Source organism: Leptidea sinapis, chromosome 8 (genome assembly GCF_905404315.1).
Source record: "Leptidea sinapis chromosome 8, ilLepSina1.1, whole genome shotgun sequence".
Lineage (NCBI taxonomy): Eukaryota > Metazoa > Arthropoda > Insecta > Lepidoptera > Pieridae > Leptidea > Leptidea sinapis.
This window is the reverse complement of record NC_066272.1, coordinates 15,712,523-15,765,693: the sequence shown is the minus strand read 5'-3', so window position 1 is coordinate 15,765,693 and position 53,171 is coordinate 15,712,523. Positions and strand designations below refer to the sequence as shown.

The 53,171-nt window shown below is 41.4% G+C and overlaps 1 protein-coding gene across 5 annotated transcripts; it reads right to left on the bottom strand.

The window, feature by feature from the left end:
• Positions 1 to 22,478: 22,478 nt before the first annotated feature.
• LOC126965647 (protein split ends-like) lies at positions 22,479 to 52,849 on the bottom strand. 5 transcript variants are annotated; one of them, XM_050809323.1, is made up of 15 exons: positions 52,673 to 52,849; positions 52,098 to 52,259; positions 51,319 to 51,464; positions 50,317 to 50,377; positions 49,652 to 49,823; positions 46,599 to 46,717; positions 42,752 to 43,008; positions 41,467 to 42,678; positions 36,880 to 40,105; positions 35,698 to 35,836; positions 33,910 to 34,148; positions 30,368 to 30,518; positions 29,014 to 29,264; positions 24,524 to 24,704; positions 22,479 to 23,854 (listed from the first exon to the last, which is right to left on the bottom strand). In XM_050809323.1, exons 2-15 carry the CDS (start codon positions 52,209 to 52,211, stop codon positions 23,850 to 23,852), a joined length of 6,273 nt encoding a protein of 2,090 aa, XP_050665280.1. In that variant the 5' UTR covers positions 52,212 to 52,259; positions 52,673 to 52,849; the 3' UTR covers positions 22,479 to 23,849. The 5 variants fall into 5 exon arrangements, with proteins under 5 accessions (XP_050665280.1, XP_050665279.1, XP_050665277.1 ...); XM_050809322.1 differs by having other exon boundaries at positions 22,479 to 23,843; XM_050809320.1 differs by having other exon boundaries at positions 22,479 to 23,823.
• Positions 52,850 to 53,171: the final 322 nt, after the last annotated feature.

The window sequence follows — 53,171 nt, the reverse complement described above, 5'->3', positions numbered from 1 at the left end:
CGCGCAAACTTGAGTCTTCTGGGGGTTAAATTGGACAAGGTTCAACTTACCCCATTCCGCAACCTTCTCGAGAGAGGACTCGATAGAAGACACAAGTTTCTCCCGGCACTGGTCGACGTTTTCCCGAGAGAGACCTGCATGGCTCGTGTATACGGCATCACCAGTGCTGTCGTCTGCATAGCAATGCATGTTGGCGATGTCCAACATATCATTGATATGCAGAAGAAACAGCGTGGGAGATAGCACACAGCCTTGGGGCACTCCAGCGTTCACGGGCTTGGAATTCGAGCAATAACCGTCGATAACGACCTGTATGCTGCGCCCAGTGAGGAAGCTGGAGAGCTTATGCAAGTGGACTTGCATAAGCTCTCGGGAAGCCCAAATGATGGAAGTTTTGCGAGGAGCGCCTTGTGCCATACACGATCAAAGGCCTTCGCTATATCAAGACCAACTGCCAGACCTTCCCCCTTGCTTTCAATAGACGCCGCCCATCTATGTGTTAGGTATACCAGAAGATCGCCAGTCGACCGACCATGGCGAAAGCCGTACTGCCGGTCGTTGATCAACTGGTGACCCTCAAGGTATACCAAGAGCTGGCGGTTAATTTTGCTCTCCATGATTTTGGAGAGTAGGGAGGTAATAGCAATAGGCCTGTAGTTTGCCGGATCCGAACTGTCTCCTTTTTTCGGGATCGGATGGACAAGGGCTGACTTCCATGAATCAGGGACTATGCCTTTTGAATAAGAGTGCCGGAGTAAACGCGTTAGCATCGGCGTCAACTCAGGGGCACACGTTCTAAGCACGATTGGAGAGATGCCATCCGGCCCGCTCCACTTCCTGACGTCCAACGAAAACAGAGCTGGCCTAACAGTTTTCTGACGGAACTGTACTTCAGGCATGGAGCTCTGACACCGCGGGATGGTCGGCGATGTTTTACCGTTGTCGTCAAGAGTCGAGTTGTAGGCAAAAAGAGTGCACAGGAGATCGCCTTTCTCTTTTGCCGTATGGGCCAGGGTGTCATTACTCATGTGCAACGGCGGCATGGACGGCTGGTTGAAGTTACCAAGAGCAGCTTTCGACAACGACCAGAACTTGCGTGTTCCGGTCGGGTAACTGGAAAGCTGCTCGCCAATTTTGACGACGTGCTTCGATTTCGCACGGGCGATTTGCCGCTTAAAAAACCTGGAGGCACGGTTATATTTCCTCTTCAGAACTTTGCAGTTCGGATCCTTTGAGCCCAGCGCCGCAACCCAAGTTCGATACGCCCGTTTTTTGCAGCCAGATGCTGCTTTAACTGACGCATCGAACCAGGGCTGTGATCTGCCACCGATCGGTACTACAGAGCTGGGTATAAAAATATCCATGCCCTGCAGTATCACATCGGCTACTGCAAATGCGCAGGCACTAGGATCATCCGAAGGGAAACAAACCCTGCCCCAAGGGTAGGATGCATAAAAGGAACGCATCCTATCCCAATCTGCTGACTTGTAGTGCCAAACGCGGCGGGTCGCTGGTGGTCTGCGACGTTGGCGTCGGATAGGCACTACACTCCTGACCAGGCAATGGTCGGACGTTCCGAGAGGGGCGTCGACAGAGACCTGGTAACCATCGGGATGTGTAGTCAGCAGAAGATCTAATAAGGACGACATGTGGCTATCCACATCCGGGAGCCGCGTCGGCGACTCAACCAATTGGGACAGACCTTACGCCAATGCAAAATTATGCACAGATCCCCCTACGTAGTCTGTGGTACGTGATCCAAGCCATTCGGCATTGTGCCCGTAGAAATCACCCAAGACTACGATTTCAGCGGAGGGGATCTGAGCAAGCACGTCATCAAATGCCGCTTGAACGCAGCCCATGAGGTGATCCGTGTCTGCGTTACCACTATGGGACCTGTAGACACACGCATAGATGCGGACGCGGTCCTCTAAATCTACGCGGAGCCAGAGAGTAGACAGGCCCTACCCTCAAAATTGCCGAGACGGCGACAGCAGATATCCTCCCTAACGTACACACATACCCCGGCATGAGGCATGAAATTATGCTCAATTTTCTACCCGGGGTACGTTGAATATGGCGTATCGCTAGGTCGAGATATCTGCGTCTCCGTAAAGAAACACAAGGCCGGCTGCGCCGTCCCAAGGTGGTGGTGGACGGCGTTTAAGTTGGAGTGAATTCCCCGGATGTTACAAAAGTCCATATTAAGCGTGGAGCGGGGTGCCGTGGTGTTGCTGTCCTGTTTGTCCTGTGACATACGCGGCACTGTGCCCTCCCCAGAATACGAGGGGCAGCCCGAGCGCGAATGCTCGGGGAGGGATTCTCCGGCTCTGCAAGAGCCGGTACCCTCCTGGGGTAATTTCTCTTTAAATACCGCTCTCATATTTTGTTGGGGGGGGGGGGGGGGGAATGGCCTCCGGTCCTCGACACTAACCTATGCGAAACATTGCGGCACTAGGCCGCTACTTCACGCCGGTATTCTGTGCGAGTGTGGTAAGTAGCCCGGACGAGTCTGGCCCGATTGTGCTGACGTCATAAGACAGCAGCGTGACTCTCCTACTTTCAAAAAGCCCGTAGTCGCCTCTTTCGACACCCTTGGACCAGGGACTACCCTATTCTTTTTACGCCCCGGGGCAGCACAGGGCAAAACTTAACAGAAGACAGCGTGAAAAATATAATAATGGGCAACGAAAGAGACAAATTTCTAAAGTACTGTACAAAAATTGCACAAATTATAATAAATAGAAATAAAACTATGTAAATAAACTATGTTTCTATAATAAATTAATAATATTAGCAGTAAGCATAGAATAATAGATTGTATAAATAACATTAATATATAGTAGGTACTTAAGAAAACATAGGTAATAAGTTTAATGTGCAAAATAAATAAGAAAAAGTGTCTGTCCCAATTGGTTGAGTCGCCAACGCGGCTCCCGGATGTGGATAGCCACATGCCGTCCTTATTAGATATTCTGCTGACTTCACATCCCGATGGTTATCAGGTCATTGTCGACCATTGCCTGGTCAGGAGTGTAGTGCCTATCCGACGCCCACGTCGCAGACCACCAGCGACCCGCCGCGGTTGGCGCTACAAGTCAGCAGATTGGGATAGGATGCGTTCCTTTTTTGCATCCTACCCTTGGGGCAGTGCCTGCGCCGTTGCAGTAGCCGATGTGATACTACAGGGTATGGATATTTTTATACCAAACTCTGTAGTGCCCATCGGTGGCAGATCACAGCCCTGGTTCGATGCGTCAGTTAAAGCAGCATCTGACTGCAAAAACAGGCGTATCGAGCTTGGGTTGCGGCGCTGGGCACAAAGGATCCGAACTGCACAGTTCTTAAGAGGAAATACAACCGCGCCTCCAGATTTTTTAAGCGGCAAATCGCCCGTGCAAAGTCAAAACACGTCGTCAAAATCGGTGAGCAGCTTTCCAGTTACCCGACCGGAACACGCAAGTTCTGGTCGTTGTCGAAAGCTGCTCTTGGTAACTTCAGCCAGCCGTCCATGCCGCCGTTACACATGAGGAATGACACCCTGGCCCATACGGCAAAAGAGAAAGCCGATCTTTTGTGTGCTCTTTTCGCCTCCAACTCGATTCTTGACGACAACGGAAATACACCGCCGACCATCCCGCGGTGTCAGAGCTCTATGCCTGAAGTACAGTTCAGACAGAAAACTGTTAGGCGAGCTCTGTTTTCGTTGGACGTCAGGAAGTCGAGGGGGCCGGATGGCATTTCTCCAATAGTGCTTAGAACGTGTGCCCCTGAGTTGACGCCGGTGCTAACGCGTTTATTCCGGCACTCTTATTCAAAAGGCATAGTCCCTGACTCATGGAAGTAAGCCCTTGTCCATCCGATCCAAAAAAAAGGAGACAGTTCGGATCCGGCAAACTACAGGCCTATTGCTATTACCTCCCTGCTCTCCAAAATCATGGAGAGCATAATTAGCCGTCAGCTCTTGGTATATCTAGAGGGTCACCAGTTGATCAACGACCGACAATACGGGTTTCGCCATGGTCGGTCGGTAGGTGATTTTCTGGTATACCTAACACATAGATGGGCAGCGGCTATTGAAAGCAAGGGGGAAGGCCTGGCAGTAAGCCTGGATATAGCGAAGGCCTTTGATCGTGTATGGCACAAGGCGCTCCTCTCCAAACTTTCATCATTTGGGCTTCCCGAGAGCTTGTGCAAGTGGACCTCCAGATTCCTCACTGGGCGCAGCATACAGGTCTTCAACGGATATTGCTGGAACCCTAAGCCCGTGAATGCTGGAGTGCCCCAAGGCTGTGTGCTGTCTCCCGCTCTGTTTCTTCTGCATATCAATGATATGTTGGATACCTCCAACATTCATTGCTATGCAGACGACAGCACTGGTGATGCCGTATACACTGGCCATGCAGGTCTGTCTCGGGAAATCGTCGACCAGTGCGGGGAGAAACTTGTGTCTTCTATCGAGTCCTCTCTCGAGAAGGTCGCGGAATGGGGTAAGTTGAACCTTGTCCAATTTAACCCCCAGAAGACTCAAGTTTGCGCGTTTACCACTAAAAAAACCCCATTTGTCGTATCACCGCTCTTCGACAACACTTCCTCAAAGCCTCGCCTAGTATCGGAATACTGGGTCTCGAAATCTCGAGCGATTGCCAATTTCGTGGTCATCTGGAAGGCAAAGCCAAATTGGCTTCAAAGAAACTGGGCGTCATTAATAGAGCACGGTAATACTTCAAGCCGGCCCACATACTAGCGCTCTACAAAGCGCAGGTCCGGCCACACATGGAGTATTGCTGTCATCTCTGGTCTGGCGCACCCCAGTATCAGCTCGATCCATTTGACCGCGTGCAACGCAGAGCAGCTCGAATTGTCGGGGACACAGTGCTCTGTGAACGGCTGGATCACTTGGCATTGCGTAGAGACGTCACTTCATTGTGTGTCTCCTACCGCATTTATCACGGGGAGTGTTCCGAAGAGCTGTTTAACCTGATTCCTGCCGCCGAATTCCACCTTCGCACGACACGCCACAAGTTAGGATATCATCCTCACCATCTGGATGTGTGGCGGTCCTCCACAGTGCGGTTTTCAAGGAGCTTTCTTCCACGTACTACAAAGCTGTGGAATGAGCTTCCTTGTGCGGTGTTTCCGGGACGATACGACATGGGTACCTTCAAAAAAAGCGCGTACACCTTCCTTAAAGGCCGGCAACGCTCCTGTGATTCCTCTGGTGTTGCAAGAGATTGTGGGCGGCGGTGATCACTTAACAACAGGTGACCCGTACGCTCGTTTGTCCTCCTATTCCATAAAAAAAAAAAAAACCGTGTCCGCTGCGCGGCCCCAACAAGGAGGGAATTCGTCGTCCGCCTGGATGCCCGGGAAAAGTAAGCTCCAGGATCGGACGCGTTCTCTGCAGACATCAGTGCCAAGAGCATTGAGGCAGATGAGCGGCTCTTCCTAGAGATCGCCAACAGGTGCCTCGCTGTGGGGTATTTCCCGAGGCCATGGAAGCGTGCGGCAGTTGTGACACTTCCCAAACCGGGAAAGTCTGACTACCATCAACCAAAGTCTTACCGTCCGATTGGACTTTTGTCAGTCCACGGTAAGACTTTGGCAAAGATGATAGTACGTCGGATAAAGTGGCACGTACTGCCGACGCTAAATCCGGGTCAATTCGGATTTATGCCACAACGGGGCACTGAGGATGCTCTATTTGCCTTGATCGAGTATATCAGAGCTGAGGTCAGGGCAAAGAGAGTAGTCCTCATGGTGTCTCTAGACAGAGAGGGGGCATTCGATAGCGCCTGGTGGTCGGCTATTAAACACCAGCTGGCCGCCAGGAAATGCCCCAGGAACCTGTACTCCGCCGTGTGCAGCTACCTCAGTGACCACGAGGTCACGATTCGATATGCGGGCGCCGAGTGCGTGAGGCCCACCACCAAGGGGTGCATTCAGGGATCGATCGGGGGGCCCATATTCTGGAACCTTCTGCTCGATCCATTGCTAGGCGCTCTCCAGGAAGATGGCGTACGCGTCCAGCGGGTCTACGACTGGGGCTTGGACAACAAGCTATGATTTGCTCCACACAAGACCAACGCCATGGTGATCACCAAGAAACTGAAACTAACACCTATTCAGATACCATGGGCGGCGAAAGTATAAAGAAGGTCACAGAAACTAAGATCCTGGGTCTTATAATTGACCACAGGTTGTCTTTTAAGCCGCACGTCGACGTTTGCCGAAAAGCAATCGGCCATTTATGGCCAATTGGCAAGGGCGGCTAAGACAACCTGGGGTCTGAACCCAGAGGTGGTCAGGACCATCTACATCGCCGCTGTGGAATCAATCGTACTCTACGTTTCAAGCGTCTGGGTCCCAGACGTAGATCAAGTCGGAGTGCGGAAGATGCTGTACACAGTTCAGCGAGGGTTCGCGCGGAAGATCAGCCGGACCTACAAAATCGCCAGTTTGAGTGCGGCGCTGATCCTGTCAGGTATCTTGCCACTCGACCTTGATGGTATGGCAGACAGGAAGGCTGAACAGCGGGTTAGCTTCCTGGATGCTCCCCATCCAATTCTCGCTCCTGAGGTGGAATTCTGTTGTCTCGAGGAGATACAGGCCGAAACCGACGTGGTAGAAGTGCAGGATGACCCAGGAGAAGGAGAGGGTTACCTGCAGGTCTACACCGACGGTAGTAGGATACAGGGCAGGGTTGGAGCCGGTATCTCTCGTTAGTACTGGAATTAGCGGGACCGGAAAAAAACAAGGTGTTCCCATTGGAGGTCCTGTAATGACCTTGTCCTCTTTTTTGAGTCTCAGTCACACCAAATAAGGCTATATTGTGCGACTCCGCTTCCTTCTCCACTATATCAAGCTTTCCCGAGCTTAGTAATCCACGGACGTTCCAGGTGTGGGATACACCTGGAACGTCCAAGTCTGCCCAAACCGGGAGACAGGATGGCACAGGCGCGGATCTAGGTTCAAAGGTCAAAAACTTAAGTCTGACTTCAAGCAAGGTATCATAACGGCGATTGACAATCTCTACCAATTATTAAAAGAGACGGCGGCTGTAAAAACAGGAACGGCAGGAATATCACCACAGCAGGTACCGGCGCTCGGGAACAGGGTAGCGAGATGAATAATGATGAAAGATGAGATGGATAATGAAAACACTGACTCAGAAAAAACACTACCCTCTCTCCTCTGTGCGCACAGCAAAATGATAACGAAAGGCATGGCTCAAATAGAGGTGCTAAAGGTAGCGTTGGCAGACCATCAAGCCGCACTCGGTAAAACAACATACGCGAGTGTTGTAGCAGGAAACAGAAGAGTTCCAAATTCTCAGCGAACACCAATGAGCAATCACTCCGTGATAGTGACTTCGAAAGATGAACAAGATACAGGGGCGAAAGTAATCGAGAAAATTAGGCAAGCAGTAAGGGCCAAAACAGAGGGGATAAAAATAGATAAAATAAGAAAGGCAAAATATAGGAAAATAATAATCGGTGGTGAGGATAAGGAAGAGTTGAAAAAGGTAAGGGAGAGTATAGGAGAGGAAGGGGGAGGATTATTAGCGGAGGAAATAAAAAAAAATGTTGCGTGGTTTTATGAAACCACGGTAAAAGTGAAACTTTTTTCACACTATAGACATTTAACTAAAAATTTTACGAATAATATTCCATTAAGGGTATAAAAATCGCTTTATCAATCTTAATTTTATACTTGGAAAATTGGAATGATAATGGGAAATAATAAAATTAGACTGTCTCTAACTAATATTTTTATTGAACTCTGTATCTTATAGAGTACGACTTACATAATACTTAACAATTATTTAGATTATAGACACATCAAAAAACTGAAAACAATATTTTATTATCGTTGAGTCATTTTGATCTGTTTTTCAATCATTCTATTATCAATTCCATCTTTATTATGAGTTTCTGACTGCTACGTCACCGTGAGCAGCGCTCTGCGGGACGAGGTGGCGGAGGTAGCTAGATGAGCAACTGGTTCGCGGCGGTGCGTTTCCAATGATACATTCCGCCGTGTGAATAATAAATAAAATATACTTGATAGATATTATTAGATAATATGTAAATTATATTGTGAATAGGAGTGTTATTGTATTATGTATTGTGTAAATGCTATATTTATGTATAATGATATATTTTAATGTTAGATATGTTGTATACTTACTTATATATTATATTGGTTGTGTGTATGAGGTGGCCACAAGTACTATACACTACACGGTCAGCTGCTGCAAACTATAGGCGCCGCCACATTGGCCTTAGCTGCACTGACAAGCGCCTTTCACTTTATACCTACTCGGCGGCCGACCATCACGCGACATGCGCTACACAGACCAAAAAGTTTGAGACGGTGTAATAAAAGTTTCACTTTAAAAATAAGGACCCACTCCTGATACTCAAGGGCTTCTTAACGGTGAATACCGACGATGACATAATCAAGGCCCTTAGAAATCAAAATAAGGGCATATGTCACAGCCTTGGAAAAGAATATAATCGGCTCGAGGTCAGGTATAGGAAAAGGGCGAGGAATCCACACATTAACAATGTAGTTATTAGCGTTTCACCTGTGGTGTGGAGAAGGGCCACGGACATTGGCTTTCTGCACATAGACCTGCAAAGGGTTAGGGTTGAAGACCAATCCCCACTAGTGCAATGCACGCGTTGCTTGGGCTTTGGTCACGGAAAGCGCTTTTGTAGGGAGCAAGTGGACTTGAGCAGCCACTGCGGGGGTCCTCATCTCCGCACCGAATGTGTGGGGGTTCCGCCTAGATGCCAAAACTGCGCCAAAGACAAATTAGATCATACCGAGCATAATGCATTTAGTCTGGATTGCCCCTTGCGACGCAAATAGGATAAGCTCGCCAGATCGGCTCTGGAGTACTGCTGAGGGCACCCCAGGTGATAAAAAATCGTTTAAGATAATACAAGCAAACCTCAGAAAAAGAAGCTTGCGATGAATTAGCTCCTAATAGAGGTAACGTAAAGCGCGGTGTCGCAGTGGTACTTCTCCAAGAACCATACGTTGGCGCTGACAAGGCAATGGCAATGAGAAGGAAGGGTTAACTTGGTACACCCTCGGATCTGAACCCTAATAAATTATTATAATTAAAATAGATTATTTAAGCTTTTGTCTTTTAAAGGACATTAAATTCAAAATTTTTAGTTAACCACAAGAGGTATTAATAAGGCTCTAAACATAAAGAAAATGTTCACGGAATGTTGTTAAAATAGAAGATTCCGTTCAAAAGCGGCTACGGCTGACACGCTTAAGTCAATATAATAATTTTAAAATTTAATTAATCTTAGGCAAAACCTACATACAGACAGAAAATTTTTATAACTAAGATAACTTTTGAGCCTTCAGTTAGACCCCCCGAGCTTGGGCTTAAACTGTTTCTCCCCTCAAGAGGAACAGATCGGCATCGGCAGATTCAACCTCCGACACCCCCCCCCCTTCCCCCAAAAATTTTTCGACCTCACCCCCTCAGGGTCTAACTTTTGTCCCCTTCACCCTAAACCCCCCGAGTTTGGGCTCAAACTGTTTCTCCCCTCAAGAGGAACAGATCGGCATCGGCAGATTCAACCTCCGGCACCCCCCCCCTTCCCCCAAAAATTTTTCGACCTCACCCCCTCAGGGTCTAACTTTTGTCCCCTTCATCCTAAACCCCCCGAGTTTGGGCTCAAACTGTCTGTCCTCTCGGAAGGAACAGTTAGGCCCTGACAGATTTCCCCTCAGACCACCCCCTCCTAAATTCCTAAATTCCTAAATCACTTCATAGGCCGACTCCCGAAACATCCCCCCCACTCCCCCCAGATTTTCGACCTTACCCCCTCAGGGTGCAAATTCTGTCCCCTTTATTCTACACCCCCGAGTTTGTGCTCAAACTTTCTGTCTTCTTGGAAGGAACAGTTTGGCCCTGACAGATTTCCCCTCCGACCTCCCCCTCCCCCAAAATCTCAAAAAAATCCCTAAAGCACCTCCAAAGGTCGACTCGTGGAACCCCCAAGTACCGACCACACATTATTATTTGATAGTTTAATACATTTTGCTTAGTTTTAATTCTATATTGTAATAACTTTGATTAATTTGCTGCCGTTTCCCTCAGTACGACCATGTCATCTATAAGACATATCAGGACGACTTGAACACTCCAAAACACCGACCGTGAAACTATGTATATCCGCGGCAACAGCTAAACGACCATCTTCAGATCCCGGAAGGCTCAAAGCAGTGCCGTGCCGTCGTATCGAGGCCAGGGGGGTTCCTCCTTCTCCGGGAATGAATATGGGGCGGGGTCAGGATCACAAGCGCTCCAAAGGGAGGTGGATGCGGCTTTTCGCACCCCGCCATCTGGAGAACGGCGCGGCAGCGTGGAGGGGCCTGAGAGCCCGACCTCGACCCTACTGAAAACCGCCAATGGAGTGTACCAGCGAGCAAAAGAGAAAATAGAGAAATCTGGGAATCTGGGAATCTGAAAGGCTCAATAAGGGCGACAGTGTTGGATGGCCTCAATTATTTATACGAGGCCACCTTACAAGTAAACAGTGCGCGACGTGACGTCCTACTGCAAGTTGAGTACTTACAGCGACGACACGCGGAGGACGTCGCGAGAAATGAGTCCAGCCATACGGAGCAAATGTTGCTCTTAACGCAGCGGCTGGAGAAAGCGGATGTGGACAGACGGCGGAGTTGCTTAAGGAGTTGGAGGCACTCCGCCGAGTAGTTGAATTTGACGTCATTGCAGAAGTAAACAAGTTCAAGTTTCACCTGCTGCGAAGCTGAGCCCCCTTCTAGAAGAGTAAAAAGGGATCCACAAAGACGCAGTGAAGATGCTTGATGAGGTGCGCGCCCTTGGAGCACAAACATCAAAGCTTAGGAGCTTTGATGTTTGTGCCTCTAAGGAGGAGCCCTCAAGGGCCCAGGTGCCGCCTTCCTATGCGGCGATGGCCGCAAAGGCACCGGCAAAGTCCGGCCATTCAATAGTGGTGGCCAGCGAGTCACCAGAAGATTCTGGAGATGTGGTCACCAAAATTATAAAGGCCCTACCAAAACCGGTGCCAAAGTGGACAGCGTCCGTATGGTACGCAATCGGAAGGTGGTGCTGACATGCGGTACAAAAGGTGAGGTGGAGGCCGTCAAGGCTCGGCTTGGGGCTAATTCTGGCCTAAAAGTCCAGGAGGTGAAGGGGAAAAACCCTATGGTTATTATAAGGGACGTCCTCTCTTGTCTCAAGGACGAGGAAGGCCGCAATAGCGGTCTTTGATAAAGACTTCCAGTTTAGGTGAGACCCGAGCCTCCAGTCGGAGAACATTGTGGCAATCACCATCGAGTTCTCCGACTGGACACTTGGAATAGTGGCCGCCTACCTGGAAGGGGACAAACCCCTGAATCCATACCTGGAACGTCTGTCCAGCGTCCGATCCAAGTTGGGAACCTTAAGTGTTGTGATCGGAGGGGATTTCAATGCGTGGAGCCCATGGTGGGGAAGCGCAGACGAGGACCACCGGGGAGCCGAATTGGCAGGATACTTCGACGACAACCAGCTGCACATGGGACCAAACCCACGTTTCAAGTGGTTCGGGAAGGTCGGCTCTGCACAAGCAGAGTTGACATTACGGTGTGCAGCAAAAGTATCCTGTCAAGGATGGAGTCCTAGAGGATAGACCCAGTCATGGTCAGTTCCGATCACAACGCCCTAAGGATAGGCCTCCGCACAGGTCGTGAGAAAGCACCCGGCCCAGCACCAACCACTCGGATATACAACACCCAAAATAACTGCGATAAGTTTCGCAAACTGGGATAAGTTCCGAAGGGACAGGCGGTTACCAAAAAGAACCGTGTCCGCTGCGCGGCCCAAACAAGGAGGGAATTCGTCGTCCAGTATCTGGATGCCCGGAAAAAGTATGAGTCTGTCGCCCAAGCGGCACAGACCCCTAGCTGGAAGGAGTACTGCACAGCGCAAACAGGCGAGAGCTTGTGAGACGGTATTTACAGAGTCCTCTGTCAAACCTCGAAAAAACAAGAAGATAAACTTCTTATGAGAGACGGAGTGACTCTGGATCATAAGCGGCACAGACCCATAGCTGCAAGGAGTTCTGCACTTTGCTTGGGAGTCACTCCGTCCCTCATAAAAAGTTTATCTTCTTGTTTTTTCGAGGTTTGACGGAGGACTCTCTAAATACCGTCCCACAAGCTCTCGCCTGTTTGCGCTGTGCAGTGCTCCTTGCTTAACACCCATTCAGATCACCATGGGCGGCGAAAGTATAAAGATGGTCACAGAAACCAAGATCCTTGTCACAGTTCAGAGAGGATTCGCGCGGAAGATCAGCCGGACCTACAAAACTACCAGTTTGAGTGCGGCGCTGATCCTGTCAGGTATCTTGCCACTGGACCTGAGGATCCGAGAGGCGGCAGAATTGTACCGATATAAAAGGGGTGAGGACATTGATGGTATGGCAGACAGGAAGGCTGAACAGCGGGTTAGCTTCCTGGATGCTCCCCATCCAGATCTCGCTCCTGAGGTGGAATTCTTTAGTCTCAAGGAGATACAGGCGGAAACCAACGTGGTAGAGGTGCAGGATGACCCAGGAGAGGGAGAGGGTTACCTGCAGGTGTACACCGACAGCAGTAAGATACAGGGCAGGGTTGGAGCCGGAATATCATACAGGCGGCGAGGTTTGGAAGTCAGAGCAAGGAAACTCAAGCTAAAGATTATTGCTCTGTCTTCCAAGCTGAAATGTGCGCAATTTCGAAGGCTATCAAGGACATCTTGAAGATGCCCGACATGAAGATCGAGATCCTTAGTGACTCCAGGTCGTCGCTGGAGCTGCTAAGGGATCGATCTTCATTTAACCCGATAGCTTTCGAAATCAAAAAACTAATCCGGCGGGCCCAAGATATGGGTAAAGCCATTCGGTTCCGCTGGGTTAGAGCTCATGTAGGTTTTACCAGTGGGAGGCTCTGTTGCACGGGATGCCGGCTAGATTATGGGTAACACAACGGCGCCTATTTCTGCCGTGAAGCAGTAATGTGTAAGCATTACTGTGTTTCGGTCTGAAGGGCGCCGTAGCTAGTGTAATTACTGGGCAAATGAGACTTAACATCTTATGTCTCAAGGTGACGAGCGCAATTGTAGTGCCGCTCAGTTTTTGGGTTTTTCAAGAATCCTGAAAGGCACTGCATTGTAATGGGCAGGGCGTATCAATTACCATCAGTTGAGCGTCCTACTCGTCTCGTTCCGTATTGGCATAAAAAAAAAAGGTATTGAGAGGAACGAGAGGGCTGACCACTTGGCGAAGGATGCGGCGCTCCATTCGAAACAGAGGGCTGCGTACGACGGAGTACCGGTTCCGACTCCTCGACGTCTGGCAGGAGCGCTACACTGCGGGTCAAAATGCAAGCATCACAAAGGCGTTCCTGCCAGACGTCGAGGTGCCCTACAAGCTGGTACGGGAGGCACCTTTCAGCGCTCTGATGGCCTAGGTCATCACGGGTCATGGTGGCTTCTCGGCGTATCTCCACCGGTTCGGACTGAAGGATAGCCCAGTGTGCATTTGCGACGGTCAAACTGACGAAAGCGCAATGCACCTGGTGCTCGAATGCCATAGGTTCGTTCGGTGGAGATACGATCTTGAGGTCCAGAGTGGAGTGGCCGTACTGGAGGCCAACCTCCCCTTATTTTTGTCTGGCCACGGAACTGGCCACTTTTTGAGGCATTTTGCCTCAAAATCTTGGTAGATGTGCTGCCGAAGGACGGCAGCAATATTAATTTAAAGAAATTTAAAATGTAATTGTTTAATACGTTTAAGAAGTAGATTATAAATTATGTAATAGAATTAGAAACTCTAGAAGGCTTGATTAAGGTAATTAAAAATACTGTAAGACATTTGTAAAGCCTGGTTCCCTATGATTCAGCATAGGCAAATTTTAGTTGTAATGTGAAAATAACCAACAGGGAAATAGCCTAAGAACTGAAAAAAAAACTGTAATTAATTAATTAGATAATGAGTTTATAAATAAATAATTGTAGATTAAATAAAATACTCCCACCCTCAACCCCTACAGTTCAAGGTAGGGAGAAACCATGAAAATGACACCCATGAAGTGAAGTTGGTAAATTTCATAGGCACCATCTTGGATTTCGATTTTGACCCAATATTCGTTATTGTTGACCCCGAAAACCATGAAAATGACACCCATGAAGAGAAGTTGGTAAAATTCATAGGCGCCATCTTGGATTTCGATTTTGACCCGATATTCGTTATTGTTGACCCCTAAAACCATGAAAATGACACCCATGAAGAGAAGTTGGTAAATTTCATAGGCGCCATCTTGGATTTAGATTTTGACCCGATATTCGTTATTGTTGACCCCGAAAACCTTGAAAATGACACCCATGAAGAGAAGTTGGTAAATTTCATAGGCGATATCTTGCATGTCGATTTAATATAGACCTTATATTTAGAGATGGACTTTTAAATCACTAATTCTTCAAAAAAATGTAAAGTATCAAATATTATTTATATACAGTATTGTAAGCTTATAAAAAATATTCATGTTCGTACAGCGATCTTTCCGAATACGAGCTGCTGCTTACAACCGACACAGTGTCTACCCACGACAGCGGTCGAGCGCGGACTCACTATATACTAGAGATAGAGGTGCAACTAATGTTTTTATTTTGTAAAATCAGTGTACCCAGGCTAATAGATGGCGCTGCGTTATTTTACGCTCTTAGCATACCGTCGCTAGATGGCGCTAATTATGTTTATAGTTTTTTACTATTGTTGTAGACCGTATTGAATGCATATTGATGTTTGTTTTGTGTGGGTGGAAATTCTTATTCGTTTATTAGGTTCAGCAGTGTCCTTTAAATAAGGAGAGGCATTCAATGATCACAACACGGTAGTTAAGTCTTGTTTTAATAAGTAAGTTAAGTGAGTTTTTTGCTATCACTAGCTCCATCTATCCATCTATCATGTATGTTAAATTATTGCCATCGGCAGCACTTTCAATGCAATTTTTTTCATGTGCCAATGTAGGGAAGTTGCACCCCCCTGCGCGGACTGACATTGTTTCGATAGATCTTTCTGTGCAATGCGTACGGAGTGACAAAATAAAATAACTCTTAATACCACACTTTAAAGTTCATGCTTATCAGAAAAATATATGAATTTTAGACGATTAATTTTTATTTTTTTCTGAGATTATTTATAACATATTCATCAATTTATTTCCCGTGTTTTTGAAAATATTATATCTGCTTTCCTTACGCAATTTTTAAGAGACAAAATTATGTAAGTAGTAGCAGAAAACTGATCCTGAATGAAGCCCCATTTCGTAAATTTTGTGTGAAGAGGTAACAGATAATCGTTTTTACGACATAAAATATCAAAATTTAAAAGCAAAAATTTCCCGCTAATTGGAGATAAAGTAGTTATCTATTTGTGGCAATTTTTAGTTTTGTTAGATTTACTTTCATTTCATCACAAACTCTACCGAAAAATATATTATTTTTGTCGGATTCATAAACGCGTCCTTAACTGCAGTTAGTATATAAGCACCAAGCTTTAGACCATCTTTGATGATGCGCGATTCCTCGAACGAATCCTAGCAATCTTCAATTCTTGCGAAAAAAATTTTTTTGATTCATTTTCAGAGTTCTCACAGCACGAGGCCGCCCTGATCTTACAGATTATGTGTTGGTATATCGATCAGTACGTGGTATTTTCCAGTGGGAGGTTTCTTAGCACAGGATGCCGGCTAGATTGTGGGTACCACAACGGCGCATTTTTCTACCGTGAAGCAGTAATGTGTAAGCGTTATTATGTTTCTGTCTAAAGCGCACCGTAGCTAGTGAAATTACTGGGCAAATGAGACTTAACATCTTGTCTCAAGGTGACGAGCGCAATTGTAGTGCCGCTCGGTATAGGGTTTTTGAAGAATCCAGAGCGGCACTGCATTGTAATGAGCAGAGCGTACTATTTACCATCTGAACATCCAGCTGAACATCCTGCTCGCCTCGTCCCTTATTGTCATAAAAAACGTGGATAGTACGATAGATGAACATGTATAGGCTATATGAACTGATATAGGCTTTTGAAGTGTCTTGAAAATGACTTACTCCAATGGCTCCATACCCAATTTGTATTCAATGCAATTCACATTTCTATAATATATTACCACACTGCATATTATTTTGATTTAATATTAATCTCGAATCTGTGGTTCTGGGGAGATTATCATTCCAGCGGCAGAGCTCATTGCCACCACACGCGTCGCAGGTTGCGGATAGCGAACAGCCTTCAGATATGGAGGTTAGCTGCGAATAACCAATAAGCAGTCGCGGACAACGGAGCGGTCTAGTTGCTGGGTGTACCCCAACAAATGGCGCGCAATCTCGTAAGCGGTAGATGACAGTGGCGAGTTGGAGCCGCCCCTTTAATATAAGCACCACTGCTCGGGGAGATGGGCCTCGTCAGCCATGGTAGGCAGCTCGTCTAGGAGAAGGAAAACTCTGATTTTAAACAACAACGGGCCTGATCGGCCAACCGGTCAGAAGAGGTGACAGCGGCCTAGGAGTTTAAATAACTCCTGAAATGCCTGATGCAGAAGGCAACTGGAAACTACTGCGTTATTTTCCCATGAAAGTCGTCATGTCAGTAAAAGCAAAGAATAATAAGTGGCCATGCGACCCACTTAGCAACCGGCGCCGTGCTGCGTCCGGGGCAGTCAGTCGGAAATGGGCTACCGGCCACGTGGATGTAGGAAACCAGGCAACACATGGAAAATGGACTACTGGAAGCTCAGTAAATATGTGCTACATCCAAACGATAGGTACTTGGAACGTGCGCGGATTACTCCGACCTGGAAAGTTTGACATTCTTGAACGAGAAATTACTCGCTGCAAACTCAGGATCTGTGGTCTGAGTGAAACCCACTGGAAAGGAAATGGCCATTTCACAACGGACACCCATGTCGTTTATTTCTCCGGTAACGACACGTACAGCAGGAATGGAGTCGCTGTTGTCCTACCAAAAGACCAAAAAGACTGTGTAGTGGGATATGAACCCATTTGTGACAGAATCCTAACCATAAAGCTAAAATCTTCACCTGTGAACTTAAACATAATACAGGCATGTGCTCCTACTAGCACTGCGAGTGAAGAAGATCTGGAGAACTTTTATACAAAGCTGGAATCGGCTACCTCTAAGATACCCAAAAGAGAACTTCTGCTTATACTGGGAGACTTTAACTCAAAGATAGGTATGAATGCCCATCAACTAAGCGTTTGTGCCGGAAAGTATGGACTGGGTCAGCGCAATGAGAGAGGAGAACGCCTGATGCTATTCGCGGCAGAAAACGACCTGATTATAGCGAACTGTTTCTTTAAAAACCACCCTAGGAGACTATATACTTGGACTTCACCAGACGGGAATTATCTCAATCAAATAGATCATATCTTAATCAGGTCACGATAGCAAACCTCAATCAGGAACGCCCACACGCTTCCTGGAGCTGACTGTGGAACTGACCACCAACTTTTGATCTCCAAATTAAAGCTGGAACTAAGAGCAGCTCGAAAAACATCCAATCAAAGGAGATTAACAGTAGACAATGTCTCAAAATTTTCAGCTATATTAGAGCAAAACAGGAGTCAATGGACGGAGTTGAATCCCCATACAGATAGCTCAGACATACTTTGGGATCAGGCGAAAGCTCTCATATCCAAAGCTGTCAAGGAATCAAAAACACCTGCGGGGATACGTAAACGACAGCACTGGATGAGTGACAGTACTTTAGCCCTTGTTGAGGAAAGAAGGTTGATGAAGGCTACAGGAGCTAACGTGAGAGTCCTTAACGCAAAGTCAGCACGTATTCAGGAGGCATGCAGTAGAGATAAGAACACTCATCTTCAAAAAATATGTACCGAAGTAGAAGCTCATGCTGATAAGCACGAATCCAGAGACCTCCACCACAAGATCAAGTCCATCACGAAAACCCAAAACGTGGGCTATAGATTACGCCCGGGGAGAAACGGTAACAGAACTGGACATTATTTCCGAGACCTGGAAGGCCTACTGTCAGTCTCTGTTTAGTGATCCGCAGTCGCAATCTTTTCCTTCAACTGAGCCTAATACCGATGAACTGGAGCCTGACATACTGGAAGATGAAGTAACAGCAGCCATAAAACATCTCAAAAATGGCAAGGCAATAGGAAGAGATTCTATCCCTATAGAGACAATTAAGGCGTCAGGAGAGTATGGTGTACAAATCTTCCACGCGCTGTGCAACAACATATGGAGGACCTGCGCTTGGCCTCGCGATTGGGCGCACACCGTGTTTATCCCACTACACAAGAAAGGCTCCACCGAATCCTACAGCAACTAGCGCCTGATTGCTCTGATACCCCATGCTAGCAAAATCCTTCTTCACATCGTGAATGAGCGTCTAATCCTATTTATCTAGAGAAATATCGCCAGGGTAGGCTGGGTTCGTAAAAGGAAAGGGTACACGGGAGCAGATACTGTCCGTACGTAAATAATGGCGGCTGCATAGACGAAATCAAACGACGCATGGCAATCTCCAGATCGGCTATGGATAAATTGAGGAAAATATGGAACGATCGCAATATCACAAAAACCACCAAAATACGACTTGTAAGGGCTCTCATATTCCCCATATTCCTCTACGCTGCTGAGACATGCACCCTACGAGAGAGTGAGAAGAAAAAGATCAATGCTCTTGAGATGTGGTGCTGGAGAAGAATGCTCGGTATTTCGTACCATTCTTCGGGAGCTCGGCATCAAACAGAGACTGTCTACAACCGTACAAGCTCGCATTCTCACTTTCTTCGGGCATGTATCGCGACGTGGAAGCGACTCCATAGAACGCTTAATAGTGCCAGGGTAAAGTCGAGGGCACTAGACCACGAGGCAGGTCCCCGATGAGGTGGACGGACCAAGTGAGGCAAGCTGTCGACGGTACTCTGCATGAATGCACGAGAAGAGCGGCAGTTCGCGATGAGTGGCGTCGCATTGTGAAACAGGCCACTAACCTCGACTGACGACCACGACCACTCTGACAACAGTGTAACGCCGAAGAAGAAGAAGAAGATTAATCTCGAAAAAATTTATCTGAATAAACGCATTCCAAATTTGAATAAAACAAATTGGCTGTTTTAGAGACTGCCGATAGAATTGAAAACTTAGAAATTTCATGTTTAAAAAGAATTTAATTATCAAATTCAATTTATTTTTAACCGACTTCAAAAAGGAGTAGGTTATCAATTCGATCGGTATTTTTTTATGTATGTACACCGATTACTCGGAGGTTTATGATCCGATTTACGTAATTTTTCCATGGTCCCATAAAAAATTTACATAGTTTGGTTCAGTAGTTTTCATTTTATTAACATTTTTTTTTTAAATTTTTGTTTACCTCGATGATATAATTGTTTTTTGTGTGCGGAGTTTTCATTCAGGTTGATTATATATTATAATTATTAACTGACACTAAAAAGTAAAAAAAAAAACACGTTTAAAAAAACCGACTTCAAAAACTGAAAAGTATCAAATAACTAAAAATTTAATTTAATACACCTTTACCTTTTAATATTAATTAAATACTATTATTTGAGGTCGGTGCCAAGCTCTAAACAAAATAAAACTTAATATTATAAACAGCTTACTTACTAATGGCACATGGCAAAACCAATGAAAAAAAAATGACAAACAATATAAGGCCCCGGCGGCCCCGCTCGTGGTGGCCATGGTAGCAGCCACATAAGCGACGGGGCAGGGGGTGCTACGAGGGGCACACTGAATTGATCGGGAATAAGAAAAGCCACATGCGCAGAATAGGCAAATTGTATTTTATTATTTTTTGAAGTATTCTCCGTTCAACTTAATGCACTTTTCCATTCGTGCAAACCAATCATTAAAACAGTAATTCCAGTCTGAAGTTGATGCTGACAAAATGGCTGATTTGTACACTTCCACAGCTGCGGTGTCTTCAAACCGTTGACCACGTAATAAATCTTTCATTCTAGCGAATGTAAAGAAATCGTTTGGGCCCAGGTCAGGACTGTACGGAGGATGGCCAATCAGCTCAACGTTTTCCTGCTTCAAAAAATCATTTGTATTCCGAGCCGTATGGGAGCTCGCATCTTCGTGATGTAAGATGATGCGACGTTTCGGGTTATTTTTTCGGAGTTCGGCTATCATTACTGGCAAACAAACCGTGATATACGACTCAGCGGTAACCGTTCTGCGATCCTGTAAAGGAATTGTAGCAACGTGCCCCTTTTTCGAGACAAACGTAGCGACCATTTTCTTTGACACGCTGCGGGAGCGAACCACTTTCGTTGGTTAGACCTCGTCTTCGAAGACCCAAACTTCTGACTGATGTTTTCTTTCAGGTTCGTATGAATAAATCCATGATTCGTCACTTGAGACGATATAATAAACGGCATTTGACTTCCCTCCGTTGAAGCGTTGCAGAGTATTCCGGCACCAATCTACACGAGCCGCCCTTTGCTCTTCGGACAAATTGTATGGGTACCCCCATCGGGAAACTAGCTTTCTTACACAAAATTCATTATTATTATGTAATATCGACTGAATTGCACTCATTCTGATACTGATAAAAGCCTGAATCTGCTCGTATGTCACATGACGGTCAACTAATACAGTAGTTTGCACAGCTGCGATGTTTTCAGGCGTGACCGCTGTTCTTGGTCGACCTGCAGAAGAAACAGTGCTGAGCGACACACGACCGTGTCGGAACTCGGCAACCCAGCGGTATATTGTCGTTTGACTCAGTGCTTCAACATCATAAATCGAAACAAGTTCACTGAGACATTTATCTTGAGATAAGCCGCGACGAAAATTGTGATAAATTATGGTCCGAAAATGTTCACGCGTGAGCTCCATTTCTGTCAATGACGTGTCAACTTTAACCCAACATAGTTTTTGTTTTTGAACTTTTTTTTTAATTGTATGAATGTCATTAAGGTTCTAAGAGGCCAGTATTCAAATTCTAAAAAAGGTTTTATTGTAACTCAATCAGAAATATTCTATTCCCGATCATTTCAGTGTGCCCCTCGTAAGAACGAAGACCATTGGCCCTGTTAACATATAATGTCAAGACACTGCGGACCGACGAGAAGTTGGAAGAGCTGGAGGACGCTTTGATCAGATTACGATGGGATGTCGTGGGTTATCTGAGGTCCGAAGGCAGGGTGATGACTCGATAATCCTAAATTCCAGATACCTGCTCATGGAAGCCTTAAGCCATATGCTCAATGGCCTCAATACAGTTTCCCTAGGAGTAGCTGTTCAAACGGCTAGGTCTAAGTTCTTCAAGGCCAGCCGTTCAAAAAGAACCGGAAAAATTCTCAGACTATACATATATATATATATATATATATATATATATATATATTAAATTGATGGTTGTAAGACGCCAAATGGCTAAATGAGTAGTAGGTCTCAAAATGAACATGGACTAAACGAAGATCATGTTAGTGTTCATGTCACACCTACTCCCGAACAGTTGGAAACTGTACTTTCGAATTCTCAACGACTACATCTTGGACAATCCAGTTGGGCAGGTCCAACTTCGCGAAAGAGGTCACTCGTCGAATCCAACTCGGATGGGCAGCGTTTGGGAATCTGTGTAAAATCTTATCGTCCAAAATACTAGTGTCTAAAGACAGTGAGTGTTGCCAGTGGTAATATACGGAACGCAGACGTGGTCGATAACTATGGGCCTTATGAAGAAGTTCATTTTCGCTCAGAGATCTATGCTCGGAGTTTTAATGTGAGAAATGAGGAGATTCGTAGGAGAACCAAAGTCACCGACATATGGCAGACTATTTCGAAACTAAATTGGCAGTGGGCAGGGCACATAGCTAGACGGACAGATGGCCGTTGGGTAAAGTCCTCGAATGGCGACTACGTACCGGAAGACGTAGTATTGGTAGGCCGCAACAAGACGGACCGATCTTTGGGGTAGGCCTTTGTCCAGCAGTGGACATCTTGCGGCTGAAATGGAATATGCGCGTGAAATGTAAAGTTACTCCAAGTTTAAACTTACTTCTACCTGTCATGTAATTCTGTAATGACAAAGGTAAGATAAAGACGTAGTTTTAAATTTGGAATAACATTAATTCGCGTTTATTAATGACACAGTATAAGTTTATGTTTGTTTCTAGTGTTAACATAATATGGTTAATGGAAAAATTACATTATTTCTGTATCCCAACATTTCATCGTCTTACCAGTACAATGGGTTAATAGCAAAACTCATTTGTAAAAAACCATATCCTATATTATTCCATTGAAGTTATTTTATTATAGCTAGTGACTGTAAACATTTTAACTGTTGGTTAAATATTAATATAGTCTATACGTGAATAATAAACATTTCTCAACAAATAAAAAGCAACATCTGTCATAATAGTTTTATTCGCATATAATAATTGATTATGATACATGGAGCTCACAGCGCGCCGGTGCGATGGCACTGGCCGCTCTGGGTCATTTTTGCTCCCAATAATTATTAGGTAAGCGCCGCATCTGTGGCAAATACACGATCGAAGTTTCAACGATCGGAAAGAACCGTTCGTGTGTCGCGCAGATAGAAGATGAACAATAGATGCGTCACTAAAACAACAATAATGTGAGAGACACAATTACATTGCTATTGAGAGTAATCGAGATACACAACAATATCTGCTATCTTTTTTGCGTATGCAATTTTTTTGTTTGGACCTAGTTCAGCGGCTCTCAACAAACAATTACTGCCGTAGTGCAATACTATTTAATTTAAATTTTTATTTAATAAATTCTGATTTAATTCGTAGTTGAGTGATTTGGTGTGAATTCATTTATTATTTAAATATGAGACGTTGTTGTCTATTACGTTGTACTGTTGTGTACACACGTCAAAGACTATCGCTATCTCATTTACATAAGCTCACAGCGAATCTAGTGTTAATCTTCCATCTACGGTGTGTCGCAGTGTATACAGCCAGTTAAGTAAACGTTTACACTCAACTGAATCTGTGGCGTTACTTTTGTACAGAGACGGATTAAGCACAACTTCGGCAGTGTATTTGCCGCACTTGTGTGCGCACGCCTGCATATTATTTATTATAATTGCATCGTAATTCGTAATGCAAAACCGTGGCTACATATTTACTAGTGAGATGTCCGAGGCAGCGTCGCTAGCGCGCACGCAAAGCTGCCAACCTTTGTGTATTACATATACTTAAATAATAACAGTCAAATAGACACCCGGATGTCCGTCCGATATTTACATACAAACAGTCCGGTCGCGACACCAATTTCGTCCTTAAATAATAATCACTTCATAATTTACGACCTATAATACCGAGAACCGAAATATAGACACGGCGCCGCTTCGAAGCGGTTGCGTGCATGTCAGGATCCGGACGGTCTGCCGCAAGGGACCGATGACGTTTTAGGAATACAATCCATTTCCAATTGCTCACCATTCAACTTTACATTTGCGAAGTCATATTCCACACAAAGTTCAGCTTCTTTAATGCAATTATTTAGTATCCGATTATAGTTGTATGCAGATTAACCGAGCACTTTTGGAAGGTCAATCAGTAAATCATGTCACTTATGCGTGAAGCTCGAGCGTGACATCACTCGGCCTTCACTTCTGCGGGCGCGGACACGTCACTCGCGGGCGCCTCCATCACCTCATCCACGTGTCCGGGCGTCTCGCCTGCGTCGCTCACGCGATCGTTGCCTCCACCGCCATCTATACATCCAAATGTGGTTCTTAGTTCAAACTGCTTATAATTCTCAATACTATTCACTAAAAGCTTACACTGGAATTCATAGTCAATGTGTAGTATATGTTTATATTTAATAGTAATTATATATGATAACTTAACTTATATATGATGTGGTAAGTTATGCGTTATTTTATGGAAGAGAGGACAAACGAGCGGACGGGTCATCTGATGTTAATTAAGTGATCACCGCCGCCCACATTCTCCAGCAATACCAGAGGAATCACAATAGCGTTTCCGGCCCATTAAAAAAGTATGCGCGCTCTTTTTGCAGGTCCATGTTACCCATTTTTGTTTGTTTGGGTCAGCGATGTGGAGTGGTGATGGCTGCTCGTTTTATGTAATTAGCAGTCTTATTTTTCAATAAAAAATAAGGGACGAGACGAGCGGGACGTTCAGCTAATGGTTATTGATACGCCCTACCCATTACAATGCAGTGCCGCTCAGGATTCTTGAAAAACCCAAAAATTCTGAGTGGCACTAAAATTGCGCTCGTCACCTTGAGACAAGATGTCGAGTCTCATTTGCCCAGTCATTTCACTAGCTACGGCGCCCTTCAGACCGAAACACAGTAATGATGTGTAAGCACACATTATTTCATACGTGGGACCCATAGTGTAGGTGTGTGTGTCGTGACTATGAACCCCAGTGCGCGGGCGTACTCACTACGCGGCTGGTGGTAGTAGAGCGCGCGCGCGGGGTGCGCGGGGTGTGCGGGGTGCGCGTGCACGGGCCGGAACAGCAGCGGCGCGGGCGCGTGCGGCCGCTGGATGGGCGCGGGGTACCGCGGCGGACCCAGCCGGCCCGCAGCCCCGCCCGCCCGCGCGCTGGTGCCGCCCACTAGTTGCTTCGCAGCGGGGAATACTGATTATTCATTATGTTGCATTACATTCATCCATTGTAAAATTTACTTCTTATAATAGATATTATAGTAGTTTATGTGACTGTACATAATGAGGGGCACCCGAGTGTGGGTTTATGAAACGAGCACGAGTATTTTGACTTCCTGTTTGCTCACGTTGCCATAAATGCCGACGGCATTAGACCGCCGTGTAGTACGCTGTTATAATGTTAGCACCCGAGACATTAATGCCTAATTATGTACAGTTACATACACTATAGTCGGAAATGTAATTCGAAATCAAAAACGTAAAGAAATGCCAATTCAGAAGTTTTCGACATTTTTCTAGGTAATTATAAACTTATTTTGATTCATAATTCATAAAACATAATTTAAAAAAATCATTGCGTGCGTACAAAGTACACACGTCAGAAGTGAAACCTGCACGATGCGTGAACCTCTAAACTGCAAATTAATTCTTGGTACGTGTTGCTATGATGACACACGATTTCAAACGCTATGAAAGACATTCCTACCACCACTAATATAAATAAAAATATGTTCTCCTGGTGTCTATGTAGTAATACGTCGTCCGCTTGGAGTTAGAATATATTAAGGTATACTCACGCCATACAACAATACATACAAAACATTGTATTATGCTTCCTATCTCATTATCTCCCATGTTAAATATTATGTGACTCCGCTTTTTACTGTCGCTTTTTCGTTTCATCGACTTTCAAATCACAACGATGATAAAGAAGTTTTCACTTCAATAGTATGTCTGTTCAATTTACTTCTCTTCAATATTCTGTCTCACTCTTTGCCAGCTTGATCCTACACATTTTTGTATTTCTGTCTCTTACCTGTCGTTTTTCCGTTGCATCCGGTTTGAAATCACAACGATTCTAAAGAAGTTTCACTTCAAAAAATATTTAAAATTGTAAAAAAATTTTAAATGAGATTTATTTATTTTGAGCTAGAAGACCCTAGGTTCAAATCCCGATAGGTGCAAACATTTTTATTAAAAAAAATAATAATAATATAGCCTTTTATTCAGATCACTTAGTAAAATGAATTTTTAAATGTATGTAAAGAAGTAGCATTAAAATCTTAAACTTAATAGATAAATAAATTTAAACTAATATTTGTTGCTTGGTTATCTTTCCTAGATCTGTTTGCCAGTCTTCAAAGGCCTCCTCCAACCACTGTGTTCCATATGACTCCTTCTACTTCTTTTCTGTGATCGGCCTCTTTTCCTTTTCCCTTCCCTTGGGTACCACCATGTCACCCTTTTGCTCCATTTGTCGTGTCCTCTTACCGGGTGACCAGCCCATCGCCATTCCTTTGATTTTGCTTATTACATCGGTAGTTTTTGTTTTGATTCTAATGACGATATTTTTTACACTGTCGGACTTTTTAATGTTTAGTATACTCCTTTCCATTCGCATACTGGCAAATTGCAAGTTTGTTTGAGGTGATGAAACCCTCTGACTGAAACCCGTACGTAAGAACATAAGTATGTTAAAAAATTTGCTTTTTAGGTTTATATGGAGCTCTTTATCTTTCAAAGCCTCTCTTAGACTCCAGTATGTCTTCCAGCCATTTGTAGTTCTTCTGTCCACTTCCTTCTGCATAGGATCTTTTTGAGTAATGAGCTGCCCTAGATATACGTACTCGTCTGTATAGTTGATTTCAGTGTTTCCAAGATCTATAGTATGTTTGTACCCGTTTGTCATCACCCTAGATTTTTCCGGATTCATTGCCAGCCCTACTCGCTCACGTTCTTTCGCAAGTTCTTTTATCATTCTGGTTAAGTCGTCTGCTGTTTTTGCCAATAACACTATGTCATCAGCAAATCTTAAGTGTCATAGCAGTTGACCGTCTATATTAATTCCGAGATGTTCCCAATTGAGTCTTCGGAAGATTGATTCTAATACTGCGGAGAATAATTTCGGAGATAAGACGGTCTCCCTGCCTTTTTTCTACTCTGAAAGGAGTACTTTTCTTTTGTAGTGGGATACTTGCCCTGCTGCAGCTATATGTATTTCTTATTAATCGAATGTACTTGTGCTCAATCCTTGTTCTAGTAACGCCCCCATATTTGTGATAGTGTCATGATGTAGAGAATCGAATGCTTTACTATAATCAATGAATGCGATGTAGTATGTGAGTTGGTAGTCGTATTTCTCCAAAATTTGACGCACTACGTGAATGTGGTCGATCACTGAGTAGTCTTTGTGGGATCCTGCTTGCTCTATAGGTTGGTTTTCGTCTAGGGTTCTTTCGATCCGTTTTAAGATGATCATAGCAAAAATCTTATATACATTGGAAATAAGGCGATAATTTCCTATGTCATATTTATCACCTTTCTTATACAGTAGGATGATGAGAGACTCGGTCCATTGCTGGGTTTGGTTTCAGTATTGGTGATATCATTGAATATATCTGTGAGGACAGGTAGCAGTATCTCTTTGCTATTTCTTAAGATTTCATTGCTTATTCCGTCAGGCCCGGGTGTTTTCTCACTCTTTCGGGTATCGATAGCCTTACTGGAAGCTTGGAGAATACTGGGGATGTTCGAGGTTTTGCACTAGACTGATTTTAGCTTGCGTAGTGTTGTTTCGATCAAGAATTTTTAGTATGACGTAGCTATTTTTACTGTGATAATCGAATTTTCCTCGGTTGTCTTTCATTTATACGACCCAGTTCTTCGTGTCGGTCAATTTTTTGAGTGTTTTTTTAGTCCCACCGGTTTTCCGTATGTAATTTTCGATCGTTCGCATCCTTCGTTGTTTTCTATCCTTTCTGGTACTTTCCTTGATATCTTTGCTTATTTTGACTAATTTCTGTCTTCTGTTTTGAGTACTTCTTTCGTTAGTAAGAAGTTTCTTTCTTCAAGGAGTTTTATAGTGGCTGTTGATAGTTTTTCTTTTGCATCAATTTTTCTATTTGCTATGAGTTTAATTTGGGTTTTGATAATATTCTCTACATTCTTGTATTTATCTTGGGTTTCTACTTTCTAGTTCCTTAGTGTTCTCTTTGAAGTCTCTAAGTTCAGGTCTTAGGGCTGTTGTTATTTGCTCTAATTGCTGTTCGTCGAGTTTTATGTTTCCTGAGTCGTTTCTCGGTCTAGTGTTCTTTGGTTGTTTTATTTTGAGCTCAGTTCTAAGTAGCCTATGGTTGGTGTTGAAGTTAAATCTTTTGATGACAGTAAAGTTTGTGAAGTAGGTGTTTCTGTTGGTCATAATAAAATCAATTTAATTTTTTTTTCCATCCGGCGAGATCCAGGTCCACATGTTCTTTCGGTTCTTCTTGAACATAGTATTTAAGATTGGTAATTTGTTTTCTAGCGCGAAGTTTGTAATTTTTCCCCATTTCTGCTCTGGTCTTGTAACTATATGAAAATTGTCCTAGTATTGCGTTTTCTCCTGGGCGTCTTCCTCCAATTTGGCCATTGAAGTCGCCCATGACTATAAGGTTATTATGGGTATGCTCTTGAATGGCTTCGTTTAAATTATGGTAAAATTTATTTATCGTTTTCAAATTTGATTGCTCTGTAGGTGAATTTGTACAATAGACCATGGTTTTTTATATCCTGGTAGTTTCAAATTCATAATCGCTATGCGTTCTGAGATTCCTATGAATTCTTCCACATATTGTTTTAAATGTTGTTTAATAATAAATCCTACCCCATATTGGCCTTGCGCTTCCCCTATTTTGTATAGTAAATAGTCTGGATGACAAGTAATACTTTCACCCATTCTTCTCACTTCGCTCAAACCAATTATGTCCCATTTGATAGATTTTAACGCATAAGTTCCGTAAGATTTTCTTCTTTTCCCAAGGCGAGTACATTAAGGGATGCTATGTAAACTACTGGTTTTCGGTGATTGTTGTCTTTAGATGTTGGAGGGTTGTGGTCGCTTTCCCCCTCGAGGACCAGTCGGCTTAGGTATATTTGAATTATGAATATTTAATTTTGTTTCCGAGTCATGGATATGTTTATTAGTACTTATGTATGTTTAGGTAAGTATATAGTATTGAATATATTGCTTGCGTTGTTGTCAACATTATAAAACAAAAAATGTAAAATGATAAAGCATTTTGAGCTCCGACATTCATAAGAGTCATTTTAAATCAGATTTGCTGTGGATTTTTTTGCATTCCTTGCCATCTTGTAAATCTAAACCTACACCTGAATAACATTGAATAAAAAGAGAGAATCTATTCAAATTCTATTTAGTTATAAAAAATACTACATCAATCATAATCATAAGTTGGTGATAACAACTTGTACATAATGTTGGCTAACCTGCTGTTGATGCTGATGGTGCTGTTGTTGATGGTGCTGTTGCTGGTGTTGTTGTTGCTGATGGTGCTGTTGCTGGTGTTGTTGTTGTTGTTGCTGGTGTTGTTGTTGCTGGTGTTGTTGTTGCTGGTGTTGTTGTTGTTGCTGGTGATGTTGATGCTGCTGGTGTTGGTGCGGCGTGTGCGCGGGCGGCGGGTGCGGCGGAGGTGCGTGGTACTTATGCTGCGGCGGCGAGTGTGGAGCCTTTGGCTTTCCTGATACAACACAATAAAATTACATATTATTCTTAATCGTAAACCATAAACATCAGTTATATTTTATATGCTTCTGCAAAATCACAACTACATAATATATCACAAATAAATCTTTTTTTTTATTGTTGAAGTGAAAACTTCTTTAGCATCGTTGTGATTTGAAAGTCGATGAAATGAAGAAGCGATAATAAAAAGAGACAGCCACATAAATTTGTAAAATTTAACGTGCGAGAAAATGAGATAGGAAGCATTATACAGTGTTTTGGTACCAGTCGATCATAGTTGAAGAAGAGATTGTCTATGTTTGACGCGAGTATACCTAAATATATTCTGACGTTATGCGCACGACGTATTACTACAAAGACACCAGCAGAACATTAATATGGTAGCGGTGAAAGTAATGTCTTTCATAGCAGTCGAAAAATTGTGTAATCCTAGAACCATGTACCGGGACTTCATATGCAGTTTAGAGGTTCATGCACAATGCAGGTTTCACTTCAGACATGTGTACTTTGTGCGCACGTATTTTTTTTATGCAGTAGGAGGACATGACAGTACGTGTCACCTGATGTTTAATGATCAACGCCGCTAAGATTCTCTTGCAATGCCATTGGAATCACAGGAGTGTTTCCAGCCTTTTTTTTATGGAATAGGAGGACAAACGAGCGTACGGGTCACCTGTTGTTAAGTGATCACCGCCGCCCATACTCTCTTGCAACACCAGAGGAATCACAGGAGCGCTGCCGGCCTTTAAGGAAGGTGTACGCGCTTTTTTTGAAGGTACCCATGTCGTATCGTCCCGGAAACACCGCACAAGGAAGTTCATTCCACAGCTTTGTAGTACGTGGAAGAAAGCTCCTTGTAAACCGCACTGTGGAGGACCGCCACACATCCAGATGGTGAGGATGATATCCTAACTTGTGGCGTGTCACCTTTTAGAAAGGTGTGGACTCTTTTTTTAAAGCCACGTTGTATCGTTCTAGAAACACCTCACAAGGAATCTCATTCCACAGCTTAGTTGTAACCAGAATGAATAATAACCTCCTATCTACCAGCACCTTAGAACAAAGGAGTTGTTATGTGGAGATTCCTGGTTATGTTACCTGCTCCCTTGGGCGTGGGCGAGGCGGAGTCGCAGAGCGGCGCGAACCCGTTAGCGTGCTCGTGAAGCGGCGATTTAAGTTGCTGCTGTGGTGGTGGACGAGGCTGCGGCGCGAACTGTTGCTGCAAGGGTGGCGCACGGTACTGTTGCTGCTAAAAAAATAAATTGATTTTCTCAAACATGCATGGAAATATTATTTTGAAAAAAGAACACGCCAAGTATCGAATTTTCCGACAAACAAAATAAAATCCATTGCAGGAGCGTTTTTTGAATTTAGAACATTACAACGCTCCTGCAATATTTTATGAAACGGCGTGCTGGGGTTATTAAATACGCTTTTATCGGATCTTGTCATTCTTGGCATACCATAGTCACTTTGCTTAGTACAAATTGCGTATACGTGGCTGTATAGCCATAAATGCGTTTGCCTGTCGGCACAGATGACAAAAAAAATTGGCGGCAAAGCTGAAAATTCGTCTTGATTTGTTATTTACATATCTACGTAATAAATATAAATTTAATAATTGTTAAAATGAGTTCCAACGGTGCAGAGAGTGAAATGGAGATCGATTGTACTCCACCAGATTTAAGATCAGAACCCAAATTGGCAATGGAAAACCTGCTTCCAGCGAAGTCAAAGGTAACTTAAATTTAATGTATAATATAAAAAGTGTGTTTTATTTCCTTGCATTCTTTTGAGAAAAGCACTATATATGCCTCGGCGGGAATTGCCAATTGCCTGTCTCGTATTTAGTGAAACTGATACTCGACCTGCAATTGCCTCAAATATCATAAACCGTCCAAAATGCGTTCAAGAACTGCACATTTTAACTACAAATTTCTTTGACAATGCTACAAAAATGACATCGATTCGATATTATAATTATTTAAAATTATTATATCGTGCACGTAAGATAACGAACGATATGATAGTTGAGGCCGACTCTAGTTTGTCTCTGAATTAAAAAAGAACCGCCATTAGCGGTTAAAATTTATGGTGGTCATATATTTAAATACACTGTGCTACAAGAATCAACCATACAAGTAGTCTAAGTGACGCGGGTAATAACCACGGAACCACAAGTGGAAGTTACCTTAAAATACCTTGGTTTACCAGGTTTGTGCATTCTATATATGCCAATAGGCATAGCCTACCTACCATATTTAGATTCTATATAATATAATTACACTAGATTCCAAGTTAATTCAGATAAATTTAGTTCTTTTATTCTATTATCAAACTTCTATTGAACACCCAACCAGTAAGTTTTTCGCTACACGATATACTAAATACGTTCCGATCTATCTTAGGAGGCAGTCCCTATAATGCTTACTCAAGCCTAGTAGAATACGTTCAATTTCTATAACAAAATTTATTTGTCAACGTTATACGACCACAGCAAAAAATATACAATGACTATGTAAGTCGTTCTTAAATATGACCATCGCAATTTGACTTCTTTGGCACTTCTCGGGTAGGCAAGCTTATGACAGTTAGAACTGACTTAGTGTCCGAGTAAACCTTATTGCGCTCCCATAAGAGTATTGACATCGCACATGACGTGATTCATGATTGTGAGATATAAAATATGACATTTCCGGAAATAAAAATATATTGTTTAGTAATCAACAATAACAGCGCCATTTTTTTAGATGTGTTTTTGTGTACTTTATATCAGGGGCGTGAATTATTAAGCTAATTACATAAGTTATTTGTTTTGTGTTGATTTGTTTATTGTTAATTATATTTAGTGTTTGTATTGGGAAAAAAAAGTTGCTGTGTGTTTTATGCTTAAAATTGGTAACAAAAAAGGAATTAAAATATAATGGAGATATTCCAGTGTCGCGATTGTGGCGAAATTACTATTTGTTTACAGAAATTAGGTACCTACGTATCCTTTGCACAATTTTCGTTCGTAGATAAAATAAAAATTGTTTCTCTTAATGGAGGACCAATACCAAATATTAGCTCAACAAAAAGGTAAAACTACGAGATATTTCAATACCAAGTATTACGAAAAATACACTTGGCTAGCTGGATGCCGCCATACCAATTTTTGTTCTACTTGACCTACTGTTTATTTTCTACAACGAAGACTGTGTGGAATGATATTGGTTACGGTGACTTGAATAATTTGACAAATCTTGCTAAAAAATAGGATCAATCTGACAGAACGGCAGAAAAATGTTGATAAGTGAACTTATATTTATCCTTATAACAGGAACTAAATTTTTAAATATTAATCGCAACTACGACTAGTTAGGCTTACAGTGCCTACCGCGCTGGAAAACCAACGCACGCCCCTGATAGAAACCAATGTTGCCAAGATCACATTTATTTTAGAAAGCAAAAATAGCACGATATGTTGTAATATTTTTGCTAAATTATCATACACGTGACATAATAAAAGTTCGTGTCTCGTGCCAGATATTGGCGAGACAACACGTCCTGAGGATGCCTCGTGTAGAGGCGAAACACGTGTCGAATTGTTTTAAAAACAAATATTGGCGGAATTAACACTAAAGAAAACGTAAATCATTTGTATAATAAAAGTTATAAAGAAATACAGCAGTCTGTTTATTAACTATTATATTATTCTTGCAGCTTTTAAAAGATTTATTTCTTAGAGAGACTATGTGAGTAACATCCGTAGGGTCAATGGAGTTTACTTTGTTCGAAATAAGTTACCTAACCTAACGAAATCTTAAAGTATGCTCGTTTCAGACTAATATTGTAACATGTAGATAATTAGCACCTATGTGACAAAAATATAAAAAAATCACTTAGGTTTTACACCATGTGTAAAGAAAAATCATTATTCATTTTTATCAATCAAGAGTAACCCGTATAATCTTTCTAAAACATAATATCATTGATAAATGTTTCTTTTTATTACTCCATTAGTAAGGTTTTCCACCCACGGACGCAAAGGTACTTGGAGTGTTGTTACTATGTACTACAGTAAGTACTATTATGTATTACAGTAAGCTGTAGAACTACATTGTTTCTGGGAAACAGTTTTTGTATGTGCATAAGAATTTATAATCACATCCCAAAGATAATAAGAGGTATCGTTCAATTGTAACATCTCATCTAAAGTACTCAGCAAAAACCGCTTATATTCATCAGGCAATTTTTTATACAAATAAAAGCTTTGAATTTTGAAACAAAAAAAGTTGCTCAAGTCAGACTTTTTTTATGGGATAGGAAAACAAACTAGCGGACGGGTCACCCGGTGTTAAGTGATCACCGCCGCCCACATTCTCTTGTAATACCAGAGGAATCACAGGAGCGTCGCCGGCCTTTAAGGAAGGTGGACGCGCTCTTTTTGAAGGTACCCATGTCGGATCGTCCCGGAAATACCGCACAAGGAAGGTCATTCCACAGCTTTGTAGGACGTGGAAGAAGGCTCCTCGAAAACAGATGGGGGGGATGATATCCTAACTTGTGGAATTCGGCGGCAGGAATCAGGTCAAACAGCTCTCCGGAACAGTCCCCGTGATAAATGCGGTAAGAGACACACAATCCCCTCGTCGACTCACTTGCATCTGTTGGACAGCTGCAGCCATCTGGAGCTGCGACGAGAGGAACTGCGAGCCGAAGGCGTTGGATTGCGCCGGCTGCGGGAACTGGAGCGGCTGGTAGGGCGAGTAGTACTGGCTGGAGGAGGGCGCGGGCCGCGGCAGCAGGCCGCCCGAGAACGACTCGCCCACCCCGCCCGGGTAGCCCACGAACTGTTGGAACGAGGACACGCCCACGCCGACCCCGCCGCCCTTGCTGCCTGTGTATACAAGTCGTAATTCATCCATTGATCAAATATTATATATACTGGTCAAATGAGACTTAACATCTTATAGCTCAAGGTGACGAGCGCAGCTGTAATGCCGCTCGGAATCTTCGGGGTTTTTCAAGAATCCTGAGCCGCGCCGCTTTGTGATGGGCAGGGCGTATCAATTACCATCGGCTGAACGTCCCGCTCGTCTCGTCCCTTATATTTATAATAAAAAAAAATATGTAATGGATTAAAGATAACGACTCTAAAAAAGGTAAAAGAAATATGGCTACACCCCAGTGCATTAGTACGGAGGCGCTATCAGCCTTTTGATACATTAATAAAAAACCGACTTCAAAAAATCTAATTAACGATAACTATCCTAAAATAGCTAAGAGATATACGGCTAAACCACCGAATTTGTACGGAGGCGCTAGCAGCTTTTTGATATATTGAAATAAAAAACACGTTTAAAAAAACCCGACTTCAAAAAGTGAAAAGTATAAAATAACTTAGTAAAGAATTTATTTTATTACACCTCTTATGCAAATCGAATGACTTTAACATTAATAAAATACTATTATTTTTATGAGCTACCTAATGACAGAGTTATTGTCGTTGCCTGTCCACTTGGATTGTTTTGTTCTAGACGAAGCTATAACGATAAAAGTCACGCGTGACGAGTGTAGGTTATACTAGTTATATTACATTTAACTTGGCACCGACTTCAAACCTATCACTAGGTAGCAATCACAAACAATAAAATTTTAATAATAATATTGACGGTTGGTATTAGTTTTGCATAAGAGTTGTATTAAATTAAATCTTTTTAAGTTATATTACTTTTCAGTTTTTGAAGCCGGTTCTTTTTAAACTTTTTAGTGTCTGTTATAAGTTGTTCTGTAAATAACTAAACTATAAGATTTCGTTGCTTTTTATTGTTATATATATTATACAGTAATTTTTTTTAAGTAGTTATGGGTAGGCCTACGAAAGGTGCCGCGCGCCTTAAACAACCTTAGGTTTTCCATGAAACAGGAATGGAAAAAAAAGAACCGACCCAGAAAAATGCTGTTGGAAGCTGTATTTCACGATCTTTCGTGACAGTGAAATAGTATATAGAACGTTTAGAAATATTAATATTTAATAAACCTAAGTGAAAACTCCTAAAAATGCCGTATACAAACTATAATTACATCATCCACGTAAACAAAAATAATCATAAAAAGAAAAATAAAAAAAAAAACAAAAAGAGTTAATTCATCGCCAAACACGAGAAATGGCGAAAAATGTTTAAGACTTGTTTAGAAGGCGGAAAAAAAAATTGAAATTTAATTATTAGGTTAAAATGGTAAACTTAAAACATTGTTTAGATTTATCGACACACACATGATTATGGCTATCAATAATTATAATTAGGTCACAGCACTATCGCAATACTGAACTCGCGCGTTATCTGTAAACTATTCCAAATCTTAATCCTCTCTACAGTAGAAATGTTTAAAAAGGTACTGAAATATTTATACATTGCATGTTAAATTAATAAATAAATATTTACCGATTGCACCGATCTGCTGCGTGGACGGCTTGACAGTCGCCGACATCAGAGAGTTAGACGTACTTGATATAAGAACTGTGCTGGGACTATTGCCCACCTGTCCTGATTGTCCAAACGCTGCCCCACCACCCGCTGCTGCCTACAAACATTTTACATCAATTACGTTACTACGTCGCCGCAAGCAATGCAACTTGCGGCGACGTAGTTGGGTTGTCTCACTTTCCCTCAAATATGTGCGAAGGGAACGATGGCTGGTCCATGCGTTAACTCGTGAACGAGGTGCTGCTTGTAGTGCTAGGTCGACCTGTTATAGTTGATAAATCATTGTATTTGTTTAATGCGATTACTAATTATGACAGTAATCACGACCATCTTGTTCACGAAGCAGCCTTACCACAAACATTAAATTCAAGCTCTAAAGGTTGATGCATCCAATATAGGATAAACTATATAGATACAATTTGTTCTTTATTACTTTTTAAGAAATTTGATATTTAATAAGCTTTTAACTTAAATACGATTCAAATATTAGATACAACAATCCATTCCTGAACAGTTAATGTTTGTTTTTGTTTGGATACTCCATATTTTAATAGAATACAACACTGGCTGGTTACAATTTCCTCACAAAATATATGTCAGCCTTAATAATTTTTAGAAACTATCAACTTTAAACAGCCCTTTGTATTCAAATTGATTTTACTATCTAAAATTATATTAATTCGTTTAATGTTTCTTCATAAATATAAATCAATATTATGTCACTCAATAGAAAAATTGCAATTCCCCTAGCCCTAGAGTTATAGTCGTACCTACTAAACTTACCGCTTCGTAGGTTCGCTAACTTGCTTCTACTTTCTTCTACTTGGCCCATCGCGAAGTGTAATTATCATGCAAATTGACTAAACAAACTAGATCCTACAACGACTTGTTAAATGACTTGATAGATAGACTATATATTTTCTAGATCTAGCACCAAACTTAATGTGTTATAACCAAAGAATGTTAACGAATTAGTTCTTTCAGATTAAATAATTCTAGTTAAGTTAGTTTTAAAGGATAATATTTCTTGCGTATTTTTTTTTTATATATTAAGGTATCATTATAAGCATGCTGTAAATTAAAAAAATAACTATAAAAAAAATCCGAGCCTTAAGGTAAATGTGTGTTATAAAAACTTACCATTCGGTATTGATTTGGAAGGCTCTGAAACATGTCTGGTGGTGGTTGGTAGTTATATGGGGTTGCTGACCCAGCGCCGTAGGGTGTCGCAGGAAACCCACCGAATTGGCCTCTGGTCTGGTCTAGGAAAGGTCCGTATAAACCACCTTGTTGTTGCAGTTGTTGCGACGAACCCAGTATTTGTTGAGTGGAGTTAAACAAAACGGCAGGTGGAGAGGGAACTGACAAGCCACCATAACCTCCTTGGTAGCTAACATGGTTGTAATGTTGAGGTGGCGGTGACTGAAGCTGTTGTGTTGGCTTTACTTTGCAAACATTTGGTGGAGCTCCTGTGTCGGTATTGTTTTCTTCAAATCCAGCAAACGGTAACTCCTCACTACCTTCCACAACTGCTGGCATCTCCCATACTTTTTTCACACTGGCAATTTTTTGATTAAGATCTGCTGCCAATGGAGAAATAGTATTTGAAGTGCTCATATGCACACCGCGAGGCAAGCCAAGAGATTTGGCAGATTTGTCTTCTGTGAGCTGTCCAAGATCCGAGTCAAATGCGAAATCCAATTTCATATCTGAAGAGTCTTCTGATTTCTGCGAAGTCTCAAATGACATTGGAATACCTAATGTACCTTCTGCCTCAGAAACTGGCCTCCCTGAATCAATTATTTCCTGAATGGATCGTGGTCGGGACCGAACGTCGCCATTATATTGAAGAGCTCTTGAATCTATCTCACTTGAGACTTCTTCATGAGATTTTACGGAATTTGCACTTGGCTGATATTTTGACTTTAATGCTTCTGCAGGAGGAGTTTTATAATTAGTGTTTTCAAAAATAATTGTTTCTACCGGTGGTGTTGAACCATCCAATACACCAGTAGATTCAGGAACATTTACTGCTGGTCCTGCTATATTCTTACATACTTCTGTTGCTGTTGTATCGGCTGGAGTACTCCTTTGACTTGATTGATTTGACTTCATATCTACAATACGTTCTACAGGCTCTTCAACAGCTCCGCGTAAAGACTGTGCAATAGGCTTGTCCCAAGCATTAACTGAAGGGGGTGGTGGAGCAGCACCAGTATCTGGTGCAAAACTATTTGATGCTAAACCCATTTGTTGCTTTTGTCTTTGTTTAACGAACCGTGGTGGTAAATTTGCTGTGCGTGGTCTATCATATTGTGCGTTAGTTTTAGTAGATACTGGTGCTGATCCACGAGTATTTGATTTGTCAACAGAATTTCGGGTGGACGATCCATTTCTCCCACTACCTTGGTTAGATCGCGATCGTTGTTTTGAATGGTTTTCTTCTTTTGCATTGCCTGAAGCACCCCGTATGTCTTTAGAGGTCTTTTTATTGCGCACTTCTTGAAATCCATCATCAATAGTATCTTCTTCTTTGTTGACCGTAGAAATTTTTATATCTTTAAAAGCTTCTGTTAGATCAGCACCTTTGTCTCCTAAGCCTTCACTTTTAGGTGCACCGTGTGAAGTTCGGCCATTATTTTGTCTGTTTCCTAAGTTCTGATTTCGATTTGGTCCTCTTTGCGATTGTCCAGGCTGTCTACCAGAAACAGAGCGGCGTATTCCTGTACCGCCTTCGGAATGTTCAGAAGTAGTTTCCCAATTTTCGTCCTCTCCACTGTGCCCTTTCGAACGTCTATCACGACCTTTACCTGATGCATTTGCGTGTTGTTTATTGTTGCTCTTATCTTCAGGGATATTTTCATTAACATTTTCGTTATCCTTAACTCTATTTGCTTGACTGAATGGACTCTTAGTATTTGGTGGGCCATATCCTGTGACTCTCTTAGCTGGGGCAGGTGGTCGTGAAGTACCTTGAAAACCACCTCTTCCGCGACGGGAAGGTTGTCCACGGGGCGCAAATGGTTCTCTGTTTTCCATACCATCTGAGGTGCTACTTGGTGTATGTCCCTGTTCTGAGGGTTGTGTAATAAGTTCGTCAGCCCTTTCTTGTTTTTTTGGGCCTCGAGGGCTTCTAGGCGCCCTTCGACGTTCTTTACGATCAGCGTCAGTTGATCCATCAGACTCACTAGCTCTGTTGTTTGACCGAGAAGCGCGATGCGAACGCCGTCCTCTGGTTTCTCTTTGCCCCCATCCTCTATTAAACACATTATAACCACTGGTTCCAAAACCCCTACTCTTTTTTTCAGATCCAGATCCACTAGATTTTCTTTCAACTGGATCTTTGCCCAAAACTTTATTATGTTCACTACTGATTATTTCGTTCTTTGTATCATCCATGCTTAATACTTTATGTGAATCTCCTTGAACACATTCAACAGGTCGAGCATCAGCCGCCTTGCTAGATGTGGCATCAGCATTACAAATGAATATGGTAGATTCTGTCTCCAAATTATGTTGTTTTTCAGTATTTGGTATACTCTGTTTAACATTTAGTTGAGATATAACTTCAGATGTAAGGTTTTGTTCTAGCAAAGGTGTAATTGGTAGAACTTCATTATTAGGGGGAGGTGATTGAACAGACTTAGCAAAAGAATGATTCTCAGGAAAGGATTTTTGAAGGGAAGAATGAGAGTTAGTATTATTAGTTTGCAGATTAGAAACATAGTGGTGTGTATTAGGAACATTAGCATAATTATTTAATGTAGGTTGTTGTGTTGTTATAATATTCTTATCAAAAGTATTACAAATTAAATTCGAATCTTGTGTAACATTTTGGATTTGAGGAGTGTGTACTAAAGGAACAGATTGTGACTTTTCATTCAAGTCTGTTGTAAATTTAGCTTCTTTAACTATAGGTTCATTTTCAATGTTCTGAGTAACATTCTCTATGGAAGTTTTGAGGGGCTCATTATTACTTGTCTCGTGTTGAGAAGCCTCTGCCCACGATGTTTTTCCAAAATCTTTTTCAACTGATTCTCTCTGTGATGTATTTGAAGGCGGACTTATCCGCCTCTCGGTGTTTCTTATCAGTGCAGACGAATCTGGTGCGGCAAAAGGTTCAATAAGACCCATACTTTTTCTTTCGAAAACTTCAGTTAATTTATCAGCTGCTGTCCTGCTACTTTCTACTGAACTTTCAAAAGTCTTTCGATCAGTCTCATTACGTTTGTCCTTATATTCACTATAATCTTTTGAAGACGATCTGTCAAAGTCTCTACCAGATCTTTCATAATCTTGCATTTCCGACCTCCATTGAGGTCCATCTTTATCCCTCCTAACCTCATCTTCACGATCTGAGTAATCTCTGTAAATAAGTATTTCATATATTTTGAGTTTAAAATTTTAATTTTCAGGTTCCAATGTTAAAAATTTAAAAAAATATTATCTCGCTTGTAAAGTAATACATAATATTTTCGGGGAGCCTCTAGGAACTGAAGCAATTGAATAGTGTCGGCATTTTTCAAAAGTAACATAACACATTTTGAATGAACAATGCCCAATAGTGGCAAATGTGGATGACAAATACAATAATACAGAAACTCGATCGCGGCACTCAAACTAACTTAACGCAGACGATAATCGAAACGATATGACTACGAAACATGTGGATGGATATATCTGCGTTCTTTGTAACTTCTGTAGTAATGAACTAATAATTTAATAACTCCTGTCTGGTAGTAAAAGATCTCTATCTCAAGAAAGGAATATATCATATAGGACAATGTCGCTTATTTTAAAAAAATACTAAGGACTAGGAGCTTTTAGCTGGTTAAAACTGAAAAATGAATTGGGTGGTAAAATCTAAACAACTGTGTTTGGTGCAACAAAAATTACAAAAAAATATTAACTGAAGAACACATTCTTTTTACTGTCAAGTAACCTTTTTAAAAACACAATTACCGAGTTAATGTTTTATAGAATCTTCACGATTAGTCAACAGAACACACCTTCAGTTTTGAAACCATAACTGAGAGTGATTGAGACATTTTTGGAAAAAAGACTGTTAATAACACCATGTTAAAATAAACAAGCCTCGTCCAATTAGTGATTACAACAGTACTTGGTTATTTTTATAAATATTTGTAATTACCCAGTTAAGTATTTGTCGTGACTTATATTAATATATGTATTTAAATGATTACTTTTATAAGCTGAACTTCTTAATACACAGGGTTCCGTAATATTTACGCTATCAAAACAGCTGATTAAATCAGTGCGAATATAAAAACTTCTGAAGCTATAAAAAAAACATCTTCAATAGGCGATTACTGTCGTTTGAAACAAGAGTCCAAAAAATGTTATTACGAAATTCAAAAGAATTGTTAAAAAACTTTGCTTAATAAATGATTTTCTAAATGATATCCCACACATTGAGAACGGAGCAGCCATACTCAGACTATTAAATTATAAATTTTACTGAATAATATTACATTGTAACAATATTTTTATGAAAAAAATTGCGCCTGTTCTTCTCAGGTCTGAGGCATACGTTGTCGAATGGGTGGTAATTTTTGAATTTCAATAGGTGATTTCATTTGCTATTTTGAATAAAAATATTTAAATTTTTGTTTTTACATTGACCTTTGTCAAGTGCTAGGTACTATAAACACTAGCGTTTCAAGGACTATTTTATTAATTATAATAAAAGTAAAGAAAATGATTTACCTAGAATATGAACGTCGTCCATTGTGTCTAGGAGCATTATATGATGGAGGCTCCTGTCGCCGCGGGGCCGGTTTTCCTGTAAATGCCCAACCCTTAGTTTGCTCCTCCTGTTGCCTATTTTGTTGCTGCCTTAAGAATCGGGGAGGAATGTTCCCTTGGTATACTTTAGCAAATCCTTGATTGTTTTGGTCACGCTCACGTCCATAATCCCTTTCTCGATCACGGAAATCACGATCGTTTCTATCTCTTTCGCGGTCACGATCATTACGATCTCTTTCGCGATCAAATCTTTCACGCTCATTACGGTCGCGATTGTCCGTACGGTCCCGATTATCAGTGCGTTCGCGGTTGTCAGTGCGTTCGCGATTATCTGTACGTTCGCGATTATCTGTACGTTCGCGATTATCTGTACGTTCGCGATTATCTGTACGTTCGCGATTCTCTGTACGTTCGCGATTATCTGCGCGGTCGCGATTATCGCTGCGGTCACGATTATCGTTGCGATCGCGATTATCATTCCGATCGCGATTATCATTCCGGTCGCGATTATCATTCCGGTCACGATTATCGCAACGGTCCCTGTTATCATTGCGATCTCTATCGCGGTTGTCGGCGCGATCTCTATTATCATTACGATCTCTATCTCTGTCCCGCATATCTCTTTCTTTATCATCTTGACGATCCCAATTTTCATTTCTATTTCTATTGTCCACCTGTCGATCACGGTCTCGATCTCTGTCCCTGTTGTCAAAGTGTTGCCTGTCTACACGGTTGCGGTCTCTATTATCAGAGTGTTCCTTATCTCTTAAATCCCTGTCTCGTTCGATTCGATCTTTTTCTCTGTGATCAATGTCTCTATTATCAACTCTATCCTTTTCTCGAGAGTCAAGTTCTCTATTGTCATTCCTTTCACGATCTTTTCTCTCCCCTCCTCTGTCTCGTGAATCCTTGAAAGACTGTTGCGGCGCAGATGTATCTCGCATTTGACGCCTTTGTTCTTCCTCTTTGAGTTGACGCGCTCTAGCAACAGCTTGTGCTACTTCATTATTATTTTTCTGTCTCCTTTCTGCCCACAGTTGATCCTCATCCCCTGGATCTTGAACTTTTGAATCCATTCGGTCAACCTCAGCTGTGCCTCTGTTATTGTTATTATTCTTTGTGTTTGCTTTAGTAGGTGCAGGTGATTCACCATCAGAAAAGTCCAATTTTTGGCTAAAATAAACAAGATAGTATTAATCAAACAGTTATTATAATATTAATTTGTTGTACATCACATCAAACTTACTCATAATCTATATCATCGTTTTGTGCCCATCCAGCATCACGCGATATGTCGTCAAGTGAAGATATTTGATCATCACGAAGGATAGGTCTCGCCGTAAGAACATCTGCAGCTCGAGACGTATTCGACGACCTTGGGGCTGGTCTAGGTCCAGCATTGCCACTATTGGGGCCAGTATTTCCACTCATACTGCTTCTATTGTCACGAAGTGTGGTCAATGTTCCCAAACCAAGCCCACTACCATTGCTACCTTTCATCAGCTAAAAATAAAATTGTTTTTATTGAATAGTGTCTATGTATAAGCGGCAGATGGACCTAAATAAGTTGTTTAACATAACTTAGTTTAAAAAAGAAATTTGAAAACAGCTGAATGTTTATTGCCATTGCGCTAATTTTAATAGAACCGATTCTTAATGAAATTTAATGATTTAAACATGTTTGTTAGAGTATTTAATTATTAATGTAAAGTTAATAATGTAAAATTGAGGCAACTGTTACAACACTTTTTTCATATAGTTACATTTTATTTTAAAAATTACAGGAAGTGCAATCAAATTTGTAATCATTTACGATAGCACTTATAGACATTTCAAGTTACCTAGTTTAGAATTAAAGCATATTATTGGCTTTGCCGCATCTCAATAAGATTTTGGTGTGGGTATAAAATAGGATGGGAAATCATTACTGTTACAAACAACCTAAGTGTTCACTCACATTGCGTATAAAATTATGTTCAATTTGTACATATCTAAATTACTAAAATATAAAACTTATTAATGGAGACAATAATTACACAGGTGTACCAAAAATTATGACAAGCAGATCCTACGTTAGAAAATCCTAACAGCTACCCATGTTTTTCATATACACACATCAAAAAAGTCTAAGCAACATGTACTAATTTAAATTTTAGGATGGTTTTTCACATTATAACGTTGTATTTTGTTTTTACAATAATAATTTTAGGGTCCTATGATGTAAAAATAACAGGTGTTGTCTTTATAAGTTCTTTTAATATCAGAAATTAACAATATTAGAATATACTGCAGAAACTAAGGTACATAAGCAACTAAACATTTTTTAACAAAATGAAATTTCTAAAGAAAATGAATTTATTGTGAAATAATAGGATAATTTAATTCAAAGTATGGCGTTCTCTGCTATTCAAAACTTGTCGGGAACGATTATTCAACCCCATTGGATTAATGAGACTGTTTATGTCATCTTGCGATATTCGCTCCCAATTGAATTGATTCAAATCCTTCAGCTGTTGTCACTCCGTCCAAGTCCTTCAAAACACGTCTCTGGAGCATGTCCCATGCGTGCTCGATGGGGTTGAGGTCTGGCGATTGTGCAGGCCAGGGCAATACCCGGACGTTCTCCGTTGCCAAGTATTGACTGGTTCGCCGAGCTGTATGTGAACGAGTATTGTCATGCATTAACGTAAAATCGGAGCCAAAGGTTTGTGCAAATGGATGGACATAAGGTCTGAGAATATCCTCATCGTAATTTTCAGCATTCATGTTTCCATTTACAAAAACGAGCTCGGTTCGCCTGTTCTTCATAATACCCGCAAATATCATAACTGTTGAGCCGCTGTATGGATGAACTTCCTGAATGCACCTGAGCCTTTCAGTATTTCCGGGCCGACGGTACACTCGCACCCTTCTCGTATCAGGGCTAAACCCGAATCGCGACTCATCGTAAAACATAATTTTTATCCTATTGTTCCTGGGTCCATGTTCTGCGTTCTCTACACCATTCATTTCGACGAGCGCGATTATCGTGACGTCTCGGTGGGCATCTAATTGGGCGTCGAGCTCGTAGGCCGTACTCATGCAGTCGATTTCGCAGTTGGGGACTTACATCAACACCACTTGAATTTTGTAGCTTCAAACGTATCTCTCGCGCGGTTAACATCGGCTGGCGTCTTGCAGTCAGTTGTATGTACCGGTCTTGCCGAGTGGTTGTACTCTTTTTACAGCCTGAATGCTGTTCAGCGGGTTCCCTTGTATTATTGTAGCGCTGCCAAAGACGACAAATAACACTTCTAGGAATGCCAAAATGCCGAGATACCTGAGATGTATTACTTCCCGCTTGCAACAATCCCTACAGCTCTTTGCATTTCATTTGCCATCAAATGACGTCGCTCCATGACATATAGAATATCTAACAAATCAATTTTGTCGCTAACTTTATTTAAATGGTTGATAAAATTATAAAATCAAGACTAAACGTAGCAATAAAAACGCACTTAAATTCAAACAAATTCCCTTTCATTTAATTTTATGAAAAAAACAAAACAATCGATTTTTTTTTTCAAACCAGCCAGTATGTCATCAAAAACAAAAAGTTTACATACCTATGCACTTTGAGTGAATGAAGACTTAGAAATTAATGAATATAAATGGTAAATTTTTAATATCATGCATGTTGCTTGGACTTTTTTGATGTGTGTATATTGTCGTATTCAGATTTAAAAGATATTATTCATCACAGAGACATCAGATGTTGACAAATGTAATTGCTTTTTTCTGAATCAGCTTAATATCATGCCTAGCATACATAAAACCAATAGAGATGTGATCTCACTATAAACTTATAAAGTCATAAAAAAGTTGAATCACAAAGTAAATAAAAAAAAATCTAGATTTAAATGTTTCAGACGTGATTATAGATGTAAAAACCATCATGACTGTGGTTTTTTTCACCTTGTTTATTAATTGTTTCTAAAATTTTATCATTTTTCATATCAGTCAGGAGTGATATACTAGAGAAATAGAAAGGCTAAAGGCTATCTTCAGAGCTCTCTAATTTGTGTCCAACTCTTAGGGATAACCAAGGTGCACACCACTGCCTACTCTGTGGTGTGTCACATACATGCCGTTAAAATTTCGTCAAAGCTACGTTTTATCTTTGATGATCACAAATGTGGAGCTGATAGCTATACTGCTGCGGAATTGTGATCTTGAACTGGGGCCAGTCTTTACCTACTTACATCTTTTCTGGCTCTCCTACTCATGAGGCACATATTATTAAGGTGTATGCTCAGATTCGTCCAACTACCACTCCATTTCATTCCTCTTATTCCATTGCCATTACCTCAATGTTCTCCAATGTTATAGAGATGAATATCAACCGCCAGCTCTTGGATACTTACAGAAAGCACTAGCATGTCAGATTGGCGTCAGACAATCACCCGAACGTAACGTGCCATGTTACGGCACCCCCAGCCACTTTGTGGAATAAATTATTGGCTGCAGTGTTCCCGAACCGATACAACTTAGGGAATACTCCCACCTTAGAGGCCAGCAACGCATCTCATGTCCTCTGGTGTTACTGACGACCATATATGGTTGCATGAGCATGTTGCTCATTTGCACCATCTTAATGTATATATATATTAAAAATAACAATATCTGGTTAACAACTATTCTCCCATTTTAAATGTACTACACATGGCCTTATTATCTGTGGACCCCACTGGAATGTGACACTTCCAATAGTTCCCCTTTCACCCCCTCGCTTTCATCCTGTTGGTCAGTACGGTTTGCTGTTAATAGTTCTGTAACTTCTATTGTTCTTTTTTACTTAACCCAGATTCTGTCATTGATTTTTCATGATTATAATAATAATAACCCGCATTACAACACAACAATTTTACATCGACCTATTATACTGAGAACATAAATTGTTGTTTAGTTATAAAATAATGTCCTAGTTATGCATGTTTTGCACACCGTAACAAAGCAAAGATGTGATATCATAGACGTCAGCTCGACGGATAATGTAAACAAGTAGTACATGGTAATTAAAGTAGAGCATTCGTGAAAGTGTAATGTATACGTACGAAGGACGGGAGAATGGCGCGGTAGACGGGTGTCTGCTGTGCGGGCGGCGCGGTGCCGGTTGACGACGTAGTTTCCGGCCGAGCGCCGGCTGTACCACCGGACGTCCAACTGCCTTCCGCTAAAATTTTTTAGAAGAAGTATTATTAATAAGAAGTATTATTTTAACTTATAAGCCTCTAACCATTTGCTAATGACAATAATGAACATATTATAACATTTTTTAATGACAATCCGAGACAATCAGCTGATGGTAATTGATACGCCCTGCCAGTTACAATGCAGTGCCGCCCAGGATGATTGAAAAACCCAAAAACTGCGCTCGTCACCTTGAGACAGATGTTAAGTCTCATTTGCCCAGTAATTTCACTAGCTACAGCCTCCTTCAGACCAAAACACATTAATCCTTACACATTACTATTTCACGGCAGAAAAAAACGTCATTGTGGTACCCATAATCTAGGCAGCATCCTGTGCAAAGAAGCCTCCCACTGGTCTCCTCTATGACACCCTTGGACCTGGGACTTGCCTGCTTTTTTATGGCCCGGGTAAGCACAGGGCATATTGTAATTTTTTTTATCGAATAGGAGGACAAACGAGCGTACGGGTCACCTGGTGTTAAGTGATCACCGCCGCCCACATTCTCTTGCAACACCAGAGGAATCACAAGAGCGTTGCCGGCCTTTAAGGAGGGTGTACGCGCTTTTTTTGAAGGTACCCATGTCGTATCGTCCCGGAAACACCGCACAAGGAAGCTCATTCCACAGCTTAGTTGTACGAGCAAGAAAGCTCCTTGAAAACCGCACTGTGGAGGACCGCCACACATCCAGATGGTGGGGATGATATCCTAATTTGTGGCGTGTCGTGCGAAGGTGGAATTCGGTGGCAGGAATCAGCTTAAACAGCTCTTCGGAACACTAATACCCGTGATAAATGCGGTAGAAACAACACAATGAAGCGACGTCTCTACGCAACGCCAAGTGATCCAGCCGTTCACAGAGCACTGGGTCCCCGACAATTCGAGCTGCTCTGCGTAGCACGCGGTCAAATGGATCGAGCTGATACTGGGGTGCGCCAGATCAGAGATGACAGCAATACTCCATGTGTGGCCGGACCTGCGCTTTGTAGAGCGCTAGAATGTGGGCCGGCTTGAAGTATTGCCGTGCTCTATTAATGACGTCCAGCTTCTTCGAAGCCAATTTGGCTTTGCCCTCCAGATGGCCACGGAATTGGCAATCGCTCGAGATTTCGAGACCCAGTATTCCGATACTAGGCGAGGCTTTAAGGGAAGTGTTGTTTGAAGGTGATACGGCAAATGGGGTATTTTTAGTGGTAAACGCGCAAACTTGAGTCTTCTGGGGGTTAAATTAGACAAGGTTCAATTTACCCCATTCCGCCAAGTGTCGAGAGAGGACTTGATAGAAGACAAGTTTCTCCCGGCACTGGTCGACGATTTCCCGAGAGAGACCTGCATGGCCCGTGTATACGGCATCACCAGTGCTGTCGTCTGCATAGCAATGTATATTGGAGGTGTCCAAGATATCTTTGACATGCAGAAGAAACAGCGTGGGAGATAGCACACAGCCTTGGGGCACTCCAGCGCCTTGCGTAGTCTGTGGTACGTGATCCAAGCCTTTCGGCATTGTGCCCGTTGAAATCACCCAAGACTACGATTTCAGCGGAGGGGATCTGTGCAAGCACGTCATCAAATGCCGCTTGAACGCAGCCCATGAGGTGATCCGTTTCTGCGTTACCACTATGGGACCTGTAGACACACGCATAGATGCGGACGCGGTCCTCTAAATCGACGCGGAGCCAGAGAGTAGACAGGTCCCTACCCTCAAAATTGCCGAGACGGCGCGCCGTCTGTCGAGACGGCGCGCCGTCTGTCGCCGCGGCGACAGCAGATATCCTCCGTAACGTACACACATACGCCGCCATGATGCAAAAAATTATGCTCAATTTTGTACCCGAGGTACGTTAAATATGACGTATCGCTAGGTCGAGATATCTGCGTCTCCGTAAGGAAACACAAGGCCTGCTGCGCCGTCTCAAGGTGGTGGTGGACCGCATTTAAATTGGAGTGAATTCCCCTGATGTTGCAGAAGTCCACATTAAGCGTGGAGCGGGGTAACCCGGCGAGTCTGGCCCGATTGTGCTGACGTCATAAGACGGCAGCGTGACACTCCCACTTTCAATAAGCCCGTAGTCGCTTCTTACGACACCCTTTCGTACTTACCCTAGGGACTCAGTCTCAGGCCCAAGGGACCAATTCACCTAAAGACCTCTTAAGGTCTTTAGGTGAATTTGGGAAGGCTTTAAATTCACAATTTTTTGCACTACTTCTAAAGAGCTGGACCGATTTTGATGTTTTTTTTGTGTTTAGTCCACTGAATCCACATTTAATTCTTTTGTCCATGTGTATATTGTGAACTCCTCCTAAACGACTTGACCAATTTTAATAAAAATTTTGTTGTATGTGCCTGTGAATTCAAGAATGTCTTAGATTCACAAATCAGTCCACTGGAAATGTTTACTTAATCAATTTTTATGTTAAATTGGCTTTGATATTGGAATATTTTGTATTCAATACGGCAGTGCTGCGATCAGTGACGAATTTTGAAAAATATATCATTTTAATTTCAATGTCCCTATCATAGGTACTGGTGTAAATACATTACCTATCATTCTAATCTCCAAATTTATTTAAATAGTTCACTTATTTCAAAGCACTTTTTTTTCAATTGTTTTTATTTTTAATACTTACATAATCTACATTCTCTGTTCCTCATAATATACTCATACTTACACAATATCACTATATTGTCAATGTGTAGTAACTGTACATTTAATGACATTTGGTTTTGTGAAAATGTTTTATTAAAATTTTCAACAAAATGGTCTCCAAACTGTTACAGATTATTCAAAAATGTATAAAATTTTCAAATTTATGTCTGTACAGGACAATCTGGTCCGCTAATATTTGTATAAACATCTAATTCCAGTTTTTAACACAAGTTTATAATAAAAATATGATGGTGTTGTATGTACTTACTTTGTGGTCTGAGTTGCAGTTGTGGTGATGAGTGATCTGAAGAGCGGAGTGAAGGTTGTGCTGCAGCTTCTAATGAGGGGAACTCTGTACGAAAGTGTGGTGATGATGGGGGTGGTAGGGGCACCCATCCTGTTGAGGCGCTGCCCGCAATCACACCACTCATTGTTGTGCTCTGATAAATAAATATTATTATTGGTGTTATTACAAGAACTTAATTTAAACATGGCTTAGACACATGTTTTGCTAGACAGTGACCAACTATAACAATGTCAGTGACATTACAATAACAACATCTAAAATGGAGTATATCTTTTTCTATAAGAAAACAGTGTTTAGCTAGAGTTTAACTAAATCAGTTAACCAGAGCATAAACTGAAGTGGTCAGGAACAATTAAAGGTACAGAACGCAAAGTCAGCTGTCATCTACAGACAAGCTTCAACTCTAGTAAATTTATCAAATTTCAAAAGATTACTGTATGCTAATTAACAGAAAGACACAGATTTGCAATAGAACTTTATTAAAACAAGTGATCAACACAGAATTAAGTTTTTTGTAATCACACAGTATGTTTTTTCGTTTCATATATCATTGCTGAAGAAAAATGTATTTATTATGTTACATTAATAATCCAAGTATATCACAATAAAGATTGATATCAACTTACTGTTGTTTGTGGGGTGCATGTTGCTGCTGTAGTGACAGTGGCAGTTACACTAGAGATTACGCTGAAAAAAAATATTTTTAAAAAATAACTAGAAAAGTTTCCAGGATAAAAGTAATAGTTTGAAAAGTATGGAAGATGTGTAAGTTGCTGAGCAATAATTTCAAAATAGCAAATACCTAATAAACTTTAGAATAATATATGATGCATAACATAAAATAGTCATGAAAACATATAATTAAATTCAGAGAAAAGTAATATGTCTTATTATTATTCTGATATATGTTAAATACTAATAAATATTAAGTTCTTTGGTGGACAGGTGTTATTGTGTTTGTAGTATGCCAATCCCTAACCAAATTTGCAATGCTGTCAAGACTATTTTGGAGCATTTAGGGGGTTTTCCCAGATGTTCATCTGATGACTGTACTACCATGTTGTCAGCAAAGGTGCCTGTTATAGTTACATCAGTAGGGAGGTTCTCAGTGTAGTAAAGATATAGTGTGGGTCCATAACACTGCCCTGTGGTACACCTGCATGTATAATGGTGTAACAACTTTACCTTGCTTCATGAAGAAGTGCCTATTTTCTAAGTACAATCTTATGAACTGATAGAACTCTATTGGAAAAATAAAGAAACACATTTAAAATGTTTTTCTACCCCAAACTCTGATCATAACATCTAACAAAATAATGTCATTGATTTTTCTGAGATACTTAGCAAATATCTGTGTTTTATCAGTGTCTTTAGTTGCATAACTATTATTTGCTTTGATGTTTGAGTTTTTTTGTTACAAGATAATTTACAGCTTAATAGTAAAAAAGATGAATTTATTACATTTAAAGATTTTTTTTTTTTAAATATTCAACAAACCACTAAGAATAACTTTTTTGAAATGATAATAGCATCTGGTGTTAAGCGATTACCACCCACACCCTATTGAATTTGAATTTGAATATGGAACAGTTTCAGTAAAACATGAATAATTCAATTTAAATACTTACTTAGAAGTTTGATCTTGTCCAGTTTCAGTCTTCAGAGAAGGTAAGTTAGCAGGTGGACGTCTAGCTGAAGGTACTTTACCAAGACTTTGCATTCCATGTTTACGGCTAAGTTGTGATTTTACTGATGAAGGTTCTGAATTTTCATTCTGAAAATGTTAATTAATTTGAGTGTTGTTAGTCAGAAATGTTTAAAATACAAAGTAATATTTTTAAATGATAGTTCGAGATTGTTATCTAAGACATTCTAGAAAAGGTCATTGACCTTTCCCAAACAAAGCTTTGCCAAGATAATAATGACAGACAATGTTTCTATACAATATTATAGATTCAATAAATAGAAATAGTTTTTGTAAGAAAAACTAGTATTCTACAACAAAAACCTATTATAAATCTTGATAGTTGCAAAAGCAGAAGGTCAAGGTATGAGTAAGGTAACAAGCTCAATGTCATTATCACCTTATTGGTGTCATAGTTTAGGAGATTTATAATACAATATTATGTAATGTGAGCATAATTTGCCAGAAAGCACTATGTTAAATCTGTTATTTTTATATTATGATGAGTCTGGAGAAACTTGTGATTGTATTTAAGGCAATTGTTTTGACTCTTAGCAGCTTGGAAATATAGTGTCAGTTTTACTTTTATGCCTTCCAGATTTATTTAATAACTAAGTATGAGATGTTGCTGTTTAATAAATGCGACAACAGATTCAACAATCTTGGGATTCTAAGCGCATTGATAAAAGTAAAAAATGCTACTAGTTTATCTAGGTCACATACCCTATTGGCGCAATACAGACTATTGATGTCCAATTTCTGATACTTTTGCTTGCCGGACGTCGGCTTGCTCTGCGCCGTATTGCCTCCGCCGCTCGGCGTTGAGAGTGCAGACATGCTGCGATGTACACACCATCAGGAGAACACCCTCTTACTGACCACCAACTGCAACCACCACAAACTATCATGAACAATTGCACTATCACCAGTTTTTACACTTACAATCTTTATCCAAACTATCAGTCACACTAAAATAGCTATTTTTTTATTAGGCTACGCTTACAGTATTGTAACACTTAAGTTCACGGATCAATGAAACTAATATTCACTTTCACAGCACTAAAGATGGAAGATTTTTTAAGCCCTGCCCTCTAAATTATATTGACGTGTAACGTTCGAGGGATGAACGACCAAGTTAATTACATTCTAAATTAAAATACACTACACACTAGATATATTTCCATACAAAATTTGGTCCTTGATAGCTCACCGTAATAATAATATCACTATAAAACGGTAAATAACAAACTATATTTTTATTTCTAAATGAAAATATAGACACGGAAATATATTTATACCTTGGTCCGATTCACTAAGTTCTTTATATTTAAAAATTGCTATGATCGTTAGATTAACGATTAAGCTGATTACTTTAGATTTTTTTTGTATTCTACACTTCCAAAACTTATCTATTTCACTTTATTTAAGATGGCGTCTTGAAAAGACAATCTCCATCTCATTACATTTACAATCAATATTGTGACGTCACAAAGATGAAAGACGCAACAAAGTGCCATCTGTAGGAAAATATTAAAAGTTCGTATAATCGCGTTCCGAAATGTGATAGAAATTAGAACCTACAGAATAAAGATCATATAGATAAATATTGTTGTATCGCAAATTTTTATTTATTATTACTTTACTTATTACAATAAACCATAGAAAATTTATATTGTACACAAATGTACAATAATGAAAATTCTCTAATATATCTCTAACCCCTCGTTTACACCAAGAAACAAGTCTTATACTTGTTTCACACAAAACTTGTAGAATACTTGTCAAAACATAATTAAT

Bases quoted from the DNA above. Each gene is read 5' to 3' on its own strand.
- LOC126965647 (XM_050809320.1), bottom strand. From the start codon at position 52,211: ATGTCTGCACTCTCAACGCCGAGCGGCGGAGGCAATACGGCGCAGAGC. The intron at 50,378-51,318 runs GTAAGTATTTAA...ATTTTTTTTCAG, and splicing joins GGACAAGATCAAACTTCTAA to CGTAATCTCTAGTGTAACTG. The intron at 46,718-49,651 runs GTAAGTACATAC...AAAAAATTTTAG, and splicing joins ACTGCAACTCAGACCACAAA to CGGAAGGCAGTTGGACGTCC.